Here is a 72,089-nt window from a genome sequence, read left to right on the forward strand (position 1 = left end):
ACAAAAGCATAAGCAGAGCATTGAAGCTCTGTAAGTAAAATTATGTACAGAGACATGGAGAGAAAGAGGAAAGAAACATACTTAAACTTGTAACAACGGCAAGAAAGGAGTCTCATAAGGGCAAATGAAAAATCTTTAAGTGATTCTAGCCTTTAAGCAAGAACACATGAATTTTTTACAAGTCTATTAAGGATCTAATGAGAAGTGAGGCTTGTTTTCCTTTAGGCTAGATTAGAAATTGCCAAGCAAGTTACATTTAAGTAAACCAAAATGAAATTTTAATCCTCCTGAGCAAGTCTAAACACATGATAGATTAATGGAGATAAATTGATGATTACATCCAAAATAATGATGTAATAATAGTTTCTTAAGGATAATGTGTGAAGTACAAAGTTGAGAATGAAGTAGAAGAGAGGCAGTTCTAGGTGCTGATAGGCAGGGATGTAATTAAGTGAAGAGTGCCCATGTGACAAGTAGGAGTATTGTATTTAAATCCTCTCTCTCACTCATAGTTCTACAATGAGGGTGATTATTAACATAGAGATAATAAAGGGGAAGGCTTTAGGAAGTAATTTGAAGGTAGATCTCAACTATATATATTTTTATGGCCACACAACATTATTCTTTCTAGTATCAATACACCTGTGAAAAGACAGAAAAGCTAGTTGATAAAACACTTAGTTATATAATAGACACTCTTCTTAGAACAGATGCATAAATACAGATGAGCAAATGCTTTGGTATGTCAGAGGAATGTGATGCATGTTAATAGTTTCTTTTCATTGAGGTAAAACTTGAACAGCTTGTGGTAAAAGAACTCACCATAAGATCATTCAGAAAGCAATTAGCCAAGGTTTCAAAAGTAAATTGTGATTTGGGGCATGTCAAATTTTGAGTGCTCAACTTGTGACACCTCAGAGGGGCTTGACATTCAGAAAGTGCTGAGCGTCCACAATCTGAAAATCAGACCCCTTAAAATAGGACACTCAAAAACTGAGGCACTCAAAACCACTAGTCTCTTCTGAAAATCTTGGCCAGTGTTGTTGTTGTTTTGGTTTCATCAACAATGAGTTTGTCTGCAGTTTTAAGGAAAAAAATAAACTTCTGTGGTAGCTTTGATGTATGAGATAATGCCAGAGTAAAAGCAAAAGAACACGGGAATCTGTTAAAACACAGCCCAGTATCAATTATTTTCGTAGGCATTAATATTCAAAAGAAGGTGCCCAAAGAGGAGCTGGTCTCATGCATTCAGAGAGTCCAAGGCCAGAGGGGACCACTGTGATAATCTAGTCTGACCTGATGTGTAATACAGGCAACAGAATTTCCCCATATATACACACACAAACACATACACATACACATAAAGCAGTGTACAAACAATACAAACTGCATTCTCAAGTTACTAGATGCAGAAGCTGACGCACAAAGAAGGACTGTGATTTGCCCAATATCAGGCAGTAAGCCAGTGGCAGAGCTTAAAATAGAGGACAAGAGTTTCTGTCTTCCCATGTTTTGTTGAGACTACCAGAGCACGATGCCTCCGTATTCATAAATACTGAAATAGCAGCAGAAATTGCCAGGATATTGTTCACACCCCATTCTGTAGACAAGATAAAGGTTATGTTTCAGCTAAAATAAATCATATATCAGAGCAGCCACCATATGGTCCCAGGTCTGGAGTAGCACTGGGTAGCTTTTAAAAAGATGGATTTCTCTGCTGCCTGGCTATACAGTTTAATATATTATCTAAAATGTATCAACAAATGGGTCAGTTATGTGTCCTGGTTGAAGTTTAATAGTTGGTTGTTTTATATATTTCTCAGTGCAAGTCATCAAAACTAATGTGCAGTAAAGGGGAACATTTAGAGTAATTTGGGAACAAATGAACCTGATATATGATTTTTTTAAAAAACGTAAATACCTTGGAAACACTTGTGATAATTGTAAAAATTGTCTTTGAAATGTTTGGATATATTGAAAGAGCATAATTTATCAGAAAACATTCAGCATTCTTCAGTGTCTCTTACACAGTCTCAAACTGCAAACTTTTTACATTTTCCCATCACTACCTGTTATACGAAGTTCCTATTTAAGTGGAAATTAGGCCTTTCTCCTTTGGTCCCGCACAGAATGAAAGAACAAGTGGAATGTAGCAGCAAAGCAATTAGTAACACAGGGCCAGCTCTCCAGCTGATGTTAACTGGCCTAGCGTCATTCATTTATACTACTTGAGGATCTATCCCTTTTTTGTTCTTAGAAACATTCATAACAGCTTTGTAGGAGGTGCTGTTTAACATGCAGTTAAAATTCTAAACCTTGTTATAAAAATACTGACATTTATATATATTTTAAAAAGTCTGTTTATTAAAAAGACACATGGGAAACCCAACCCTGTTCTGACCTTTAGTAATCTGTGTAATTCAAGAAACTCTTCCCACCATAGACAGGAAAACACAACATATTTACTGTGAGATTAGACTGAGGCAGAGCTGATCCTGTTCCACACCTACTGCGGCTAGCCACACCTTACTGTTATAATAAGAAGAAGGGGAAAAAAGAAGAAAAATAATTGAACATGGTATGCTGTTGTTGTTCCAAATAACAACAGTGTGTGCAGACTCATAAATGGTTCAGAATTGACCAAGAGGAAACACATATTTAATGATGACACAATCCTGTTGCTACAGTCATTCACGTAAGGAAACTCCCACAGGGAAAGGCATAAAAAAGCTTAGGGAAGGTTGAGAGACTGCTCAGTCGGTGCTAGTAAGTCAAACGTTGGGTTAGATCCCTAATAGATGTGACCATGAACTCCAGCCAAGGCCATTTCCAGTTCTCTTCTGGATCCCACAGGGGTAGTGCAGGGTGTGATTTGGCTCTGCTAGGAAGCTCCTACAGACCTACAAGTGCACGTGGAGGGGCCATTGGCACATCTGTCTCCATTTCCTCCACCAGGCCCCTCTGGCATTCCTCTGGAGCAGGGGTATCTTGGGGAGCCTTTGGCAAGAGCCATGGGGATAGCATCTTTCTGAATGGGAATGAGAAACAGACCATGCAAAACCTGAATGACCGTTTGGCTGCTTATCTGGAGAAGGTACGTTCTCTGGAAGCAGCTAATGCTCAGCTGGAAAGCTGTATCTCGGAGTGGCACAAGAAGAGGTCTCATGAAAAGAAGCGTGACTTCAACCAATATGAGCAAAACATCACTGACATGCAAAGACAGGTAAGTCAGAGCTGCATTTGGCTACACCATTCTGCATCCCCCCCGTAGAACCTGGAAACTCCTTCAGGCTGACAGCCCTACTTTACAGAAGCATAAAGAAAATATTAGAAACATTAATGAAAGTGGTTACCAGAGCTGTGCATAAAAGTCCATCGTGCACTCAAGGAGGTGGGAGGGGGATAGGAAAGGGTGGAAGGAAAGAGAGGTGTCAGAGTCTATAGATGTTTGTGATATATAGAAATTAAAATACTGTCAAATGTTCTTTTTTTTTTACCTGACTTTGTGGACTACTCTGCAATTTCTTGCGTAACATTCCCATTGAATGCCCAATGTGGTAAATCACACAAAGAAAAATTGTAAAGCAGGAAAAGTGAAGAGACTGCCTTATTTCAAAGGAGGAGAACGGCAGATTGGACTGTCTAGGACTATGGGAGCGAGGGGAAGCACTGGCCTATTGTGGAAACTAGAATGGGGGGTTAAAAGTTCAGAAAATCTGCAAAAGTCATTCATGAATGTTCCTTAGGAGCACTGACAAAGATACTACAAATCTTCCAAATAATTCAAATCTTGTAGGTTTTATACCAAAAAACCATAAAAGTCTTGTGTGCAGTCTAGAAATATGAGTCAGACAGCAGATGCCACATAGAAACCATTACCTACAAGTGTTCTTCCTCCTGTCTAGAAGCTCCTTGCTGCAGGCTTTGGCTATACCAAAGATATCTATAGACAAGTACTGAAATCATTCCTGAAATCACTCCAACATTCCCAATATAGCACTTTTGAAGGGGATAGGTTTTGCAATGCCTTAGGAAATAACGGAAACATAGAAGAGCTCACAACACGTTTGTAATGGAATGAACAGAAATACACATTCACACAGGCTATTCTTAGAGATACCTTTGTATTTCGTTCATTGATTTCTGCGGTGGTGGAGGAGGGACATATAATGATCATATTCTAATAGAAAAGAAAAATGAAATGTCCATTCTAATTATGAAAACAGCACTGACAAATACTCTTTGGCATGTTTTCACTGTAACTAAAAAGTGAATTTATGGATCCTACCACTATATCATATTAGTGTTCAACAATATGTCTTTCAAACTCATGTATCTAAAAATGTAAGAATAATATTAATCTGCATACATAATAAAACCTAATTAACTCAGTAATCATCCTGTGACTAATCAGAACAATTAACTTTACATGACCATATAAGGCAAGAAGCAAAGCTACTCAACAATGCTATCTAGTTTTTAAATGGCACTTTTTGTTGGAATGGGGATGTTTAGGATTTCCTATGACCTTCAGAACTTTCTTCCAGAGATACCTGGACATTGGCATTAACTGGCACCTTTGCTGATTTACGATAGGGAGGCCTGGGATTGAATAAACATTCCTTCTTACTGCTAAAGGTGTTCCCTTCAGGCAGAAGATGAGGGACACTGGCCCCAGGCAATGCATAAGGAAAGCTAGTTCTACTACTGCCTTGGCCTGTTCTGAGGATAAAAACAGGTCATCAGTTTCCAGGCCTGTCAGTTCAGCAGTGAATTCATTTTAAAAGAAAAAAAAAAACCTCTAAACCAGAGATAAATACTTAGTCTCCAGCTAAACAGATTTTCTCACATCTTGTATGAGAGCCCAGGGAAGTTCTGATTCAGGGGGAAAATCCAGACCTACAGAATTCACCCATGCCAGAACCTTTCTTAAAAAAGAAAGAGAGATTCAGAAAGATTAAAAGACCCAAATCATAGGATTGATCAGGATAAAGCTCTAAGTGAGGGATGCACTGTACCACCAATGTAACTCTTGTATCTACCATTCACAGTTAAGGTGAGTTATTCAGTAGTTACTAGCATCAAGCCTCTTAGACCAAATATGTATTATTTTATATACCATTCATAGAGGAGGTGGGATAGCAGATGGCTATTTACAGTGGGCACCTCAGACAGCTTTAATCCAGAATTTTTATTTATTTTGGAAGGAACTCCAGCTAACCTCGTAACTGCCATCATTGTGAGTGACAATGAAATAAATATTTATTAATCATAATGAATTAATCATGTATTAGTCAAAGTGCCCATATTTTCTGTTTGAATGTGGAATATGTCCAAAAAGAGCTTGTATCAATATCCATCATACATCCATAGAGCAGTAAAATTGTTATGGTATTACACTACTGCTTGCAAATATTTACTGCCTGACCATGCCTCACTGTTGAGGACTTCACTGCTATTTTAGCTGTGGATGCCTGCTCTTCAAAATCAAGATTCCTCCTTACAATAAAACCTGGAATTTGCAGTTTCCTAAGCTAACAGATCCCATCTCCATGCATATGGTACAAATGATACAGGCCTTTCAGCATATTATCTAGTACTTTGTTAAATCTACCTTTACAGCCTCAAACAATACGGTTTAGTGTTGGCATTAGGAATGGAAAGTTGTTAAATTATAGCTGTTTCATGGTCAAAGTAAAACAAACGGAAAGGCTCGGTCTAGTTCTAAGCAGATAGATATCCGCATTCCAAAATCAGCAGCAGCTAGCATTCTAACTGGCATTCTTCAGCAATCCACAGTGCAATGACAGTAAATCCTACTTAGTATATTTCAGATTAAGTCCTTCACTTCTTTGCTTTTTAGATGCCATGGACAGAGTCTCTTTTACACTAAGGCCCTTACAATGTCATTATTTGATTGTTGATTTGCTATATTATAAAATGGCTACAGAACTCAAGACACTAATGGAGCTTTCGGATTGGCTCTCAATTATGCTCTTCCACAGTATAATTTATAAAGCTCAGGAAATGGGGTCAATTATTATCTTTATTTCTTTTCCCTGCCAGCAATAACTAACCCCAGGCTGTCAAACATTTAGGATATTATTGTACTTCTCAGCTGGCCTTCATTATGCCTTAGGGCAAAACCTGAAATGTGCTGTAATTGGCCAGGAATGTACAGTACTGTATATTTTGTGCTATTGATTGATTAATGCATTCCAAGGACACCTTGATTTTTTCATTAAAAAGTCAACTTGGAGCACTTCAAAATATTTTTGTCATGTTTTATTTTTCCTGGTTTCTTGCTGACTAGGTACAGAAAGTTTTATTTGAAAAACCACTGGATAAAGATATTTCTGTTTTAGGAATATTTTCACTTTTTATTGCCATCTAAGTGTTTAGCGAAGGCTGAAGTGAGAAATTTCCCTGTGATTACCTCTTTTCTCCTCCTTCCTGTTAATTAGTAAAAGATTTGATATGTCACAGTTCTTAGTTCATGTTAATTACATATTAAATGAATGGTTTGAAGGGAACTGGATTGTTTTTAAGGATTTGGAACAGAATACTGAGCCTTTCATATTCATATCAGAGTTCAAACCTACCCCAGGTTGGTGGAGACTGAAAGCCATTACCTTTTGATGGCTTGCCCAGTATCTTCTGTAAAATGAGCTAGTGCTCTTACTTCCTTCCTTTACAGCAGGCTTCTACATCACAAAAGCCACCAGTGGAATTGTCACTAACTAATTTCACATTGCTGGTAGTCTTAACATGGGCAAGAGATGACATTTAGTGAGTCTTAGGTTCCTAAACACCTGTCACTTTTGAGAGTGAGGCTTAGGCTCCTAAGGAGTTACACACATCTAAATACCTTTGAGATCTGGGCCCAAGTCACTAAGGTGCATTTGAAAATTTTACTCTAAATCCATTCACACTTCAAACAATAGGAATGGCAGAATAGCGAAAGACATCCACTATATGGCATATCTGTGGGAACTTAACGCTCTGTCTGTGGTTTACAGATTGAGGATGGCAAGATCACCAATGCCAGTATTCTTCTGCATATTGATAATGCTAAAATAGCATCTGAAGATTTGAGTCTCAAGTAAGTTCTTTCTTGGCTTCTTCATATTTGTAAGAAGGGTGAAAGGAAATAAATCCAGGCTTTGTCCATGATAATATAATAAAACTTGTTTCTGGTGAAGTTCTTTGGTGACATCTGATCAATAAAATGAATGTATAGCAAAAGGAATAGAGAGAAGAATGAGAGCTTAATGTTAAGATTACAAAGGACTGCTGAACAATCACGAGTCACTCTGTTTATGAATCATACATCAGGGCCTGAAGAGCAAGTTTTACTGCAAGTGTTTAATTCTTATCATAAAAAGTATGTAGAGATGGTAAGGCTGAATATAAATTAAGTCTGGTCTGCACCTCATCCTCTCCCCCAGTTCAACCAAATTATTCTCTCTCCTGTGGTCTTCAGTTCATTCTTCCTGACTCCTACATGCCCCTCTCCCTCACTACCTTTTGCTGGTCTCCATGGTGGGGTTGCCACAGTAACTGAATCACTCATTACTGGTTACCAAGATATTTCATTGAGCAGAACTACTAAAAATTGGAACTGTGAAGCTTCTTAAATGGAAGGGAATGTTGTTCTGTATAGGATTTCTGTGTGATTATTGCATTCTGAAGAGAGTCTGGTGAAACATTAGTTGACCCCACAAAAATTATAGCGAGGAAGAGATTTTGGTTTCTCTTATATTTGAGATTGGGGAGCAATCAGAGAATCAAAGGCTGTTCCAGAACTGCAGTTTCAAATGTTGTTTTTGTCTGGGCTCTTTTTACCCAGGAGGTGTCAACTTCCTAAATGTGGCTAACTTGAAGAGTTTTAAAGGATATTACTAGCTAGTTTGTAAGCAATTTTTACACACAGTGATTTCACTTGGCTTGTATGGCAATCACTTTGTGGCAAACTGCAGGAGACATTACATTATAGATGCTGTTTTAAAATCCCTAATAGCAATTTTTTTTTTGAGTTTTGAAACCCCCTATTTCTAGAGCTGTGCTAGTCACAAACAAGAAAATTAAGAAAATGCTATCTTGTTCATTTCTTGTTATCATATAGGGGAGTGGTTCGGGGACATTTCATTTTAAAGGATTTCTAAGAAATAGCAAAGAATATGTTTTTAAAAGAGCCTACTTTCTTGTGATTTGCCTGAGCATTTGCTTTTCTTTGATGCTATTCATAGAGAACTCATGAATTCATCTGTTCTCAGCATGCATGTTTTGCCTCCTTTTTCCTGGTAAAGATATGAGGCGGAGCAGTCTCTCAGGCAGGGAATGCAAATCAGTGTTGAGAACCTGCGTAAGGAACTTGACAACCTGACCATTGCCACGACAGATCTGGAAATGGAGATTGAAGGCATCCAGGAAGAGCAGATCCTCAGGAAGAAAGACCATGAGAAGGTAGGAGAAATCTAGACCCTAAAATCCTAACTAATACAGTTTTGCTAATGAATGGACCAGTTTGTGTAATATCTACATCCTATAAATGAGGCAGATAATTCATGGCCCACTTGTGCTCCCACTGAAGTCAATGGGACTCTTTCCATTGACTTCAACGAGAGTTGGGTCCAACCCACAGTTTGCATTACACATGATCTAGTGGATTAGGATTGGATCTCTTTAATTCTAATCCCAGATATGACAATGACTCACGGTATGTCCTTGGAAAGTTCATTTTGCCTATTTGCTTTTCATTTACTCCACCTGTAACACAAAGATAATAAAACTTGCCTATCCTACAGGAATAGTGTGAGAAATAATTAGATAATATTTGTGCAGTGACTGCAGATGAAAACCACTGAGATAATTATTATCATTAGTTGATACAGCACCATTCATGCTTATGGTCAGCAAAACAGATAGTAGAAATGTTGTATTGAGTTTCCTAAGGTATGAAATGATTGTTACTGGTGTGTTCACCCCCAGATTTACCCTCATACTCTGGATATGTCAGTTCTGCAAATGAGGTTTGCTTTGAGATTTTGGTTTCATCTGAACCCAAAGTTCAGAATGAAAGTTTGAAAGAGACTTGGGCAAGAATGAATACATACAGATCAAAACTGAAGAAAATGTTTGCACAAATTCCTCCAAAGTAAAAACTAATTACTTTTCCAAAGCTCTAAACATAGCTAAATAGACAGTACTTACTGTTCGTAAGCCTTGACAATTAAACCTTACTACTCTGAATACTCGCTTTGTTGTTGTGTTGTATATGTTGCTACTGCCACACAGCACTGTGCCACTGCTTGACAACATGACATTTTCATGCTGACTGCTATATTGTTGTTCTTAGTTGTTATCCATTGTAGTACCTAGGTACCAAGTATCCTGCTCGGTGATCATCATCTTTTAAAAAGTGGAACAGAAATCCAGAGGGAAGATGGTAAAAAATCACACTTCCATTGGCTGACTTACTTGTGTACCCAGACATATTAATAAGCTATATTATAGCAATTTTTGGAAGCAGGACAATCAAGAATGACGTTACTATGTCCAGTCAATCTGCATTTCAAATGCTGTAGTATCATATCTTTGAGTGTTGCTTTTTCTGGGGGTGTTTTTGGAAATGGTATTTAAAACATGAGATTACGCTACATTGAAGAGAATTTTACCAAACCTGTTTGACTTGTGCTATAATTATGTTGTTTACACAGTAATTATATGTTTTCATTTGACTGCTCCTCTAGTAATTACACAGAATTTTTAGTCTTCTCCTATAAACTTGACTATAGTTTCATAAATACTATGTATGCTCTGAAAGGTGAAATTACAATCAGAGTTGAATGAATCTGGATGGTTTCAAGTTCCATTCAGATAAACATCCAAATGTGGCAATACTTCTTTCAAGTGTCTTGCATCTAGAAATAGTATGAAAACAAGTTTTTTTGCGTTTTTTGTTGAGTTCTCTGACCCAGTCCTACATGCACTGAAGTCATCAGGAGCAGAAGCAGGCTGCTGGTTCTGGCCACATCAAATACACCATGACATTACCTACCCACAATATTTAATCAAACTTTACTGAACCTCCCAAAAAAGTTTTGAGCTCTGGTTTGAGTCACATTTTAGATAAAGATATATACTGGCTCTTATTGTGGCCAGACTAATTTGCAGACCCATAAAAACAATTGAATTTATCTGGAAAATCATCCATCTCAAGTGGAGAACAAACTATTTTCTCACCCAAGAGGTGGTCTCTCCAGTTTAAAGTCATGTCATGGAGTCATGTTACTGGGTGACCTGGGGCAAATTTGGCCTGCTCTTGTCCATGCTGTACCTGTTTTGCAGGTATAGAGGACTTCAGTCTCCAGGATCGTCAGTAGAACATCTTTCACCAACAGAATATTAATTTTAAAAAGAGCAGTCAATAGGACTTGCAGATTGTCTGCACCAGTCTCTGGTGAACAGAAGCCCAGCAACCGAGTGGGGATAGCCACAGCTCAAAAGTTTCGGTATAAAGATATCAGAATATACAGCTTGTCTAAGGAGGCACACTTCCAGCTCTAGGCTCTTTGTTAAGTATGCCTACAAAGCAAGAAACTGGGGGAGGGGTTTGCAGGTTGGAATGAGGCAGCCCTTATAAGAGTTTAATCTTTTGACTGGTATGAGTGTGAGACTGGTGAGGTAAAACTGATTGGATCTGCCATCTACATTGTAAAGAAACCCCACAGAATTCTTATTACATAGAGGGCTCCACACCTGCCCTGATGGCTTGTAGTACATTTTGCAGATTAAATATATATTGTGCTGTAGACAAACAAAAATCACGTACATTTTTTAGGAAGTGAACTCTTCCATTATGGAATTTTGCAATAGGAATAAAATCAACTTCCTTTCCAGCCAGTCAGAATTCCCTAATGGTTTGGGAGCTTCCATGATTGTCTTCGTTGCAGCTGATTCTGCACAATAATTTACTCACAGTGTCATATGATAAAATAGTGTTCCAAAACATTGGGTCTGGAATCTGAAATAAACAGTCAGATGAGTAAATGCTAAAACCCAGATAGATGTGTGTTCCCTTATTATAAATGGAGAGTCAGTGCAGGCAGTGCACTTTCCTGGCTGAACAGAGAAGTGGCATGAAAATACAAGCTTTTACTAAGAAGTTAAGAGGCCACAAAGCATAGGCAGGTGAGAGTCTTTCTGCAGGAAGTGTAAAGTAATAATCTTTAAAAAAAAATAATTTAAATAGATTGTTCTTTTTAAATTAAATCACAGTGTGTTTTAAGATTATCCAGATCAAACTAGTGTGAGATAAGCAGTCGTTAACTGTGTGTATAACAATTAATTCACTATAATTGAGCTAATCTTTTAGTGCTACTTACTGAAAATAGGAACGAAGGGGACAAGGTGTACCTACTTATTTTCTCTTCTCTGCTAATATGAATAGGATATGGGGGCGCATCATTCATCAAAGGATTTCAAGGTCAATGTGCAAGTGAATGCAGTGCCGAAAGAAGATTTGGCCAAGATTTTAGCAGGGATAAGAAAGGATTATGAAGCCATTATTGAAAAGAACCACCAAGGCCTATTGGTCTGGTACAAAGAGCAGGTAACAAAGAAATACATAAAACTTCCTTCTGCTGATTTCACAGAGCCCTATTTGCAAAAAAGATTGACCACTATCAGTCAACTTTTCAACTACTTTTGCTCCACAGACTGCAACTGTGTCCCCAGCGGCAAATATCAGCCCAGAAGAAATACAGAGCAATGAAAGTGAAATCAAGAACCTGAAGCGGACCCTTCAGGCCTTGGAGATTGAGTTGCAGGCACAATTTAGCAAGGTATCTTCTGGGGAAATCAATGGCAGGTCACTTTTTATCCAGTAAGTTCTCTAGGAATGCATACTTTCATCCAAATTCTGCCCTCATTCACACCCATGCAACTACATTGACTTCTGTGAAGTTATATATAAATGAAAGCAGAATTTGACCCCTTTTGTCTATATTTAAACTGATGGACACTTGCAAAGAAGGCTGTTATACCGCCACCATGTAGAAAATTCATTAGATACTTCCCTTCTTGTGACTGCACATGGAGGAACAGGAAGAAATGAGTGACATGACCTGGAAACCAGCCAGCAAGGTGCTCCAGTAGGGGGAGGGGGAAGGCTGAGGAGTTTTCCTAGTGGTCCAAATATCAGGTTTGGAAGATCATGAGATGATATGTGAAATCCTACTACCAACAGTCACACACACTAGGAAGAATATTGGCTGAAAATCTTAAGAATTCCTCCGATAGGGTGACCAGATGACAACTCCAAAATATCGGGATCGCCACAGGGGGAACGCCTTTTCAATTGTCACACTCACCACATCCAGGTCTTTGGCGGCATTTTGGCGGTGGGTAATAAATCTTGCCGCCGAAGACCATTAGTGAGTGAAGGATCCGCCGCTGAAATGCCGCCGAAGACGTGGATGTGCCGGGTGAGTGTAACAATTGAAAAGGAGCTCCCCCTGCCTGTTACCGCTGCCTAATCAAAAACAAACAACCAAACAAAAACTCGCCGCAGCGCACGAAACAAAATATCGGGACAAAAGGCGTCCTGACCGTACTGTGGTCAGGATGCGGGACAAACTGCTCAATATCGGGACAGTCTCAATTTTATCGGGACGTCTGGTCACTCTATCCTCAGATTTCCCAGAGATTAAAGCTCCTGTGTCCATGACATGGAGAGCTTGGAGTAATACTGTATAATAAGAGGAAAACTGACAAAATGATCGAAGAAATGTCTCATTTCCAAAATATAAAAGTGTATTTTGCAACTCCAGAGAGTGGAAATCTGTAACTTCCAAAGTCAATAATCTAAGGTTAGAAAAATTCTGATATGCCATTGTATAACATGTATATTTGCCTCCCTTTTTAAAACTAATAAAAATTATCCTTTGTGATTTGCTAACACCCCAGATATAATCTTTCAATTTAGAAAAAGTTAATTACATAATAAAATGTACATTTGGTGTCAACCTATTGTTCCCTTTTCATTTTAGACCACTGTAAAAACAAAGAGAGTCACATAGGAATCATCATAATTGAGCTGCAAATATAACCTTAACATTTCACCTTTCTAAAAAAAATTTCTGGATATGTCAATGTTATGTTAATAACTTTTGCAAAGGTTATTAAGAAAAAAGAAATGTGACCTCTGAAGATCATATTAAAAAGTTATATCCAGAAAGAGGAAATATTTCTAAAATTTAACTTGAGATTTATTTATGTTTACTTAGTCCTTGTGGACACCAATTTCAGATTGATTATGATAGCTAATGTCTGAGAAGGGCACGACTTATCACAGTATGAATGCAGCTTTATGCCACTGTAATTCTGTTTAAAACAGGAGCTATATTGTTGTAAAAGTGAAGCACCACAGTGGTGAATCAGGCCAGAAAAGAGCTAAGTATTATTATTACATTACTGCTGTTGATAAATAGAATAATCAATTGTTTGACCACACTTTGATTTATTATGAAATATACTTTAGAGACCAAATAACCAGTGTCAGTTGGGTTTATTAATATGTACAGGAAAAAGATTCTATGATACCAGGCTCCAAAGAGCTATCCTATGTAGCGATGTTACATTCATGTTACATAGATGGTGTGCTCTCCACGTTATACTTTTCAGCTAGTATCATTTATATGATGATTTTACAGGTTACACATCTCTTTACACATCACTAAAATCCAATTCATCCGTTTGTCTCAGTTCTCTAACTTCTTCTTCTGTCCCTTCTTTATCTTTTTTTTTTTTTATACTAGCATTCCAGGTGCTGGTCCATGAAGGTACTTCCCTAGCATGTACTAAGAAATAAAACAAATGGACTTTGATTTTGCAAGTTTCATTTCTGTTTGTGCCAACTGCCTACCTAATCAAATGCCAAGAGTTATGGTATACTTAGATTATGGTAACAGGATTATTGTATAGGCCAGTTTAGGGTATATCACTGTAACAATATTTGTGCTTAATGTTATTGTTGTTTAATGCATAGATAGACAGAAAGATAGATATGCTAGCCAGCATATATTAGTCAACAATGCAAAAATGCATTTTTGAACCTTTTTGTGAGGATTGTGCATAATTATGGAGATTGTCAGAGTCCAAGTCAGGTGGGATCAAAAGGCCATTCCAAGATTTCCTTAAAGACTGACTCGGTTACCCTTTGAGCATAGAGAACAGGGATGGGATGATTTACGCTCCATTCCTGCAATTATGCACATACAACACTTTATTCATGTGAGTAATCCTACTGATTTCAATGGGATTACTTACATGAGTAATCATGCATATAACTTAAATGTTTGAAAGACTAGAGCCTCACATTTGGAAGCTCTTCTGGTTAGGGACTGCACCTTCTGGTATTTTTGTACAGTATACACTGTAGCCACCTCATAAATAATGATACTAGTCTTGGTATTTTCTGCTCTTTCAGAAATATGCCCTGGAAGGTACCTTGGCCGAGACCCAGGCTCACTACACATTTCAGCTCCAGAATATACAACAATTCATCTCTAACTGCGAGGAAGAGCTGAGTCAACTCCGCCAAGACATGAAGTGCCAGAACAATCAGTATAAGATCCTCCTTGGGATCAAAACCCGCCTGGAAAAGGAGATTTCTACTTATCGTCAGCTCCTGGAGGGAAATGCTGACGGGTAAGACAAAGCTAGCCTAATTTGGGTAGAGGACAGGGGAGTCCTTATGTTTATGTAACATATTTATTTAGGTTTAATCAGTATTTGTGGGCACCATGAAGATGGTAGTAAACATTGGCATTTTTATGTGTGTGGACCATAATAAAACCCCTAGATACTTACTGCACAGTGAAACTTGCATCAATATTATTTTGATTAACTACATTTATTTAACAAATATCTGCATGTATTGCTCTTGTGTCTAGTAATTGGGATACTTGAATTATTATGATATTTTGTATTTGTATAGTAACTTCCATCCCAGGCTCTCAGAGAACTTTAGAAATATATAAAAAATAAATTCACAATACCCATGGAAGGAAAGTACATTTAATTAATGCTATTTTATAGGTAAGCAAACCGAGACATAGACAAGAGAAATGCATTACACAAAGCTAGAATTCACCCTGTACTAGCTGAAGCATCTCGAAGTCTTGTAATGAAATGTGCTGAGTACTGTGTAATACCTAGGCTAGATTCTTCGGGGCTGTGTTAATTTAGAGTTAATTTGTTTACATCTCTCTCTCTCTCTCTCTCTCTAAACTAAATATAAATATAAATTTATAAATTTAACTAAAATTTAACTAAAACAAAATTGTTACTATGTTCTTACACTGTATGTGATTCATTTGGACTCAGGAAAAGATGGAAATTTCCCTAAAATTATTTTTTTATTTCCAGCCCAATTTGCAGTCTAAAAAGAAGAATGGAGATATGTTTGAATAGGCTTTGAATAATCATCCAAATTCACAATTGCCTCCATACTGCATCTCTGAAGTTTTGCCCCTCACTAATGAATTATCTAGTCTAGCCACTCTTTGACTCTATGAATCTCTGCATTTGGAAACCTCTTAGCTCACAGTTCTTTGTTCTGTCAATTAAAATTCACAACTTGCTTCTAACACATGAGATCTGGGAATTAACTAACCAGATGGAGGAAGTTTATTAGTACACCTCTCCCTCAATATAACGCTGTCTTCAGGAGCCAAAAAATCTTACCGTGTGACAGGTGAAACTGTGTTATATCGAAATTGCTTTGATCCACCGGAGTGTGCAGCGCCCCCCCCCCCCCCCGAGCACTGCTTTACCGTGTTATATCCGAATTCATGTTATATTGGGTCGCATTATATCGGGGTAGAGGTGTAGTTAGTAGTAATTTACAGCTCTGCTGCTGAAACTCCCAGAGAGCACTCTCCTCCCAAATACTAAACTCCTTATCAGAAACCCCAATGGGCCCAGCACTAACCATTTATAGGACATGATGAAAGATACACTTTTCCTCAAAAGCAACAACACTAAAAAACAAAGGAGGGCATCTGAAGTAGAAATGGCTGGACCCAAGAGTAATGAAGAGCAAAATCCCTCATGGTAAAAAATACATGTGGTCAGTTTTTGTTTTTGCCCTTTAGATATTGGCATGATGGTCACATTAGAAATACCACTGATGGATATATGAATGGATACTTGAACTGAGAATATTCATTTATTTTACCTTCATTTTATTATCTTTCCAGAATAACAAAAACCTTTGAATCAAGCACTAAAGGTAAAAACTCCTTATTTTGTTCTCTAGAGTAAATACTAATCACATTCACATTGGATGAAATTTATTCCTGTGTGGAGGGTCTCTGCAAAGCTTAGGCGCAACTTATGTCCCCTTAAGCCACATTTTGATATGGTTTAACTGGTGCCTATGTCTCATGCAGGGGTGAATTTCACTCAGTTTGTCAACACTGCAGTAGAAGGTGTGATTACAGCTCAGGTAGGCACTTGTACTATCTTTAATCTAACTAGCCCAGCTAAAACTAATAGTGAAGCTAAATGTGGGCTAGGAATATGAATACATACCCAAGTGGATTGGGTGCACTTGTAAGAGCTTGCAATTAAACCAGTCCTGCTGCAGCGTCACTGATACTTTTAGCTGTCCTAGCTAGATTAAAGATAGCATGGGTATGTCTGCCTGAGCTGCAATCACACCTTTTTGTTGCAGCGTAGACATATCCTCAGTGTGTGCTGCTGTGTCCACCAGCTTGTAGCCATTTCTTGGTACAGACTTCACCAGCTACTGAAATACACCATCCACAGCTAAGACTCTAGCTCAGGCCCTCATGGTCCACAACAGGAACAGCAGCTCCACAAGGCAAGCTAAAAAGCAGCATCCCCTTTGGTTGAGCCAGTAAGTTTGGGCTGTTTGGCCAGCTGCAAGTCAGTGCTGTCTCACATATCTCTAGACAAAATTTTGTCTTTTTCACTTATTTCTTTTAGACACATTAACACACTTTTACTAGAGACGTGGGCAAATATCTTTATTTATGTGATAACCTAAAGGTGAACTGTCTGGATGTGTCTATTTTCACTCAATTCTGCGTATAGAAAAAATCTGCCTTTGTGAATTGGTGTCCGAAATTCACTATGCAAGCACTGAATGGTTGTGTTTGTTTTGCATAAAAGGTGCATACTAAGTTTTGCAAGAGCAAATAGCTGTGTCCACAAAGTGACAGTGAAAAACTGGAAGCTACAGCTGACAGTTTAGCCCTAGCAGGGTCAGAAACCAGCATCAGAGACTAGAAATCAGTTTGTACCCTGATTCAATACCAATTTAAATATACAGCATAAGAATGTTCCCATGTCAAGCCAAAGGTGAAACATACAGAGCTTTTTTGACTAGCAACTCAAACAGAAACATTTCACCATCCACATGACATGCCATAAACCTATTTATGAACTATAGCACCTCAGAAAATCTCTTCATGGCTATGTCAGGTCAGGGCCAACGAACATATAGCATTAAATTTTTAGCTGATATAAATCAGAATAGCTCCAATAGCTTAAAGAGAACTATGACAATTTACCATATCTGTGGATCTGGCCCATAAACTATGTACAAAAGCAAACTTTCCCCTGCTTGGTTTCTTTTCAATACTCCTCTTGCCTAATAAATCTCTTATTTACTTCCCTTCAGAACACGCTGGAATGACCAGTGGAAAGATCAAAACAATTACACAGGACAGCGTGAATGGGCAGGTGGTGTCCTCCACCATAAATGAAATCAACCAGCAGATGTGAAGCAAGGCACATCCTAGGCCCTGGCTCTACCAATGGCCTAATATGTGGCCTTGGGGAAATCTCTTTCATGCTCTGTGCTTCAGTTTCTCTCTGCGGAAAATTAGCATAGTAATACTTTCCTTCTTTGTAAAGCACTTTGAGAGCCACAGATGAAAAGTGTTATATAAGAGCTAGATGGCATTATCTTTTTTTAAAGAAAAATTCTTTTCCCACCAAGACATGGAAGAAAAGCTTGGTAATGAAAATGACTCGGGAATGTTGGTACTGAATGTGCTATACATTTCTCACCAGGGCCATGAGTCTGCTGACCTCCTTCTATAACTGACATATTGTTGTTCAAACTGACTGTAACTTAATGTGAATTTAATTATTTTCCACCTTTTCTGTCAGTCTCAATTACCTTTTATCTTTTACAATAAATCCCATTGTCTGTAATAAACTCTATTCAAATACTTTCACTGGTAGCTGGGTTTTTTTGCATTAAAAAACTAGAGGGTGGCAGATCCAAGAGGCCTGAAAACCTTGTGTGTCTTGGGCAAATGTGAAGCTGGATGGTAACATCATCATCAATCATCATAATAATCAAAGAAAAGGGTTGACACTGTGCACAAAATCCTACACCTGCCAAGTATATAAACAAGGTACATTAGGCGTTTCCTGTGTACAACTTTTTAAATGTCAGGTTTTAAATATAGAATCATAGACTATTAGGGTTGGAAGGGACCTCAGGAGGTCATCTAGTCCAACCCCCTGCTCCAAGCAGGACCAATCCCCAGATTTTTACCCCAGTTCCCTTAATGGCCCCCTCAGGGATTGAACTCACAACCATGGGTTTAATAGGCCAATGCTCAAACCCCTGAGCTATCCCTCCCCCCATATATTGTTTTTAGCATTATTTCAAAGTATATTTTAATGAAATGCCCATTCTGGAAATGTGTGTTTTCTCTTGAAGACCAACTGTAGAGAAATCTGCCTGTAAAATCCTCCTTCCATCAGTCAATATAATTAAATTCCTCTTTTTCATCTATATTTTAGAGTGTTTGTCCAGATACATCCTTCAGCCTCCATCTTTGAATTCCCAAATTTTCTCTGGGATCTGATTAATCCAACCCATCACTTGACTGTTTGCCTTCCTAACAGAAGCTCATATCCCATGTTGATGAGTGCTGTATAAGAACACAGACAGATAAATAGGTGTCTATTGACATATCAAAGAATTGAACCAAGGTCAATCATATTATTTTAGGAGTTCATGAACAAGTGAGCTGAACTGGTTAAAAAATTTTAATTTGACATTTTTTAAAATGAAAAATGGCTTTTTTTTATCAAAACAGAAATTTACATGGGACATGTTTGATTTCAGTGAAAGTTTGTGGAGGTCATCAAAAAAATTTCAACTGAGAACTGAACATTTTGGGTGTTTGATTGCCAAAAACTGAAATATTTTCAGTTTTGAGGTTTTCATTTTTTCCCTCAACAAAAATCATAAAAATGTTGAAGAAAAATTTCAATGAAAACAAAAACAATTCATTCTCAAAAAAAATATTGCAGGAAAAAATTTATTCTCAACAAACTCTACTCTAGTAATGAGGAGAAAGAGAGCCTGACAATCTCTGTGGCCAAGGCTTGCAGTGCCTACATTTCACATCAGCACATTCACCAAATCAGGAGAAAATCCTGACAGTGATGGGGCAGATGACAGTGAAGTATAATAAACAGAGATCTGGCAAATAGAATCAACACAAGTGAATATTCAGCCAGGAGGACTGGAAAATGAAGCAACAGAAGAGAGACAGCATGGAGAAGCATCAGCAACTGCATGTGATTTGCACTCCCCAGCACACATGCACACCAGACAAAACAGTTCTGGTCTGACCAGTCTTATGTCAATGGGAGAAAATTACATTGTGTTCCTTCATACCTGCGCATCCTTAGCCTTAATGGCTTTGCACATATATTCTGTTGCTTAGACTGCACTGAAACAAGGATCACAAAAGAGGGTGAAAGTCTCAAAAACCTAGGAAAAATGTACTTCTAAAATGCACTAAATCCAACCCCATGACCCAGCCCTTTCTTACTGGCATGTTAGGACAAGTTAGTGATCACCCCTACGCCTGGTTGCAGAAAGAATCCCAAGGGCCTTGAACAAATTACTTAATGTTTTGTCTAAATTGGGTAAAACTGGTAATACTGGATTGGTGATTCTAGGCTAATTGAAGCTGTAATCCTTAGTGTTCCGCAGCTCCAACCAGCCAGGCCTGTTACATAAAGCACCTGGGCTGGAATGTACCTGGCTGACTCTAAACAAAAATTCTGGATTCTTTTAAACTACCTTTCAATTCCCCCAATCCTAAAGTCTGCTCTAAATGATACTGGCTGGATTGGTCCCATAGTTACCCTCCCAACCCTTATGTCAAGGATGGGGGGGAGTAGGTGGCTATGCCAGCTCTGTGCTATCAAAGGATTCCTTTGCACGGGGGGAATGCTTAGATGCCTGCCTGTGTTGGCTTTAAGCACCCTTTGCACCACCGGAATCTCCAGCAGGAACCAAGGAATCACAAGCTTTAGACTAAAAAACTTGTAGACATTTTTTTAAAAATAATCTAAATAGTGATTTTCATCCATATATCTCAAGGTGAGACAAATGGAGGAACAACAACATAGTATTATCTTCATTTTACTGGTGGGTAAAGTGAGGCACAGAGAGGTGAAATGACTTGTCCATTGTCATATAATATGCCAGTGGCAGAGCAAGGAATGGAACCCAGATCTCTTGCTCCTACATAAGGGGCCAATCCAGTGACTCACAGAAAAGATTAATTATGTCACACAAATACATTACTATTGACTACGTATTATTTCCGACTATATGAGAAATAGAACAGGAGTGTAACCATTTAATACAAAGCAAGCAACAGTTTTATTGGCTAAACCTGGTGGTATCACAGAGCACAATAGCAGAGCTCAAATCATCAATATCCCAATGCATTTGTTTTGTTTTTGACCTAAGATTAGAATAATTTTATGTGAATGTATGTATGCTTACATTTCTAAAACTTCTAACTAATATTTCTTATCAACATTTTAATATTCAGGACTACATGATTTCAGAGTAATACTAATACAGATGATTGTTTACAATATTTATGGTTTCTATTATGCAATATTTGAGTATCATTTTTTCACAGGATGTATTTCACTAACAAAATGTTTGATTTTAAAAAGGATTATTATAATTCAAGTGAAACATAGGTACTATATTATTAACTGGAACATAATTACGGATATGTTCATGTATGCTATATAAGGCTATATGTGTTATCTTTGTGTTTTCTTTTAACTGTGAAATGACAGCATTCATGATTCTAAGGAATGACTGGAGGGAAAACAGCACAATAAAAGCAGCAAAGAATCCTGTGGCACCTTATAGACTGACAGACGTTTTGGAGCATGAGCTTTCGTGGGTGAATACCCACTTCTTCAGATGCCCACTTCTTGCATCTGAAGAAGTGGGTATTCACCCACGAAAGCTCATGCTCCAAAACGTCTGTTAGTCTATAAGGTGCCACAGGATTCTTTGCTGCTTTTACAGATCCAGACTAACACGGCTACCCCTCTGATACTCAGCACAATAAAGACAATGGATTTCAAGAAGGCAGACTTTAGCAAACTCAGGGAGTCGGTAGATAAAATCCCATGGGAAGCAAGTCTAAGGGGAAAAATAGTTTGAGAGAGTTGGCAGTTTTTCAGAGACACATTATTTAAGGGCACATGAGCAAACTATCCCACTGCACAGGAAAGAGAGGAAGTATGGCAAGTGACCACCCTAGTTTACCCAGGAGATCTTCAGTGATCTGAAACTTAAAAAAGAGTCCTACAAAAAGCAGAAACTAGGTCAAATTACAAAGGATGAACTGAACATAAACAAACAACACAAGCAGATATGGACAAAATTAAAAAGGCCGAGACACAAAATGAGATTAAACTAGCTAGAGACATAAAAGGTAACAAGAAAACATTCTACAAATGCATTAGATACAAGAGAAAGATCAAGGACAGGGTAGGCCTGTAACTCAATGAGAGAAAGGCAATAACAGAAAATGTCGAAGTGGCAAATGTCTAACTGACTCCTTTGTTTCAGTTCCCACCAAAAAATTCAATAGCAATTAGATGTCTAACATAGTGAATGTCAGTGAATAGGAGGTAGGATCTGAGACCACAACAGAGAAAGAACAAGTCAAAAATTACTTAGACAAATTAGATGTCTTCAAGTCACTAGGTCAGATGAAATACATCCTAGAAGCTGACTAAGGAGTTATCTGAGCTATTATCAATTACACCTCTACCCTGATATAACGTGACCTGATATAACACAAATTCGGATATAACGCAGTAAAGCAGCACCTGGCGGGGGGGTAGGGGGTTGGATGGGCTGCGCACTCTGGCCGATCAAAGCAAGTTCGATATAATGCGGTTTCACCTATAACACGGTGAGAATTTTTGGCTCCCAAGGACAGTGTTATATCAGGGTAGAGGTGTATCTACAAAAACTCATGGAAGAAAGGAAAGATTCCAGAGGACTGGAAGAGGGCAAATATAGTGCCAATCTATAAAAAGGGGAATAAGGACCACCCGGTGAATTACAGACCAGTCAGTTTAACTTCAATCAGTTTTATCATGGAAAGTATGGGAAATATGAAAGTGGAACTACTTGTGTGAGTAAAGTTACAAGGAAAGTAACAGCTATGCAAAAAAGGCTTGATTTTCATAGGTACTGACTAAAGAAAAGTGTCATATCAGGTCTTGAGGTGGGTTTATTTAATGTTCTCTTTCTAGAAAGTAATTCTGATAGTCTATCTGAGATGGAGAATGGCCATTTCAACCACCTGCAGAACATAACGGGGGTGATCTTCAAAAGCTAGCGTCCATCAAACTTAATTCCTCTTAAATCCTGAGAGGCTTTTGAAAACCTTCCCATCAAGTCCTTCTGTAATACGGAAGACAAGCTGTCAAAGGTAAGGATCAGAATGTACAAGGAACTTCAATGCACCGGATGACGCTGTACCTCAAGAGCCACCTGGAAGATGGAAATCACCACTGACTTTAGCTGCTGGAGGCAGAGAAGAGCAAACAGGAAAATAGAATCACTTAAACTTTGAAACTGAAGAGTCAAGATAGACCAGAACTTCCTGTAAATAAAATTCTTCATGATTAGCTCAGACTTCCTCTTACCCCGGATAGCTCAAATTCAGTTAATAGAGACATGAGACCTTTATCACATTAGGAAATAGGAACCATTATTATAATAGAATTGGAACACTGAAACTCAGTGATGTCCACACCCTCGATTTACAAAAGTCCCTGCAGGTTTGCTGGGAGATGCCCATTCCTGTGGATGAATCATTTGGAAAAAGGAAGACTCTATCAACAGGAAAACAAGGAGAGGAAAAAAATGGGAGGCCTGTACACCCCTAGTACAGCTAAGAACTTGTACTTTCTGAATTATAAAGCAGAATCATTTTAATTACTGGCTTCATTTGTCAACTTGGCTTAGTGGTATCCGAAATAATTTACGATCTGACTGGGTTTTCACTGTTTCATCACATTTCATTCCTCAATGTAAAATTTAGCAATTTTAAAAAAGTTTATTGTTAAATTGACATGATCTGCATACACAAGCTATGCTTCTCTCTTATGGCTGCTGATCTCAACTAGTTGTTTGTAAAATGCCACATCAGATGCCTGTGTTAACTGATTTATAATTGAGGTTCAATGTCCTGTTAATGGAAAACCAGTGCATGGTTGACAAAGTAACAAGGCATGCCATGCTAAGACAGGTGTATCTCTTTCTTTTATACGTAATGAAAAAGGCCTCCTAAAATGCTTTGAATGTGCCTCATAAACTCAAAGGCGTACAAGCAGTAAAAACAATTAAAGTAAAAGCAGTTCCAACAATTGTCTGGACTTTATGGGTAATTTATCTGAGTTTTCCACTAAAGATATAGTATATTAGGTAAATTCCACATCACATAGGATACATTTAATTTATGTCATGGATGACTTTTATGATCAATGCACCATTTTGCAAATAGTTATGTTTTCATTTAGCTTTTTACCATTCTCTTGACATTAGACTTGTCAGATTAGATTAGACAAGAATCAGAAGAGGTCCCTGACCTGGACTGGAATGCTCTGAGCTATGACTAGGGATCAAGAGATACAAATAAAATTCCGTTTACAGAACTATCTAGTTTTCCTATGAAATTTTTCTGCATTTGGATAGGAGAACATTAGGAAGCAAGCTTAAGCTTTTGAGAAAAGAGACACGGTCAAGTAGAATTGATAGGTTCTATAGGAGATAAATATTATTATTCAGTGCTATTGGAGGTTGGCCTCAAATCTGTTTCCTGCTTGATGGGAGCAACAGAATAAAAGCCCTTCTGACCACATTTCTGGAGGAAAGGGAGCAATTCTTAACAGTGAAATTTCATCTTGAGTCCCCACTGCTTGTAGCAAAGAAGCCATCTTCTCGGGGCCAATTTTGTACCAGCCCTGGTGACATTTTGAGAAGTATGCAGGTTGCTCTCAACTACACTTGCTCAAAGGACTGTCCACCAGCTGATTATACCCAGAGCACATCACACTCTGGCTAAGCCACTAATATATCTCTATTTGCCCCTGACATGCCCCCACAAGTAGGAAGGGAAGGAGGTGCAGATGTCAGCTATAGTGGAGCTACATCTACTGAACAATCCCTTTTACACTGCTTGAGTGACACAAAGGGTGTGGTGCAGTGGGGCTGGGGGTTCAGAAAGCATCTGGACCATAAACTGACCAGTGTCTAGGAAACAAAATATTTCTCACTCCATCTCTGAAAATGTTACTGGAGTGAGTACCTGGTTTCTGGAAGCCTGCATGGCCTAAGAGAAGGACATCACAGACTTCCAAAAGGTTTTAAAATAAAAATGTTTGAGGGTTGCATGAGAAAGCAAATGACACAGCAACATTTTATTTGAGGGAGCGGAATGTCACTCACATCTGCCCAGTGGTTGTATCTATAGTCAGTGTCCAGACCTTACTTCTTCATTTCACAGTAAGCAGACATATTTAGAACAATCTCAGAGATGCATGATCTTTAGGCAGACAAGCTGCATAGTGCAATACTGGGGTGAGTTTTCTGCTCTGTTGGAGGTACCCTTAAATAAGGTATTAACAAAGGTCACTTCTTTTGATCTCTAGAGATTTTGCTAAATGGAAGTTAAAGGCTACCATGGCACTTACCAAAAAGAGTAAGGAATGACTAATCCACTGGTAAACATTAATTCAGCTTCTAATGTGCACAGTGATACGTAAACAATTGCAGACTACATAATAGCTGTTCCTGCTGCTTACAAAATCATTGCAATATATTTGTACTTTAAACTCAACACTTTTTATGTAGTGTTTGAGATTATGAAGGTAATTCTCACAGCACTTTAAACATTTAGATGTAAGAGTCCTTAATCCCTTTGTCTACTGGATAGTGTGAACAGATGTTTAAGATGTAAAAAACATGAGTAATATATATAAGATTACCATGACAAAGTACATTTGCTTCAACTGGAAGCAGCTGCTTTCTTAGCCATGTTCAAGTCCCAGCATGGATTTCTTCCTGTAAAATAATGTCCTAATTACACCACAAGTGGCTGATTTAAGAAGACATGCGGAGGACTCTAGTGATGAATATATATGTAAAACAAGTGGGTTAGAGTGATTTGGACAAGTCCCAAAAGGAAAATACTTGGTTTTGATACCCATACCTCACAAATAGCATGCAGAAACTCATAGATGTTAAAACCAACAACAACAAAATACTAATTAAAATGTTTGTGAACCTGACTCAGTCCAAGGGTCCTTTCCCTTTAGCTTCATAGTCTTTTATAGAAAAAAAACACTGCTTGACATTCTTGTAGATGGTATTAAAACAGGTACTTACTGTCCTTTTTTGGAAGAAAAAGAGAAAAGATTAATTAAGATGCCCTAAGCTGTTATTGTTGTCACTGAAGTCCGACCCTGTCTCAAAAGAACAGCAAAGGTAAAAAAGGCAGCCTCTTCTGTCTGTGGTGCAGACGTTCACTTGCAGCACTGCATTTGGTGATTTCAACCACAAATATTTCCTCCTGTTTCTAGAATCTTTCAGCTCATTATTATGCCATCCCATGACTTTATCAGGGGCTCTGAAGACCTCTTATCACAGTTCTTTTAACTTAAACATTCAATTTATGCTAATCTTTGTCTCTAACTTCTGCTTACTTTTACAAAAAAGCAATTTTATACAAGTGATTTGGACTTCTGTTATCTTGGATAATTTAGAGCACAGAACTCTGAACCAGGGCCACTGAGAGCAGGTTCAGGCCCCGGTGAAATTTTCTTTTTGGGCCCCCCGGCAAGGGTGGACTGGCTAAACAGGGCCGATGAAGCCAGGGAAGCCGGGCCCCGGGCTCCCTTCTGGACCGCCAGGCCCCGGTAATTTGTACCAGCTTTTCCATCCCTCATCAGTCCTGCTCTGAACAATACATCCTAGTCTATATGTTCAGAGGAAGAGCTGCCCCTATAAACTACATGGATTATTGCTTCCTGAAGTTGCCATTGAGCAGGGCACTTGCTTTGTTCTTAATTTACTTCAATACACAGTACTTCTTGATCACAGCTGGCACGAGTAATAATTATTCTGAGCATTAGATAGAGACGTGGCATTTTGAGGATGCACTATTTGGACTAACATAGATGTGGGACATAATTTGCTTACAGGGTAGAGAAGTGTCCCAAGTTCTCTTCTCCCCTCACCTCACAGTACAAATATTTAATTTAAAGCAGTTGAAAATCATATAACTTGGTGAAGATTAGAACTGAACACTATCTTGGTATTACATGTTAACTTGCTATAAAATATATAGGAAATTGCTACAGAGCTGGCACTGTTACATATCTAAGCTGCCCCGCTCCATGCCACATCAGTGTATGAAGTGTCATTATTAGAATCACAAAATCATAGAATATCAGGGTTGGAAGGGACTTCAGGAGGTCATCTAGTCCAACCCCCTGCTTATTGTAGGAATAATTTTAACAGGATTTCAGGTGATTGGGAACCATGGTACACCAGAGATAGTTTACAGCAAAGAACAGATAAAGAAGGATAAAACATAGCATAATAAAATAGCCATTTTCTTGTTGCATGTCAGCTACACTCCATATGTGGCATACTAATCGATATGAAACACATGATGATCGATTCCTAACTCAGAGGAAAAACAAATAGCCACCATATTTGCTGTTCCTACTCAAAGGGTTCCCTACCCATATTTGTGATTAGGTCTTAACTACACTATAAATAGCCTCTTATTTCCTAAGAAGCTTTTTCCTGCACCATTTCTCATTGTGCAAGAACCACCTCAGCATATATTGAGAGAGAGAGAGAGAAACCTTCTCCCATGCTGAGATTTAGAAAGGTGGAAGGAGAACTGCAAGGAGATATGTTGCAATATTGAACAAGGAACCCCTTCTCCCCGAATGCATATTTACATAGGGAGTCTATTCAAGACTGCATCAGTGACGTTCTTCAGTATACAAAAGTCCAACCTAAGAAGTGGACTGAGATCAGCAACTCATTTCACACAGGCCACTAACAGGCAGCAGAGAGCCATGACTTTTGTACACGATCAACCTGGGCAATTATCACAGGCTGAGATGAAAGGTTCTATACTCCATTATCAGTTCCCAAAGTCAGCCAGGTTTTGTTTTCTCTCTTTACAATAAAAGAAAAGCATACTTTACACACAAAGATTTGCATGAATACAGGACTGAGGAGAGGCGTGTCCCCTTTCTTGCACTTCAGCAGGTTGGTTAGTAACTAGATGAGTAATACTAAATGGCACACACGTTAGCAGACTCCTGCATGAGTCATCCTCATTGCCTTCTAAAATATACTTAACTTCAGTCACCCAGGTAAAATTTCTTCAGGAAATTAAATAATCTCTGAATGTTTCTGTGAACACCTTATTTCACTAGACACAAACCACTCAGCCTGTGCAGCTCCTTTCCCTGAAAGTAGTTGCTGTATATGAAACTTTGGCCTGTTTTTACGGAATATTCAGGAGTGAAACTTACTGGGAGGGAGAGAAAAAGACAGAAGCATGTAGTATATTAACACCCACAAAAAGGTTTAATTGTAAACTTTCAGAAGTTGCTAGGAAACAATGTTCCACCTTCAGGATCACCAATCACCCAATGAGAGTTATTCTGATGAAGTAATACATCTAACTTGAATTCGCATTGATTGGTTGACTTACTCTCAATTCCTTTTGGTGGTTTGAACTGTAGCCTGCTTCTGCAGTTAAATTTCTCTTAATAAACAGTATTGTTAATGTTCCCATTTGCCTTTCGAGTCAGAAATAACTATTACTACAAATGCACCAGGATGAGAGAGAAATGGTCAGGGGAGAAAGAGAAGAGATTGGTGGGAGAGGAAAAAGGAGTAGTAAAAAGAAAGAAATGAAGTGGACAGAGACAGGAGGAAGAGAAAGACCGCTAATAAAGGCGAGCACATGTTTTAATTCCAGGAGGCAGGACTGCTGTTTTTATGGCCCGAAGCCTAAGCTGCAGTGCCACTACTTTGAGCCACTCTGCTGGTAGCTACTAATCTAAAGCCCATGGAAGGATCCCTCAGGTAAGGGGGGTCCTTTGGTGGTGCAAAGCCTGGTCTGACTGAAATCTGTGACAAAACTCCAATTGATTTCAGTGGAGCCAGGATTTCACCACTGGTATCGCACCCCATCATGGCTGCTGGTATCGGACTATAGCAGAAGGGGCATGACCAGAACTGTCCTACACTCCACTGATCTCCAGATGACACGGGGCAGCCTTCAGATAGTTCATCAGTGGAGTAACTGCTAATTTCTACAGTTGTGAGGATCAGGCTCCTCTATTTTAATAATTTCAATGAAGATAAACAACTGGACCAAAATAAGGATAAAAAGGATCAATATTACTTAAATATAATTCTCTACTTTTTTCATATCATCTTATGGTACTATTAGGCTGGAAGGTGTTAATGGCTGCCATCAGTCACACCTGGTGTACTAAGCCCTCTTCACTCAGGCTAAATGGAAAGAGCAATGAAATGCCCCTTTGTATAGTGTAGTGGGTTCCACTTGGGGGCCAGCATGCCTAGTGCACAGACCATGGCTAGATAGCCCTTCCACCAATTTGTAGCAGGGTCCACTCAGAAGCCTGCAGGCAGGCCATGGCTTGACAGTCTTTCCACTCCCAAAGTCCTGGGATAGGCTTCCCTGATGATCAGTGGGCTAGCAGTCAAGCTGTGGTCCATCACTCCTCAGACAGGAAGGGCAAGAGAGAAGAGAGCAGGGGGACCCAGGCTCTTCCTCTCTACTGTGTCCCAGCCCAGGGCCCAAGGGAGAGAGGCACAGAAACCTCTTCCTTGTGCACCTGATCAGCCTTCACTGGGCTGCTTCAACCCCCTCGCTCTCTTTTCAGTTTGGGACGTGGTGACAGCCCCCACCCCCACCCTAGCAGAGAATTCCAAATCAATTTCAGCAGCTCAGTTGGTCAAATAAGTATTCCCCAGTTCTCTTCCCAAAGTTCAGCTATCGTCTCTCAGCAGGAAGCGATGGGGAAAAGGGCCAAGGCCTACTCTCTCAGCTGGGGTGTTACCAACAGTGACAGACCCCTCTCCTGTGAATCACTCTGTCTCCAGAAGCTGCAAACTGGCTCTCTCCCTTCAGGCAGCCTTTCCTCCTCTCTTCTCATTGCTAGACTGTCAGAATTCCCTTTTGACTTTAAGCAGATCCTCCAACTGGAGCATGCTCTGCAGCTGCTGATGGGCAGAGCCTTCTTGGCCTAGTGCTGCTCTTTCACTTCCTTAGTCTCTATGTAGGGTCTGTAAATCCCATCACATGCAGTAAGAGATGAAATAATAGAAGCCACTGCCCAAGGCCTTGGAAGCACAGCAAGGCCTGAGAAGAAGCTGAGCCATGTGGGCCGAGGGTCTCCCTGGGGTCAGACTGGAAATGCAGGAGCTGGAAGACTGATTGGTTGCAGCTGTGTGTGTGAGTGTGAGGCCTTGTCTACATGAACGTTTAGTGTGAAGCAAGCTGAGGTGTAAATCTACCCTGTAGTAGCCTGCTGTGAACTAAGTGTCTGCGTGGACCCTCCTGCTGGGCACTAACAGTTTCCTAATGTGCTTTGAACTACTCTCGTTTCAGAGCAAGAAAAACAGTGAAGAACATGGCCTTGAGAGTTCTTTGGGGCACAGGACTCACTGGAAAGGCAGGCTGGGAAATTGTGAGCAAGGAAACTATCTCCTGTTGATTATAACTGTGTTCACAGAAACAGAACTTTGTGAACATTCTTTGGAAATAAAAAATTGCACCCAAAAAATATCAGACTCATATAATCCATTACTTCTTATCCTGTTCTCAGTGGATAAGGAGAACAATGTATCACCATTGTTGAAAAATTGCTTAATCAATTGTTTGACCACACTTTGGTTATTAAATATACACAAGAGACCAATACACCAACGTCAGGTTTATTGCAATAAGCCAACAACAATGTAGTACAGGAAAAAGGTTTGATACAATATCAGCTTCCAGGAAACTGTCTTGTGCAGCTATGTTACATTCATTTGTTACATTCACCTTATGCAGAAGCTGTGCTCCCGTCCATATCCATTTCAGTTGGTAATATTTACAGAATGATTTTACAAGTTACACATCTCTTTACAGGTCACTAAAATTCACACCATCAGTTTGTCACAGTTCCTTAACTTGTTGCTCTGTTAACTTTCCTTATCTTTGTTTTGGATACGACTGTAGCACCTATAGGACAATTGACTGTAGATGGCTCCGTTTTACTTGTAAGTCTTCTATATACATGTGTGCTGGCAAGTGGGTAATGAAGTCTTACAGTGACATGTGATCATGTCACCTGAACTGGAATCCATCTTTAACCTGGTGCTTTTCCATTTAGAAGGAGGGGTGGGAACCCAGAGAGGGACAAAGGATTCCCGCTTTATGCAAAAGATATATAAGAACAAAGGGGGCTGCAATAATGAGAAATCTCCGAGCTACCACTTGAGCTGGAACAAGAGCTGTACCAGGGGAAAGGATTGTGCCCACTAAGGCCACCCGGGGAGGGGGGGCAAGTGGGGCAATTTGCCCCAGGCCCTGGGCCCCGCAGGGGCCCCCGTGAGAGTTTTTCAGGGCCCCTGGAGCGGGATCCTTCATTTGCTCCGGAGGCCCCGAAAAACTCTCGTGGGGCCCGGGCCCCCGGAGCTTCTTCTGCTCCAGGTTGTTGTTGGCAATTGAGCGGCGAGGGGCCCTTCCGCTCCAGGGCAGAAGGATCCCCCGCCGCCGAATTACCACTGAAGTAGCACCTGTGGCCGAAGTGCCGGGTCTTCAGCGGTAATTCAGCAGTGGGTGGCCCCCGCCACGGGTCTTCAGGGCACTTCGGCAGCAGGTCCCAGAGTGGAAGGACTCCCCTGCTGCCGAATTATCGCCGAAGACCCCAGGCCTCCTGAATCCTCTGGGTGGCTCTGGTGCCCACACTGGAAGGCGTCCAGATAGAAGCTTATTGAAACATCTGAGGGTGAGATTTCATCTGTAATAATTTTCTTACTGTATTAGGCATAGACTTGCGTGTTTTATTTTATTTTGTTTGGTAATTCACTTTGTTCTGTCTATTATTACTTGGAACCACTTAAATCCTACTTTTTGTATTTAATAAAATCACTTTTTACTTATTAATTAACCCAGAGTATGTATTAATACCTGGGGAGGGGAGGCAACAGCTGTGCATAGCTCTATCAGTGTTATAGAGGGCAAACAATTTATGAGTGTACCTTGTATAAACTTTAAATAGGGTAAAACAGATTTATTTGGGGTTTGGACCCCATTGGGAACTGGGCATCTGGGTGTTGGAGACAGGTACACTTCTTAAGCTGTTTTCAGCTAAGCCTGCAGCTTTGGGGGGATGTGCTTCAGACTTGGACCTGTGTCTGCAGCAGGCTAGCGTGTCTGGCTCGAACAAGGCACGGCTCTAAAGTCCCAAGCTGGAAGGGAAAGCTGGGGCAGGAGTAGTCTCAGCACATCAGTTGGTAGTTCCCAAGGGGGGTTTCTGTGATCCAATCCATCACAACTACCATTCCAGGTATTGGTCTGTGAAGGCAACTTCCAGGTTTGTACAAGGGTAGAACAATCATATATCTTGTCATCTTCTTTTGGGATATTCCAGTATTGGCTTGTGATAATAACCTGTTGCTATGGTAAAATACTCATATGTCCTGATCCTGACAGGTTTCCTATCTAGGCTTATTTCTGCTAATGCAAGGTGCTCTGGAATATTTAGTATAAATCAACAGGATTATAGTAAAGGTATAGGCCAATTTAGGCTATATAACTGCCATGATATGCTTAATGCTATTGTGCTTCATGCCTACTAATATGCATATGGTACGGATAATACATATTATTAATGACATATATAAATATATGCTAGCCAGCATATACTGGACAACTCTTCTTTATAACAACCTTCTATGTAATGAAGAATGTCATCATATCCCATTCAGTCTTCTGTTCTCTAAACTGAACAAACCCAATTTTTTCAGTCTTTCCTCAGGAATCATGTTTTCTAGACTTTTAATCATTTAGTTGCTCTCCTCTGGACTTTCCTGAAGCGTGGTGCCCAGAACTAGACACCATACTCCAGCTGAGGCCTTATCAGTGTTGAATTGAGTGGAAGAATTACTTTTAGTGTCTTGCTTTCAGCACTCCCACCAATAAAACCTCCTGCAGGAGTTCAGCCTGGGTTGTAACGTAAGAAGCAAAATATGGTTACTATGTTGTACTCTATTACCTGGCAGGACTGGAATAAGGATTGATGCCCTAAGAAAGATTTTATGTTGGGATCTGTAGAAAAGTTTTCTTTCTTGAACACACTGAGAACATTATACTACAGAGACTTGACTTTTTTGGTTGGACACTCACACCCAAATAAAAGTCTCCTGAAGGAACTCAATTTTATGTTTCACTTGTTTAACATGGTACTTAAACTCTGGACTTTGCACCAGCTTGTAGGCTTGTTGGCTGGGGCTTGTCCCCCTCCAGCCGGTGGGGAGACAGACCACCTCGCTGCACTGGTCAGGTGTGTTGGGGAATTAGCATGGTCCTGCAGCAAACAGTTAGTATTAGCCGGCCCCAGGCCTTGAGTCAGGGAGGGGCAACAAACAGTCACTAGCTCAGGCCCTCAGGCAGAAACTGAGCAAACAGTCAGTATTATCAGGCCCAGGCCCTGGATCAGGGTGGGGCAACAACAGTAGTAGGCCCCAAAGGCCTGGGAGAGGGGGAGACTGCCACCCACGAGTTGGGTGGCAGTGGGGACGCAGGCCCACCCACTCCACTGCATCCCAGCCCGGGGCCCTAGCAGCGGCAGAAGACCCGCTGCTGTGTCAGTGGGGATCCTGGCTGCAACACACTGACACGGGCTCTGGCAGTGCTGCAGCCTGACTAGAGTCAGGTTCTCCCGGGCTACTTCTTTCCTCCCCCTCTAGAGGTACCTGAGTCACAGTGGTGTCCTCCACGGGGGGTCTAGTACCATACGCTCCTCAGAATAGCTGGCGAATAGTAGGCTTGGCAGCTCCTCGGGGTAACTGGCACACGGTAGGCCTGGCAGCGTCTCTGGGCTCGGGCTAGCTTCAGGTGGTATCGGTTGGCTGTCGATCGCCGTGGTCTCCCCACCGGGAGCTACACCACAAGCATCTGGTTGCTCCGGTGGCTGAGAGCCAAGTGAGCTCTGGGGGTGGGTTTTTATACTTCCTGTCCTGCACCCTGACCGCTGAGGGGTGGGCAGAGGGTTTGCTGGCTCCACCCACTTTAGCATCCAGAGAGGCTCGTGCCCCTCTGGGGCGGCGGAGAGCCAGACCGCCTCGCTACACAGCTATTAGAACAAGTGCTATTTGCTGACTTATTTTTTGGGGAGGAGGGGTGGGAAGTGTCTATTAAAGCAATAATCATTTCATCCAGCTATTCATTTTAAACCAGTCTGGTCTGAGATGGAGGATTGGTCTTGCCGTAGCAGACTTCTAGACACCCAAAGATCCTACACTAGGTTAATCCTCAGAGCCATAGCATCTTCAGCCAGCAAAGCATGAAAACTATCTCTGCCACTCTTTCCTTGCCATCTTTTGCACTGTCCTGGGGAGAAGTGGAAAAGATGGGAAGACATATACTAGAGCCTGTGCCCAGCTTGGCAAAAGGTCATTCACAATCTCACATCCCAGGTCCCAACACACAGAGGGGCTGCAGCCCACTCGTGGGTTGTTTTTTTTTAAACTTTTTCCAGATGCAAAGAGGTCAATCATTAGACCACCAAATAAATTTTCAATGAGTAAAGGTATTTCTGAATGCAGGAGCTACTCTGCTAATCTAGCTTCTGTGATATAAGAACATAAGAACGTCGCTATTGGATCAGACCAAAGGTCCATCTAGCCCAATATCTTGTCTTTCGACAGTGGCCAGTGCCAGATGCCCCAGAAAGAATGAACAGAACAGGTAATCATCAAGTGATCCATCCTCCGTTGCTCATTCCCAGCTTCTGGCAAACAGAGACTTGGGACACTATTCCTGCCCATCCTGGCTAATAACCATTGACGAACCTACAAAGTACATTCGGATCCAACGAAGTGGGTATTCACCCACAAAAGCTCATGCTCCAAAACGTCTGTTAATCTATAAGGTGCCACAGGACTCTTTGCTGCTTTTACAGATCCAGACTAACACGGCCACCCCTCTGATACTTGAAACAGTAAAGGAATTATTATACCACCAACAGGAAAAAAATCATTCAGGAACACAGCTACCCCCTCTTTGTGGCCTTTGCTGAAAGAGTTGAGGGTCAGGCCATATCTTCACAGACAATTTCAGAATGGGCCTCCTCATTTTTAAGAACATGTTATAAGTTAGCCAGGTTAGATCCACCTAGCCAAATTAGGGCTCATTCCTCTAGAGCTCAGGTACCCTTTGCTGCTGCCTGTTTGAAGAATATCGCTATTTATGAAACTGTAAATTAGCTATGTTGATTTCAGTTCACACCATTACATGACACTTCTGTTTTGCAGAGATTCTCAGATCAGATGCCTGCTTTGGTAGGACTACTTTGCAATCATTGTTTAAGTAGGACTCCTACTGTCCATCTCCAAGTAAACAGATAACTGGTTGTTAGTTACAATGACTGGAATCCATGTGGACAATCAATAGAAGAGGAAAGAACAGTTACTTACAATACAGTAACTGTGGTTCTTTGAGATGTGTTGTCCACATGGATTCCACAACCTGCCCTCCTTCCCTTCTACTACAGAGACCTTCTCCTCCGGGATTCTGTATTGGTGAAGGAACTGAGGGATGGTTGCACCTGCTCCACTCTTTATGCCTCTATGTGGGGAGAGGGTGATATGAGGACATTTAAGGCCCAAGTAATAAGACGTCAATTTCATAGTAGAGGGCAGATATTAGATGGTGAAGAAGGAGAGGGAGGAGGTGTGGTCAGAGTGGACTGTGCTCTATCTATGTTTAGCTGGCAGGCTGTCCTTAATGGACTGTTGTGCTCTGGCAGCTCCTAGGTTACTCTAACCTGCATCTGGGGCCAGGCAGAGAATCAGGAAACAATAGCTAGCTCTCTGGTGGCTTCCTTCACAGATTGGCCCTAAATTTAAACATTTTAAGTACATTTTGAGAATCTGCACTTCCCTTATACTTTTTGATCATCACATAAAGTGCAATTTTCAAAGTCTGAAAGTTTTCCAACCCAATCTGAACAACATTTAAAATATTATCACATGTTAACTTTTTATACAGGGATGTCCTGCCCTCATCAATGTGAATTGTCTTTGGACTTCAACCCTCTATGTGTGTGACTGGTATGTGTAAATGACGGAAGACTATTTATGAGAGTTGAAGTCAAGGTAAACTAATCAAATCTCTTAGGCAGTAACTATGGAAACCAGCAATAGATCTTTATCTGTTTATTAAAAACATTAAATCTGAGAAGAATGGAGAAGCTACTATAACAGAGTTCATACTTATGAGACCTTATTTTGAGTGCAGCAGGTGTTTGAGTCATAATAACTTCACTTGGCTAATTATTCCACTGATTGTCTGGCAGTGGCTTGTATGAAAGTAGAATGAAATATATTGTAAAAATAAGAATGGATTACAGAAATGTTGTATGTACCTTTATGAAATGTTGAAATACAGGTGTCAGGAAAAGAAACATTAGGCATAAACAATGAGTCCATTTAAGCTAATGGTGAAACATTAACAGAAGAACATTATCTTGTTAAGCTCTGCCCTTTTATCTGTATAAATAAGATAGTTTGTGTCTTGCATGGTGCTCACATTATCTGGGTGTTATTAGCAGAGTGCTGTGCTAATAAAACAGAGTGGTCTGACAAACTGTGAGCCCTCAGTCTGACTTTGACACTTGTAATATCCAAATTAAAGAGCACAATGCATCAAGTATTCTGCATATTTCAAGCAATAACTAACTTTGCAAGTTACACAGGCCCAGATCCACAAAGGGACTTAGGCACCTAGAAATTCACTGGAACGATACTGTGATCCATGGTGTCAAGGATCCCTATACAATGAATAGGGGGTGATAGGTATCTCAGAATATAATCCACAAAAGCCTGCACACTAAGTAGGGAGCCATCAAAGCTGCTCAACAGGAGATGCCCAGGGAAGAGATGTGTCCTAAGCATTTACCCGTGGTATGGGAGACCCAGGTTTAAGAGACCACAGGACTCTTTGCTGCTCTTACTGTTTCAAGTGTCTGAAATTGAGCTTCTGCCCAGGCTGATTGAGGTTTGGGGAAGAAAACTGGGAGGTGAATGAATTGGTTCATATGGAACTCTGAAACAACTTTGGCCAGAAATCTGAGATAAGGCCTAACAGAAACCTTGTCCTTATGAAGCACTGTAGAAGAGGGACCTCCCTTGAAGACCTGAATCTCCCCTACCCTTCCAGCTTACGTAATAGCTACTAAAAAGGCAGTCGTCACTGATAGAAACCTGCTCCCTATGCCACCTAAGGGGTCAAAGTAGGGACCCATCAACACAGTTATTACAGTGTGGAGGTCCCAAGAGGGAAGGGGCTCTGAAAGTGAGGGGAAACATGAATAAAGAGGATGAGAAAATACAGTATTGGCCTGGATTGCAGAGTAATGTGCAGATATTGCTGCTAAATGGCCCCTTATAGAACTGATAAGAAAGTACCAATTGTTTCTGGGCTAGCACATATTCCAATATTAGTGAAATGGATCATGTCAAAGGAGACTGCCAGATGTAATAATATTGGGCCTGGGTGTATGATGTGATCATGGTTCTGTGAGACTGTCAGACAGAGCAGGCAAAGTAATCGGGGATTGCACTGAAAGATTCACCATATCCAAACACCAGAACTGCTTTGCCTATGAAGGGACTATCATGATCATCAATCCTAGATCTTGCCTCAGTTTCCTCAGGACCATCAGTATCACAGGGACCAAGTGGAAAGCGTACAGCAGCCCCAGTGCCCAAAGGATAAGACAGACATCTGACAGGTAACCCTGAATGGATCCCCCTCTAAGGCAGAACACTTCACACTTCTTGTTGTGGTCTGCAGCAAATAGGTCTTTGGTTGTAGTTATTGTTTTACTTCCCAACTAGTTTATCAAAGTTAATTAAAAAAGACAGAAAATGGGGTATCCTTTTCTTTTCTTTTTTTTATGCTAAATTTGCCATTTAACAGATGGAAAGTTTCTCTTCCTTCCTCAAACAAATTTATGATGATTTCATCCATCTTAGGCTTCACTCTTGTGGTTTATGTTGTCACCAGAAACAATTGATAGAATAATATCCTCGTAACTCATTAAAACCTATATAGCATTCTCTAGGGTATTACCTAGTTTTTCACATGCCACTTTCTTGATATATGCACAACTGCACAAAGGAGTGGTGTTAACCCTTGTCATCCTGAACTACTAGTCACAATTAATGCATGACCATGTAATTAATTCCATCACAGTTTATTGCAATTTCCTAAACCTTTCTACAAACTCCAAGAAGCTGCCTTATTACCCATTTTCCTCCACACCAGGAAAACAAGGAGACTGTTTTGAATAACAAGCTCCATCACTTTCTCTTCCAAGCTCTGAGCACCAGCATCTGGTACAGCTGCTTTAAACTATGAAAGCCCAGTGTACTTTTTTGACTGTTCTGCTTAATAAGGTAAAGTAACTGCAATTCTCTGAGGTTCTAGAGCTACTGTCTGTTCTGTGCATACCTACGCCGTACATACATGTTCTGAAGACACCAAAATTTGTTCAATAACCCATTTCTTCCCTAACTTTATCTCCCTGTATTTGGCGCATAAGCACCTGTGCCCAATGTACAGTTTACAGAATTGTTTACCTAGTAAGATCATTGCTATTAGCAAGGCCCCACTGATTCTGGTAATTGGTTAATCATGGGATCTAAAAGACAGTCAGTCTCCTTCTATAGAAACCTGATAGTTCTGTGTGCACATTGCAGTGAAAGTAGAAAACGGACCCTATACCCTCATTGTGGAATCACTCACCACCTGAGTGGAAGTGGGACATTTAAGCAGAAATCCTGGTGTGAAAACCGGGCCTCACTGAAGTCCATGAGAGTTTTGCCATTAATTTCAATGGGCCAGAATTTCGCCCCTGTTCCTAGCACAGCACCAGAGAAAACAGGCCTTACAAAAGGGAACTCCATCAATACTGGGGCAAAAGAATCTTTCTTCCTCCCTAAGCCAAAACCACAGCAGCAACTTCCACACACCTTCTATTAGAGCACAGCTACTGTCTCCATATTTGCCCTAAATGAGGTTGTCAGTGGATCTGCATAATCCTGAACCCACTAGCCACATTCCTTTCTTCCCCGCCTCTCTTTATCAGCAGCAACAGTGTTAGTAGTTCTTCTAGTTCAAATAAATGGAAATGGAACTGTACAAGTAAAAATACGTTTTTCAAATTAGAAAATATTTGTCACTGGCACACAAACCTTTTGTTTTTATCATATATCTATAACAAAGGAAGTAAAAGTGTGCATAGGATGCCAGATACCTAAGTAATTTGCAAACTCTAACCTACCTTTTTATTGGTCCTGAATGATACAAACATATCTTTCTGTAAGGGCTAATTGTTTGTTTGAGATACAACAATTCTGTGCAGAGGAGAAATGTAATATCACCAACATTTGGATACAAAACCATTCTGTCAAATGACAGGGACGAGTCTAAAATTTTCAAATTTCTGTAGAAAATAGCCAAGTGGACACAGTGTGTGCATACGTGTGCGTGGGTGGGTTGGAGGAAAGAAATGTGGTTTTTAAGCAAATTATTTTTTCAATGTTTTGAATAAAGGAAACAAGTGTACTGGAAAAGCAGAATGGTTTTTACTAACATACCAACATAATCAGTTAATGTTAATCATTAATACACAGAGTACAACCTACTGTAGTTGCCAAAATACAGCTCAAATTAATACATATACTTTTATCTGTTGAACACATAAAACATGAAAAGAATAGTTAATGAAAGCTTATTTGTTTCACTTTAACTTCAGCCACACAAGAGTGCGAAAAGTGCTAGAGACCAGCTTAACTGGGCAGGTAAGCATGTCTACAGATAAAATAACTTGGCTAAACTTAATCCTCAGTATAGCTCAATTGCTGCTACGGAAATGAAAGTGAGAAACAAGATTACAAATGCTCTTGCCTAGTTATTTAAGTTGCATTTACTTACATTGTATGACAAGGTAATATTCTTTTTATTTTCAAGTGTAATGAAAGTCTGTTCCTTTTAAATTATAGTAAGGATTTCTTGTTTAAAACCAGTATTATATTTATGTGTAACATACCCGACCTTTGCTAATGTCACAAATGCTTAATGTCTGTTTTAAATGTTAATACTGTTTTGCATTTACTATAAAATAAATGAACACGGTAAATACAAAAGTAACCTTTCTAATCATTTGTCTAATTAGATTTTTTTTACACAAACATACTACTATTATTCTAAATAGTCTCTTGGGCAGTGACTATTGCCTTGTCAGTAGAAATATATTATTGACTCTAACCAAGTTTTATGCCCCTGGTTATATAAACACACTTCTGCTTTTTTTATACCATAATCTACAAATCAGGAGTAAAGGTATTTCCTTTGTTTTTTTTCAAAAGGGATATGAGACTGTGGCATCAGGTAAAATGCAATAAATTTTTCAATAGCTTAAATGTGTTTTACCTTTTCTCTAAAAAAATCACAAAGATGCTCCCACTACCTGGGGACTTTTCCTGGCGCACACATGAACAAATTAAAGTTCTGTTACATTACTCAGATGATGGGGGTAAGACGCTGAGAGTTGGTAGTGTTGAACCCAATAAAACTGTGTGTCAGCAGAGGTGGAGTTTACAACTGTCATGCCTCTTTTTCAGATAAAGTATAAAGGTTCAAGAAGCATACAGTGCTCTCCACTCCAGCTGCTCTGAATCTTGTGGTGCTTTAGTTAATTAAAACAAAAACCACCAATGACATTCCAGAGCCAAAACCACTTTATTGGTACAAGCTCCATTTTCCAGCCTACTGCACCCAGTCTAAGTGGTTCAACCTACAGGAAAACAGCTACCCGAAAGTATCAGGCGCCAAGTGTCTATGGGGGAGCTGGTGGCTATGGCACCCGCATTTCCACCAGCACTAACTATGGAGGAGGCTTTGGTGGTGGCTTTGGCAATGGATTTCAGCTCAACACCAGCAGCAGTGACATCCTGTTTGCTGGAAATGAGAAACTGACCATGCAAAATCTGAATGACCGTTTGGCTTCCTATCTGGAGAAAGTTCATTTTCTAGAAAAAGCCAACTCCCAGCTCGAAAAGCAGATCAGGGAGTGGTATGCAAATAGCTCCTCAACTACAAGGCATGACTACAGTCCATATTTTAAAACCATTGAAGACCTCCAAAACAAGGTAAGAAATCATAAAAGTATCCATTATTTTGCAACTTTATATGCTTCTGTACTCCAATGATTAGAGAATGAAGAGAGTCAGCTAACTGTAGAATTTTTTTTTTCAATTCACTGTGGCTTCACTGTAAGTTCATTAACCATTTAACTTTGGCCAGAATCAGGTTAAATTGTGATGTAGTAAACTGCACATTTTAGATGCTATAAAAATGTCTATGGAAACAGTTCAAAATCTATCATAAAGGCTGAATTAATTCTTCTATAATTACACAATATAGGGTATTTCAGCTGTAGATTTCAAAGTGGGGCTTTCCAGAGAAGATATAATTATCCCTATTTTACAGCTGAGGCACAAAGAAGTGAAGTCACTTGCTCTAAGTCATAGACCAGACGAGGAGCAGGGGTGAGGATAGAACTACATGTCTCCTGCCTCTCATTATATTGCCCTAGCCAATTAGCCACACTCACAACCAGAGTGTGAGAATATAGAACTTTTTAATTCTTTCCTCAATGTTGTTGAAAGTTGGACACTCTAAGTTAAGACACTTACCTTCATCTTAATGTAAATTATTTCAGAAGTTCTAAGTACAGAGAAGTCTTTAAAGGTTTTGAAAGTGCTGTTACAGTTTGCCATAATCAACATATGACTGGATCACCAAACATTCAATGACAAGTAACATCTTTCTTAATATCACTGAATTAAAAAAAACCACAAGATAAAGTGACATTAAGGATCAGATTTATACCTACAAAAGGCAGGAAATTTAGCGTAAATGGTAAAATTCCTTTCTTAGCTCATCATAAATTGTCTGTTAAAAAGGTCTCTGAGCATCCATTAATTTTATTTATCTATGCACAACAGGAAGTATTAAAGATAGCATTTTGGTTATCTCTATGGATTGCCATGTATTTGTGGCCTGCACACAAATACTTTCAGACTTTTTTTTTCGTGTGTGTGTGTGTGTGTGTGTGTGTGTGTGTGTGTGTGTGTGTGTGTGTGTGTGTGTGTGTGTGTGTGTGTGTGTGTGTGTGTGTGTGTGTGTTTAATCTAATCTCTTATTCTCTTATACCTGGACAACAGTAAATAAACAGATGGCTGTTACCTGGGAGGTGCTGTTTATTGAGGAAATCTAAAAATCTAAAGTTCTCTTTGCTGTTTCATAATTCACTAACTTCCTCAATTTCCCCTACTTTCACGTTCTCTGTATGTATAAATATCTCCTGTCTGTGTGTTCCATTCTATGTATCCAAAGAACTGAGCTGTAGCTCACGAAAGCTCATGCTGAAATAAATTTGTTAGTCTCTAAGGTGCCACAAGTACTCCTGTTCTAATTTCCCCAAGTAATTTCAGTTGTCATTTTTTATTTAAACATTTTGTTTACTATTTACACAAAAACATTAATACTTAACCTTTTTTCAACTGTTAAAGTAGCAGTAAAGGAAAATGTCTCATAATTTTACATATTGGACCCTGTTTTGCCAGTGTCACAAACATTACATTCCAAAGAGATGGTCTTTGACAGCAAGATGTTCAGCAATGTGGATTAAGGTTTTAAACTTTATTTAAAAATCCAGTTCATTGTAGATATAGAGGGAAGTCACTTTCTGATTACTATACTGAGCAAACTAGATGCAGCTTTCATTTACAAACCTTGTCTCTCCAATATCTGACCTATAGGCATTCTTCATGAGCTTCCATCTTTATACCTGCAAAAAAATCTCCCTTGTCAAAATATCACCACTAACCGAATGTGTGGCTCCTAAGATTATGACATGATGAGAGAGGAAACTATGGAAATAAACAATTCACATTTATGACACCATACATAATGTAACATTTACATCATGGTTTTTGATGTTCCTGAAGCTGTTTCAAAAGTTTTTCAAAAAGTGGCCTGCCTTTTAAACACTCTTCTTAGAAATTTTAATAAAAATGGGTTCCTGTAGTGGGGTGGTCACCCCGCTCCTGTCTGGAGGGGATAAAACAGCCCGGAGGAGGGCTGCAGCGGAGACAGCTAGGCTGATTAGTAAAGCAGCCACAGCTGTGGCCCGCCTAATCAGGCCCAGCTGGCCCTTATAAGAGGGCTGGGGCCAGCAGCTGAACACACAGGCAGTCTCTCTCTAGATGTTGAGATGGATGGGTCTGGTTGCTGGGAGTTAAGCAGGACTGGGGAAAAGGCAGAGGAGCTGGGGAGCCCTCAGGCTGCAGGCCTTGCCAGGGCCGGCTCTAGCAATTTCACTGCCCTAAGCACGGCGGCACACCGCGAGGAGCGCTCTGCTGCTCGCTGGTCCTGCAGCTCCGGTGGCCCTCCTGCAGGCTTCCCTGTGGGGGATCCGGTGGTCCCGTGGCTCCGGTGGCCCTCCTGCAGGCTTCCCTGTGGGGGATCCGGTGGTCCCATGGCTCCGGTGGCCCTCCTGCAGGCTTCCCTGTGGGGGATCCGGTGGTCCCGTGGCTCCGGTGGCCCTCCTGCAGGCTTCCCTGTGGGGGATCCGGTGGTCCCGTGGCTCCGGCGGACCTCCTGCAGGCTTCCCTGTTGGGGGTCCGGTGTGCCTGCAGATGCTCCACTGGAGCCGCGGGACCAGCGGACCCTCTGCAGGCACACCTGCGGGAGGTCCACCGGAGCTGCCTGCCGCCCTCTTGGCAACTGGCAGAGCGCCCCCCGTGGCATGCCGCCCCAAGCATGCACTTGGCGCGCTGTGGCCTGGAGCCGGCCCTGGGCCTTGCTAAAGGCTGGAAAAGGTACTGGGGTTGCAGAGGGCAGCCCAAGGGTAGGCAGAGGCAACAAGTCCAAACCCTCCTTGCCAATGATGAGTGGCAATTATACTGCAGTCTGCCCCAGTGAGCGAGGGCTAGATGGTGACTGGCAGTAGCCAAGGACTGAGGTGAGGTGGGGATAGGGGGTTCCGCGGGGAGAGCAGACCCAGTGAGACTGCGGGGTACTGCAGGGGGCACAATCCCAAGAGAAGGGGCACCAGGGTCTGGGAGGGACACGGGGCCAGCAGCAAGCGAGACGGGTGCTCCTGAGTGGACAGAGCTAATTCCCAGGATGACCAGCAGGAGGTGCCATTCCAGTGAGTCATTGCCCTGCCACGGTTTCCCCAGTCCATTTCATTTTTTTTTCTGTTGCAAATGTGAGCCTTGAGATTTTGATAGGCCTCTCTTCAACATTGCCCACAGTTTGTGTTTTAATTTTTCTATGGACTTTAAGTTTTTTTTCTTGTTTACAGCATCAAGCAGTCTGGATCATACCTTTTGGCCAGCCTACAAGATATATTTTATAAATGACCCTAATTTCTTTGTGACAGTCCAAGCATATTCCACTCCAGGAATCTTTACAAAAAACACCTGCTCTGTGGTACAATCTGGTGCATTCCAAAGGCAAAAAAAAGTAATTGGTCTTCAGACGTAGATAAGATCTAGAATAAAAATAAGCCACGGCAGGAACACGTTAGTTGTATCTAGAGATGGGAATGAAATCCACCAGAAGCAGGGAAATATGCATGCGTGCGCGTGTACACACACACAAACTAAAACATAATGTATGTGTGGGTACATGCACTAATGCTATTTACATTTTTCCTTCTATTTTATGTCTTATATCTATTCCCTGGTCTTTCACAGTTTGTAGTTTTCTTTCCTTTCTTCTTCCTCCAGTTCTGAAAATGATAAGCTTGAAACAATGGCAAAATGTCAACAATATCACATACCATTCTTTGTAGAGACAGGGTTATAGTTTGTAATAACATAAATCAATATTTAAGACTGGGACACAAATCACAAACAACTAGAAGTTCAATGTTTAGGATGCCTTTTTCCATAACGTAATCTAGGCTTCAATGGTTTGTTTTTGTTTTTGTTTTTTATCTTCATTTGCTTTCTCTTCTTGACAAAAATGTCAACAATAAAAAAGATATACTTCATGGAAAATACATAGACAGGGTTGGATGAAACAGAGCTTTGTGAGTGGACAATGGAATCCTCCTGCTTTATGAATATTAAGGCACACCTGAATGTTTGGTTTTGGAGCAGACACAAAGATCCAATAACCATATTACGAAGATTTTATACTATACATATTAGGGGGAGGGATAGCTCAGTGATTTGAGCATTGACCTGCTAAATCCAGGGTTGTGAGTTCAATCCTTAAGTGGCCATTTAGGGATCTGGGGCACAAATCTGTTTGGGGATTGGTCCTGCTTTGAGCAGGGGGTTGGACTAGATGACCTCCTGAGGTCCCTTCCAACTCTGATATTCTATGATTCTAAAAGTCTGATACTAAATTAGAGCCAGATTTTCAAAAATGCACTTGAAGAAATGTGTATGCACATTCTTGATCTGAGTGAACACAGCTGCAATGAACACACAAACCCTAATTTGCATGCACACACAGCTATTGCAGGTGTGCAGGGATATCAAGCTTGCAAAGGTGCATTGGAGATTGAGTGGGTGCAGGTCAGGGTTGCACAAATGTTGACTGGGTTTTTTTAAACAGTCAGGGTCTTATTCATTCCATCTGGCATTTGTTCATCCCATACAGTAACAAGTTCTCACTGCCGCTACTGACCTGCCTGCATTCTTATCAGCTTTGAGAACCATCCGAGCTATGGTCTATATACTCTCCTTCATGTTTAAACCCACCAGCAGAGAAAACAGAGAAACCCACATCTTTGCCCCTACACCTATGGCAATGAGTTTGTGGAGCATGGCGATGCACATAGCCATGTTACACACAAAAACTGAGGCTCTATGAGGTCCCACCCTTTTCGATCTCAGGTCTTTTGTGAAAAGGGCATCGCCTACCTTTAGTAAATTGGCTCCACCTCCTCCCTCCAAGGGGAAGAGAAGCCACAGAGGAGAATTAATCCTACTTCTATCAGCACTAAATACTCTCAGAAAACCACCAAAGTTTGAGTGGAGCATGCAATGCAAAGTGGATGCTCTCAGACTCCAAAATTCTCAAGAGCCTTGACACATTATGTAGACCCACAGACTTCTAAACATACACAGTTAATGAGAGGCACTTCAGCAGGGAAGGGAAGGAGGAAAATGTCTGAGTCCTTGCTTTCTCCTTCCACTGCTTTTGGAAGATTCTTTTACTTAGGTTTGATCTACACAGAAAAGTTATTGGGATAGCTACATCGGCCAAGGTTGAACTGCATCCCTGACCAATGCAGTTATGCTGACAACCCTCTGACCCTAGTCTAGACACAGCTATGCACATCCATCGACATAACTAACATTATGGTGGTCGTCATCCTGCACTGAAAGAAAAACTCCTTCTGTCAACGTAGGCTTCATCTACTCTAAGGGGCTATGCTGACAGCATATAGTGTAGTCTCCGAAGTGTACAAAGAACCTTAGATTTGCTTCCCTTAACACCATAAATTAGAGAGGAATGTATATTCCTAGATATCAAGATTTTCTGAAAACAGAACAATCTGATTGATGGCACAGATTCCATATTTTAAAATGTCATCCAAAGTTTTTATAACATTTAAATATTGGTTTGGTTTGCTAACTCAGATTACTTGACAATCTATCATCTTCTTTTCCAGATTGGTGCTGCACATCTGGAAAATGCCCGGCTTGTCCTGCAGATTGACAATGCCAAGCTGGCTTCTGATGACTTTAGAATGAAGTAAGTTTCTATGATAAATTAATGTGATCTCCTCCCCACTCATGTCAGTCAAGTGATCTCTTTAAAAGCCAGCAGGGTCTTCTAGCAAAGGGAGGGAACTGAACCCCTTCAGATCACTGAAATTGAATAGTTATACAAAACAGATACATTACATAACTCCCACCTTCCCTATTCCTACAGAGAAACCTTACATATTACACTTGTATATCTTGTCTTAGTAATAATGTTATTGGAGTTAAAATTGAGAATTAAACTGTTTGTCCCTAAAGAGTCAGTAAAAAGGCAATTTGCAGACTGAGACAGTAATAGTTAGTGATTCTCTGAGACAGAACTACAGTCCTAGCTTATCACAGTAAAGCATATAAGTAATTACATATTAATATAGTAATTATGTATTAATTGCACATTAGTAATTATATATTAATAATGCTGGAATGAACATTTCTTTTCCAGGTATGAGAATGAGCTAGCAATCAAACAAAATGTGGAAAATGATCTTGCTGGACTCCGCAGAGTCCTTGATGACTTGACCTTATCAAAGGCAGACTTAGAGCTACAGATTGAAGGTCTGAATGAAGAGCTGACTTTCCTCAAGAAAAACCATGGAGAGGTGAGAGCAGCAGAGAAAGTTGTTTAGAATTTACACATTTCTCAAGGACACACAGAAAACATTTGACACATGCAAATCTTGTTCAGAATAATGAAAATTCCATGGTTAATCTGAAAAAACATAACCTTTATAATTTGAGACATAAAGTGAAAAGGTAAAACTATGACTGTTAACCAATCTTGGTTTCTCCCATTCTTTTCAAGAGGTAGGATCACATAACTGAAATCTGGAATTAACCTGCTACTCTGTTAGTTGCTAACAGAAAGCCTGAATTATGTCACATAGGTTAGGCCTCCTTTGTTACAATCCATAACACAAAATGATTCCTCTTAGCAATCATAAGTCATAGTACTAACTTTTTAATACCTACATTCTTTCTAACTGTGTAGAAAAATGATACTTTAGAAGCTCTGAAAATTAAGGTGTGATAGTCTTCCTTTAAAGAACATCCTTTGGTTCTATGGGCCCCCACTAAATGCAAAACCAGATAACTGGGAGCCAAGACTCCTGCACTCTATTCACATTTCTGACACTGCTCACTATGACCTTGAGGAAATCATTTCACCTCTGTTTATCTCAGTTTTCCTTGCCATAAAATGGGGAAAACAGTACATCAGGGGGTGTTGTGAGGCTTTAATTAATATTTGTAAAGTGACTGAGAGTCTTTTATAGCTCTCCTATTTCTATGCATTTTGAATTTGTTTCTGTCTTTCTGTCTTAACATGACTACACATTTCTCTTCCTATTTAAAAGTTTAACTGATATTCATAAATATGGAATTATCTATAATTGCTATTGCTTGTAGGAAGTTGGTGAACTGCGTAAACAGCTAGGTGGCACAGTTAATGTAGAGGTGGATGCTGCTCCGAGCACTGATCTTGCCAAGATTATGGAAAACATGCGAGAGCAATATGATAGCATGGCAGAAAAGAATCGTCAAGAGGCCAAAAACCGCTTTGATAAACAGGTAAAGTCTCACTGATCACATAACAGCAGCACCTCACAAGGAGTTCAGTCTAGATTTAAAATTGAAGTTCACTGCCTTTACACCTTCTTTTCCATTCTTTGTCTTTCAGACAGAAGAAGTGAACCGGGAAGTCGCTATTAACGTTGAACAACTGCAAACCAAAAAAACGGAGATCACAGATCTGAGACGCACCTTCCAGGGCCTGGAGATAGAACTGCAGTCCCAGCTTAGTACGGTAAAGCATATCTAAAATGTAACATCGGAAATATCTCTAACAGATAGTTGTTTGGATAAACACAGGAACTATAAGGTCTTTTAATGTAAACATAATTTTAAAACACAAATAAGTAAGTCCTCTGTTATTTCACCTTCTGTAGAAAAAGGCTTTAGAAGACACACTGGCTGAGACGGAAGCACTTTATGGTTCACAACTTGCCCAAATACAGGCTGCAATTGGCAATGTAGAGGCACAGCTAATGCAGCTTCGAGCTGACATGGAGAGCCAGAGTACTGAGTACAGTACTCTCCTGGACAGAAAGATACGGCTGGAGATGGAGATTGCCACATACCGACGCCTACTGGAGGGAGAGGATAGTAGGTAAGGAACTGAGTATCTGTGAAGTCTGTTGCTTAGTTCAGTTTTATGTCAAGTCAGCAATTATCCTAAATACTCTTTATAAAGTCTGCCTAGGGGTAAAAAGAGGACAGATGTTGAATTACACTTGCATTCAATAAAATGAATGGCTTCTGCATGCCAAAATTTGTTCCTGCTAACACTGGTTACTTTACTGGTGGTGGTAAGTCTGGCTGAAACTAAAGAAAATGAAAGCCAAAGACAAACAAGCCGAGTGAGAAGGTAATTATGCTCTAAAATAGAAAAATATTTGTGTTTAAAAAAATTAGTACAAATGCTTCCCCCACAAAAAGTAACAGTGAAATGATCAATTACAAGTACTCTTATTGCACATGGTAATATGTCTCTATGTGCTATGGCACTTAACTGTTCAGCTTCTGGGGAAACCTGATTGGTAGCACAAGGGCACTCTTCATTACCCTTTGCACCATGGATATCACTGCAAAGCAGCATGGGGAGAGAGGATGGGGACAATCTGGGACTTAGCCAGTGGGTCTGAAAACAATGTGGCACTCTTTAGTAAAGCAGGCTGCAGCCATTACTGCATTGTCACACCTCCTTGCAATAACTATTGCTGATCAATGATTGAAAGACAGAGAAAGTCTGTGTTCTGGAATGTACGGGGTAAAAATTCCCTCCCCTTTCCCCTGGTGCACATGGCGGGTCAGTGCCCCCAACTGGTCTTGCCACTTCCTGTTGACTCGTTGGCTACTCTCAGGTAAGTCTGTCTCCCTTTTCCATTCCATTCCTCATAACGCAAATGTGGAAGGGACTTTTCAAGGAGTCCTGCCTTCTTTTTCCTGCTGACAGACAGTCAGTCACCACATTCAGCTACAGAGAGGACATTCTAGAGCAGGGGTGGGCAAAGTTTTTGGCTTGAGAACCACATCTAATATTGTATGGCGGGACATGAACGCTCATGAAATTGGGGTTGAGGTGTGGGCTTGGGGGTGGGGCCAGAAATGAGGAGTTCAGAGTGCAGGAGGGGGCTCTGGCTGGGGCTGTGGGCTTTGGGATGGGGCTGGGGTTGAGGGGTTTGGAGGGAAGGAGGGGGATCAGGGCTGGGGCAGGGTGTTGCGGTACGGGGGGGTGGCTCAGGGCAGCGCTTACCTCAAGTGGGCCCCAGAAACAGCGGCATGTCCCCCCCCCAGCTTCTATGCGGAGGTGCAGCCAGGCAGCTCTGCTGCATGCTGCCCTGTCCACAGATGCAGTTCCTGGCCAATGGGAACTATGGAGGCAGCGCTTGGGATGGGAGCGGCATGTGGAGCGGAGCCCCTTGGCTTCCCCAATGCAGTAGGAGGCAGAGGGAGTACATGCCGCTGCTTCCGGGAGCTGCGCGGAACAGCCCCCGACCCTGCTTCCCAGCAGAAGCTCGAGAGCCGGATTAAAACGGCTGGTGGGCCAGATCCGGCCTGGAGGCAGTAGTTTGCCCACCCCTGTTCTACAGGCCGCTAAAGAAGTTAATTGGTTCAGTATCCGATAAGCCTCCTCATAGTACCTGACACAAAGTTCATTTACTTAGGCTTTGTTTCATTCCCTCTAGAGATAACTGTTTGTAGAAGTGAGTGAGATTAATCCAAGGAATTTAACAAGAAAAACAATGTTTAGCACATGCTTAAGTACCTTGCTGTATTAGGGCTTAAGTGAACAAATTAAATGTACAAAGATCAGTGATCTCAACATTTCTTAAATGTAATAAGCACCTGTATTTACAAATTATGTTTCATTCATATATTTAACAGACATTTCCAGTCAGAGATATCTACTATAGAAGAGCCTGAGACTGGTATGTCACTTAAATTTTTGTTTTCATATTTTTATATTTGGTTGCTACTAATTTGCATTAAAATGCATTAAAATGTATTAAGCTGATATAAACAAATTGAGGTGCGATAAGTCTTTCAGATGCAAATATTAAATCGGTGAAATCTTACAGCAAAATTGCCAATTCAATTGTCTGACTATATAACTCTCAATGTAATGTTTCTGTTAAAAGCACCTTAGAACTATTCAGTTTGTACAAAACCCATGCACCAAAATATGCTCAGGAGGAATAAAAGATTCACTCAAAACAATGTTCTGTAAAAAGTTCTGGGTGATGTACAGGATGTTCAGTAATTAGAGAAACCATATTCTGTACACCAAGAAAGAAAGTTTATTTACTGTCAAAAATCAGCTACTAGTGTCACCTCTGCAAATTCACACTTAGGGGACTGGCGCCTCCTTGTGTTCAGCTGTATATTCTTCAAGAAATCACATGCATTGTCCTTCATGCTTCCCTTTTACATAGGTATTCCCCCACTTCCACCCTAGAACTGGGCTCAGCCCACACATGAATTAGACAGTACTATTTTGTTTGTTCTTTTCCATACTGAGGGATTTTTTCCAACACCTGGAAGTGTATCCGTCCATTTGCCCCAGCTATGACCAGCAGGTACTCTACTAATATGACACCTGAAAACCCAGAATTTTGACTTCAGACTGAAATTAGCATATCATTTACTCTTAAGAAGATGCTCCGTATCTATTTGACAATAAATGGCACTTTCATTCTTAAACCCACTGTTAAACTGAAGAGCAAAATTATACATGATCAGTAATTTAACTTTTCTTTTTCATATGTTTCAAATTTCCTGACGTGTCACTTGATTACACCAATGGAGAATTAAGGGAGTCCTTCTAAATATGTTGGCTCAACAGGCTGGAAAACTAAAAGTATAGAGCTAGCTACTGAAGTAAACATTAAAAACATATTATTCTTTTAATATAAATGTTTTAATTAGCACTCTGCAATTTTATTTTCAGAAATAAATAAAATTAGGAAGATCAAGACAGTTGTTGAGGAGGTGATTGATGGCAAAGTTGTCTCCTCTGAGACCCAAGAGATTGAAGAGAAGATATAAGCAGCATCAGCTGGGAGATGCCTCTGAACTTCTTAGAATTGATGGCAAAAATTACTTGATTAAACTTCAGTGGGAGTTGGATTGGACTGTTTGTGGCTACGTCTGCACTGCAGAGTTTTGTTGCCAAAAGTTACTCTGCTTTAATTAAAATGCTTTGATTAAACTGCTTTTGTATGTCCACAGTATGCTCCTTGTATCAGCAGAGTGCATCCACATTAGCAGCTCTTGCATTGACACAGAGAGCAGTGCACTGTGGGTAGCTATCCACTGTGCAGCTGACCATAGGACGCTTTGGGAAGGGTTTGCAATGCCTCATGGGGCAGATACAGTGTCACATGTTAGAGTTTTCTCAATCCCATCATGCCAAGGGCCCATGGACATCCTACTAGATTGCCAGCTGCTTTTCAACAGAAGTGTGTGATGGGAGGGGGGGAGCGTGTGTGTCAGGGAGCATGTGTGTGTTGCGGGAGTGTGTACGGTGGGGGAGAGTGAACAAACCTCCCCAACAAATCTCTAAATTCAGATAGCCACCGGAAGCAACCAGTCCTGAGGCAGGGGGAGGGGGACACCCCTGACATCAGCCCCCGCCCTAGCTCTGCACAGCACAGCAGTCTCTCTCTCACACAAAAACAACAAGGAGTCCAGTGGCACCTTAAAGAATAACAGATTTATTTGGGCATAAGCTTTCGTGGGTAAAAATCCTTACTTCTTCAGATGCATGGCTTCAGATGCTTGGCTTCTTCAGATGCATGCCATGCATCTGAAGAAGTGGGTTTTTTACCCATGAAAGCTTATGCCCAAATAAATCTGTTAGTCTTTAAGGTGCCACTGGACTCCTTGTTGTTTTTGTGGACACAGAGTAACATGGCTACGCTCTCTCTCTCTCTCACACACAGACACAGAGACGCCTCTGCCTCTGAATTTATAGTGCTGTCAGAACTTCCCGGAGCTATGAAAGGGGAGGCGGTACATGCCTGCAGGGCAGCTGAATTCAAAATGGTGAGCAGAGTGGTCACAGCAGGCGTTGTGGATACTGGGAGAGGCCAGTATGGCAATATAACAAATGGCAGCATCTACACTGATGCTTTGTCACTTTAAGTTTTCCACAAAAAGCTTTGTCTCTCGTCAAAACAGTTTCATTTTGTTGCTGAAACTGAAGAGTTTTATTGAAAAAAATGGCATTGCAGTGCGTACACCTCCACTGTTTCATCACCAAAAGCTGCCTTTTGACAACAAAACTCTGCAGTGTAGACACCGCCACGTAACTACAGTGGGGAACTTTCTATTTACTTCAGTGGCACTTGGTCAAGCTGAAAGAAAACTGCCATGTTATCTACTGGGAAACAACATGCTATAGCCTCATTTTTTGTCTATTAATCAAAAATTGCCTTGCATCAGTAAGTTACAAGGCACAAATATCCTTTAATAGCTCTTTACTTACATGGTGACTGGCAGTTTGATTACCAAATGAGGGTAATGAGTGAACACTGTGTATAGACACAGCATGCCGTGCTGTTAAAAATCCATGATTATTTCTGTTTATCTTAATCATGGCACATACAATTACAGCAATTACTATGGATCTTTTAAGAGTAATTAACAAATAATTTTCAGCAATATGCAATTACTATGTAGCTATATATTTATGAAAAAGCTTCATAAAACTGTAGTGATCATATAAGTGCAAAAGACTTAGCATAATGCATGAGCCATGTAGTTTAATGTTATTGAATCTTTCCTAACCTATCAGAATTGTTTCCTTTGTACTTCTAGTAATAAACTTTACATGTGACACATGGTATCTGTGTATATGGTGTTATACTATACAGCACATTGGTGCCTGCTTTTGCTGAGTGTGAAGATTAATGTGGTCCTTGTAGTTCCAACAATTCACCATACTCTAGTCAAAATACACCTCTACCTCGATATAGCACAATCTGATAGAACACGACTTTGGATATAACGCAGTAAAGCAGTGCTCCGGGGGGCGGGAATGTGACCTCTGGTGGATCAAACCAAGTTTGATATAACGCGGTTTCACCTATAACACGGTAAGATTTTTTGGCTCCTTCTGATCGTAGCCTGATTGCCTGAGGCTAAATGAATGTGCACAGAAAGGCTTGCGGAACTTAAGACCTTGCGGTGGAGGGCAGGGGCACTGTCAAGGTCTTGGTGGGTAGGAAGACATCTGTTTTCCTGGATTTGCTTAGCTTCATGGCATGTCGCAGCAGTTTGGTGTATTGGTGGAGGAGCAATGTTAGACAGAACAAGTATCCATGGTGTTGGAGTCGACTTAAGGGTTCCCGTGATGCAACGCATCACTATATTCAGCTGGGTAATCACAAGTCACATGTGGATGCATCTGCTCCATACTGGTGCACAGTATTCAGCTACTGAATATACAAGTGCTATTGCAGATATTCGCAACACTGATGCATCCCAGTTGTACCTGCTAGTTTCTGGATTATGTTGGCTCTCGTTTTTATCTTTACAAATAAAAACGTAACATTACATGCCTGTCACTTGACCCCTTGGCTGCATATATTCTCAACATAAATTTTAGAGTTCCATTGATCCTTTCAACTAAATCTTTTGTCTCCCCACACATTTTACTCCACACATCTGCCATAATTCACCACATAACTGGGACATAAAATATGACACAGTCTGAGCTCTCCTCTGGAAAACCTATTCATCTGAATACAGTGAACAGAGCCCTATCCACTGTTTCAGCCTCTATATTAGAACAGGCAACTGCCTCTGGGTATCTAGTGGTGAAGTACACTTCTGCCAATATACATCTCTTTCCTATTGGCATTGGCCAGGTCATTGGCACAACTACATCCATGAGAGAGCATAAGCATGAAAATGACTCTTTAGCCTGGTGATTAGAGTACTCATTCAGGATGTGAATGACCCACAAACCAGTCCCCTTGCTTGAATGGCTTTTTAATTATTTATATTATTCACAGTGCCACAGCTTCCATAGGAGAGATTGAAGGATTTCCCACATTGGAATATCCCATGTACCAATGATTACAGCACTCTCCAGAGAGATGGCAGATTACGTCGAGAGGGGACTTGAACTGGGGGTCACTAACATCCTAGGTGAGTACTTGAATCACTGGGGTAAATTAAGAAATGTTTTACTAATACCTTTTTCCAGCAATAAATGCATACTGCATACTATCTTTCCTACAGAGTACCAGTTTAGTAAGTAAGTACATAATGTCTTCTTGACAAAACAAACACAAAAATTTTCCTTTTGAAAAGTCACCTACCCATTCTATTATGAACTGTATACACACAACTGTCAAAGAAAATACTTTTTATCTTTCACAGCCACGAATCAGACACCCATCAGGCTGATTCTATTCTAAACCAAAAATGCTTTTAAGGAAACTTGTCTTTTCCTTTGTTCTCTGGGACCAATACAGCTCATACCAAATTTCTGTCAAATGCATACCCAAGCTCCAGGATGTAGATAAATTAAAAAGTGCTAAACTTGAGACGACATATCTATAACTATATAATTAAGTCATTACAAAGAAAAAGAAAATTTCTTTTTACAGAAATAACTTTAAAAGGAAAGTGCGTTGACTTCAAGTGTTCCCGTGTTTAAACCTGTAACAAGAACAGGTACAAGTCAGGAAAAAATATTGTACTATCTATGAGCTTTCAGTCCTAAAAACTATTTTTAAAGATTTGCACACATCTACACCTAAAAATGAGATTTTATGGCCAAGAAATTTGTTTAAAGAGTCTAATTTAATTGTTGGTCCAATAAATATATAATATTGTTTTCCTTCTCCCTTTTTCCTTGAGGATTATTACAGATGCAATCATTTTGTCTGTCCCACATTGTATGTACCTCCAATGATTCAAATCAGTGTTTGTGTAAAATATCCTGCTAGTACATATCACAATATAGAGCTGTCGGTGTAGCATAAGTTGTTTCCAGGCTGTGGTTCTGCCCTCCCACATCTACAAAACACACTGACTGGAGGGCACTTGAATATATTTTATGTTCCACAGTTAATAAGGAATAAATAGCATGATGACGAGTGCAATTATGAGAACCTATATAGAAAACTGGCATTTTCTGAGTCTCATGAACATTGGTACAATTCATACCAAAGGTGATATAGTTTTTGAAAATGGCAGAAAGAGAAGAAATATGTACTGATAGGGGATTGTAAATCATCTTCTAAAATGCTATAGCACTAGTATTTCACACAAAGAACTATGCTAAAAGCACATTCGGATAGCATAGTTAAACCCCCAGACATCAAAAATTGCCAAAATTAAAAATGCATGTGCAATCTACCACTTTGTGCATTTACATTATGATACAATTTTACTTAAGGTTCTCCGTGAACCTTACAAGTTCTGTAGCAGGAAGAGAGGTCTTTTTCAGATAACCCACTAGGCTTTGTGATTTCTGCAGACAATCTCACGTGGAACAGGCATGGCTAAAAAAGACAGTGCTACCTAATAACTGCCCCCCTGACAAATGGGCCGATGATGTCATTATTAATGAAGTTTGAAAGACCTCAAGGCCCCCAAACAGCAGTTCCTAGGATGTCCTCTTCCCTTTTAAGTCCACTGTCATAAGTAGAGCTAGGAAAATAATGGATTTTGGTTCAATGGCAATTAAAATAATATATTTAATAAAACAAACAATAATAAATAATAATTAATAATTATTATTTTTATTACTCTCAGGTCAAACAAAAAGGAATATTTACTAGAATTTTCAGTGAATTGCTTTGATTTTTTTGAATTTTTTTAATGGAATCAACTAGGCAAAATTGACATTAATTCACAAACTGTTTTGGTGTCACTGAATCCACATTTTTTGTCAAAAAGTTTCAGTCTAAAACTTTCACCAAGCTCCAGTCATAACAGAAGATGACCATCAGCCACCCAAGAGATTAGTGCCCCAAGTTTGGGATATTAACAAATTATATAAAAGAAACAAAGGTGATTTCAGTTTGACAACAGAAAGTCTTTGTGTATGTCATGTTTATTACCTCTTATTGAACTTTCTGTATGATTTTTTTTATATATTCTTTTTCCTAACTTTAAATGCTGGTTGGAGAAGGCTGCAATTTTTTTTGTCCAGATTTAAAAAACACATGCATGACAGAAATTTTCAAGAATGATATTCCTTTTAAAACATAAAAGTGATACAGTAATGCGTTATATCTCCACTTATAAATACAGTAATTCCTCACTTAATGTTGTAGTTATGTTCCTGAGAACTGACTTTATGTGAAATGATGTTAAGTGAATACAATTTCCCCATAAGAACTAATGTAAATAGGTGGGGTTAGGTTCCAGAGGAATTTTTCACCAGACAAAAGACATTATGTACATATACAGTATAAGTTTTAAACAATTTTAAACAAATAGTTGAATATTGTACACAGCAATGAATGATAGTGAAGCTTGGTTGAGGTGGTGGAGTAAGAGGGTGGAATATTTCCCAGGAAATGCCTTGCTGAAAAATGATGAACTAGCACTCGGCTGAGCCCTCAAGGGTTAATACGCTGTTGTTAACACTCTACAAGGCTGTATGGACTGAAGCAGGAGGAAGGAAACACAATAGACACAGAGCAGATTCTGCAAACACTTCCCTGCAAAAACTGAACATGATAATGAGCCCATGCTCTCCAGCTGGAGCACAACATGCCCTCCTCCTGACAGCACATGCACGGCTGCAGAGGTGCTGACCTTCCAAAATGCTGGGGAGGTGCACGCATGAGGGCAGGAGCAGGACAGCAGTGGGGGGAGGGACAGCTGCTCCTGGGCAGCTACCGAGCCACATACTTTACAGAGAATTTAGGAGAGCTGATGTTCTAATCCCCACAAGAATTCCAGAGAATCCTGCAAGCAGTGGACAAAGCAGGCAGCTGCCAAATGACATTATAGGGGAGCATTGTGCAACTTTAAATGAGCTTGTTTGCTAACAGATTAGCAATGTATCAACATTAAGTGAGGAGTTACTGTATATTAGAAAGACTCAGGTCTATCAACTCAACAGCTCTCCCTCCCATCACTACAGAGTTTTACTACATAAGTTGTCTGTTTATTGTGAAGGAAACAGGGCTCAAAGTAAAACAAAACAAAAAGGATATACCAGTCTATGCACAGTCTATTTATGAGTTCTTTAGGAAAGATAGTATTAATGTAGGTGAATAACACAATTAGTGCTCCTAAAAAGTGACTCTTGGACCTAGTAAAATATTTCCTTCTTTATTCATAAATACAGAACTTTGGGATGGTAGTACAAGGGAGATTCAAATATAAATCCTGTTAGATACTCAAGAAAACATGTATGCTGTAGACCCACTTCTCATTGGGATAAAGTACAAACACAGTACAGTCTTGAATCATTTTCAAACAACTTAGAGAAAAGAAAAAACCTTTAAAGAGTCCAATATAAAATGACGGTATAATATGTCACAAATATTTATCTGTAAACTCTTCCCCATCCATACTTATTATTGGTGTCTAAGTACCGGTATTGCTTTCTGCTCAATCTTTAGTGATTTTCTATAGAAAATAATGTTTTCGTTCTTTTCTTTCTCTTTTGTGACAACTGATAGAAAGAGAAATATAATGAGATTAAAGGAATCTTTCTACTGGTTCTCTCAGGTATATTACTACAAGAACAGCCACAAATAATAAAGGAAATTAATATTAGAATGAGAAAAAAACTACGTATGAGCGATTAAAATGAAAGATACTTTTCTGTGCTCAGTTGCACATGATGAAACATTATAATGAAAGCTTAGCTCTACTCCACCCATATCTCCTATTAGTAGAACAAATATCTGGAGGGTGATATATTTTCACATGAATGGACAATATGCTTTTGCACATATCATTTAGTCTGGTCAGGAGATGTTAAGCTGGGACAAAAAGAAAAAGATGAAGTGCTTGCTTGAGGAGGTGTGGACTGTACAACTGAAACACCCATTTCTTTCTGTATATAAAGGCTAAAAGTGCTCTCTGAGCTACCCTGTTCTGTTTCATCTACTTGTTACACTTGATCAGGGCAACTTGAACACAATGGCTCTTTCTGTGCGTACAGGGGGGAGATCTCAGCAATTTTCATCCCGGAGTGGTCTTAGTGGGGGATCTGTAAGAATATCTAGTTCCAGTGGTGCAGGAGGCTTTGGTGTTGCTTCTCTGCTTGGTTCTAGTTCTGGCTTTGGTGGAGGTTTCGGTAGTAGTAGCTTGGGGGGAGGCTTGGTTGGTAGCTGTGGTGGCTTTGGAGGTAGCTTTGGTGGAGGTTTAGGAGGTGGCTTTGGTAGCAGCACAGGCGCTGGTTTTGGTGGAGGTTTAGGAGGTGGCTTTGGTAGCAGCGCAGGCGCTGGTTTTGGTGGAGGTTTAGGAGGTGGCTTTGGTAGCAGCGCAGGCGCTGGTTTTGGAGGTGGCTTTGGTGCTGGTAGTGGTGGTGATGGTGGCCTTCTCTCTGGCATGGAAAAGGAAACCATGCAGAACCTGAATGACCGTCTGGCTGCCTACTTAACCAAAGTACATTCTCTGGAGGAGGGTAATACTAACCTGGAGCATAAAATCCGTGAGTGGTATGAGAAAAATGGTCCTGGTGCTGGTGGCCCTGGAGCTGGCCATGATTATAGTAAATATTACCCAATAATTGAAGACCTTAGGAATAAGGTAAAAAAAATCACCTGTTGCATCTTTTTACAATCTAAATTCACCTAATATTGTCCGAGGTGAAAATTACAATAATTCTTTTGAGAAACTAACAGCAAATTTTCGCTATGATACTGTTATTTGTAATGATCATCTATCATATTGTGCTGATACTAAGAACATTTTTGTTGTAGTGCAGATAAAGCAAATTTATTGTAATTGTGTAACAAAATCCCTTTTGACGATGTGAACTCACCAGGCCTCATTTGAATTAAAGAGAAGGTAGAGATAAAATTAACTAATATTAACTCAGATTATTACTTTTCTTCTTGATATTTAAAAAAAGTTTTCATGTTAATACCCTTCATACTTCTTTCACCCCATACATTCTTTCATCCTATTCATTCTGCAATAAAGAGACTGTAAAGCTACTTTAGAGCCCATGAGACAGATATTCACTGGCATAAATTGGTTGCTTATTTACATTAGGCAAGAATCTGGTCCTAAATATTTTAGTTATATATTATACAAGAGTCTAATGAACGTCCCTTGCATTACTATATTACTAAATACATTGAACAGTACATCTACCAGGTTATAGAATCACTTTCTGGGCATCCTGCTTGTCTTTCCAGATAATTAACGCCACCCTTGATAATGCCAGGATCGTTTTGCAGATTGATAATGGCAGACTGGCTGCTGATGACTTCAGACTGAAGTAAGCAGAGAGTACTATTATGAAACCCATTATAAATGTTTTATTTAAAAATTCCAAATTGATTCAGTGATTTTCAGGTATTTCTCTTAGAAAATGTAAAAGAAACATTATTGTACAATTTAATAATAGTCATAATCATAATACATTGGTTTTGAAGTGGTAGTAAAAGATGTAATCATTTAGTAAGAAAAACAGTTATGTTATTTTTATTTGTATGTTACACTGATCCCATTTATGGTACAAAAACCTGGTTTATCATTTCTGTTAAGATATGAGAATGAAGCAGCCCTTCGCCAGAGTGTGGAGGCTGATATCAATGGTCTGCGTAGAGTTCTGGATGAGCTGACTTTGACCAGAGCTGATCTAGAGATGCAGATAGAAAGCCTGAATGAGGAGCTGGCTTACCTGAAGAAGAACCATGAGGAGGTAGACAGATTTTTTGCTTTAGTATTGCAGTTTTCTCATAAATTAATAGTAAAACTCAAAATGTACTAGAAAAAAGGAGATGAGATGTGTAATGTCCGTCTTTTCTCTGACTTTTTTTTAATCCTGAGAAAGAGCTCTTTCTGTTGTTGGCTTTTTTGGTTTGTTTTTTTGTAACCAGTTCAATGAAGGAATTGGGGGAGAGAGACACTGGAAGAGGCAGATAATGAGACAAACTGGGAGCACTTAATAGTGCTAGTATTACTGGTTTTCTCAGATTCACCTCCAGTAATATAATAAGCAATTTTCCCTAGAGTGTCTGCTTTGTATAAGGCCTCTTTGTGTAGGTACAACAGATATTTTTGCCACACCCATCTTGGCCTAACTACTTTATTGAAAAAGGATTAAACAGGCTTGGATCTGCCATGGAAGAATGGAAAAAAGCTTCAGACTGCATCTTTTGATTACTTTTCTGGGCTTTAAAAAAACATCAGGTGCAAAACCCCGTTAAAAAGCACAAGCATGTTATTTTATGTTTAGTTTTGGTTTTGCAAAGTTCAATTATTTACCTTTTGCCTTTGGGTAGGCAGCAACATGTTTTCTTTCCAGCTGCTCCTGAGTTTCTGGGTTTATTTTGGAAATGTACAGGACACTGAGCTGTGAGCATATTTGCTTCCACTAGTATGCAACACATTTTTAACTCTTGCTATGACTTCATCACAACAGCTCTTCTTAGTTTTTTGTCAGTCTATTCTGTGATTAATGAAATGAAACTGGTTTGCAAGATCTTTTCATATTCTTTTACAAAGTATCATGAAAATCAGCCAGATGTATTATTTTGATATAATGGATGTTTACATGCATTTTCAACACATGTGGCAACACTGTATGGAATATAAAATAATGTATGAAAAAATATTTTTCCCACCAAGGGTAAGTTTTCTCTCAAGCTGAAAGCTAATACTGAAATGAACCAGAGGAACCTGTGAAGTCAATTAAACTAGTAGTCTATCTTTCCCTTCAGTGATTTTTTACTAATAGCCTAGGACACTGGGTGGGGAAGAGATGACTTCTCTGTAATTTAGAAATGTCCAAAAAGATGTAAAAATTGAAATGGAAGATTGTAGATATGAATTGCTGAAGTTGCTGTGATACAGTGAAAAGTAATTCATATTTAAAACAGAGTAAATTTAACAGTAGAGATAGTGGTAGATTAGTTTAGACTAGGAAGGTTTAATATTGAATTAAAGTGATCTTGAATCATACACTTTTCTTTATACATAATTTAGAGCTGATCATTTTGTTCATTATTATACTGAAACACCTTTATTTCCTTTTATCCTTCTAGGAACTACAAGGTTTCCAAGGTAATGCCACTGGCCAAGTCAGTGTTGAAATGGATGCTGCTCCAGGAATTGATCTGACCAAGCTTCTGAATGACATGAGAGGACAGTATGAAGTCATTGCTGAACAGAACCGTAAAGAGGCCGAAGCATGGTTCAATGAAAAAGTAAACATTTTAGAGCTAACAAATTCAGCCAAACACAGTTAAATATAGGAAAAACATTTGTAGTAGCTGAATTACATTCTATTTTTCCTTGACATTTCAGAGCATGGAACTGAAAAGGGAAATCTCCACCAACACTGAACAGCTTCAGTCAGGAAAAAGTGAAATCACAGATCTAAAACGCATTCTTCAGGGCTTGGAAATAGAACTACAATCTCAGCTTGCCATGGTACGCTCACAGACAGCTGCTACTCAGAGTAGCGTTTCCAATTTCAGATATACTGCTATTTAAGATTAACATTTAAGTATCCCAGGAAACTCTGTGTTCTTTTTACTCCATAAACTCCAGTAATATCTGGAACACCTGAATTGCAAGTAATGCATTATAAAACAAATACATTGTTATGACTGGGTACAGCAAAAAACAGGATTACATATTAAATAAGAAGCCGAAGCAGGAATTCTACAAATTAATATTTCATTCTAAGAAGAGTTTTTAAATATTTCACTATACACAATGAAAAAGAATACCACTTCTCTCCATCATTTTAGCCCACTTTTCTTCCTAATTATTAAATTGTTTTCTTCTCCCCATTCATAGACTACATTTAATCAGTAACAACTTTTTATGCAGAAAAAATCCCTTGAAGACACACTGGCAGAAACAGAAGCAAGTTACTGTGCTCAACTCTCACAAATACAGCTTCAGATTGGGAATCTGGAGTCCCAGCTTTTCCAGGTCAGGGCTGATATGGAGCGCCAGAATGCACAGTATCAGCAACTCCTGGACATCAAGACCCGGCTGGAAATGGAGATTGAGACCTACCGTCGCCTGCTAGATGGGGAGTTTGGGTAAGTAAAGAACTGAAATTGAAAACTCCCTTTTTACTCACTCCCATGGTGAATTTCACAGTCTTTCAATGTGAATTCCAAGGAAGCAGGAATGGTGCAGACTGGTGGCCCACAAAGCAACAGAAAGTAAGGCCTAGACATATTTCAACAATACATTCGTTGGTTGTAAAAGATCCTGTAACAATTAAGGTTATAGCTATTTTTAAATATAGAAACCATTTAAGGAGAATCAGCAATTCTATTTTATATTTAAGTCACTCCTTGAATGTGACTGGAGTTAGTGTGCGTTAGCCTGAATTAGAGATACATGGAATTTCAGCAGGGCCACCCAGAGGATTCAGGGGGCCTGGGGCAAAGCAGGGGAGCTGGGGCGCTTGTACTACCCAGCGGCGGTCCAGGTCTTTGGTGGCATTTCGGCGGCAGGGAGCCCTTCAGTCATTCCACGTCTTCAGCCGCACTGAAGGGCCCCCACCGCTGAAATGCCGGCCAAAGACCCGGACTGCTGCCAGGCCGGGGCTTGTGGGGCCCTTGTGGGGCCCGGGGCCTGAGGCAAATTGCCCCACTTGCCCCCCACTCTGGGCAGCCCTGAATTTCAGGGGCTTAACTAAGATATGATAGAATTAAACCTGTGTAAAAGTAATGAGACTGTTCATACAAAATTTACTTTGTTTTGGGCCATTTCATTCCAGAAATTTTGTTTTTCATGGAGTTCCTGCAAAATTACCAGACCAATGACTTAAGAAAATGTTGAAGTAGATGTAGTCATATATGGTTTTGAGGTTAAATAAATTGTCCTTTTCAACTAATACATTTGGTAGTCTGGTAAGAATTGCAATCTCAGTGACTAATCGAAGCAGGATAATATTATGATTTTTTTAAAAGTAAAGTTCTCACCCATGATGCTGATGATTTCAGTATTTTAAAAAAGAAGAAACCAGAGAGGACTTATTCCTGACTCATCCAGGATTTAAAAAAAAAGAAAAAAAACACCAACAAAAAAACTTGCTGCTCTGTACTCCCGATCCTGACAACTATTGTGTGACATTGTGTATCTGTGATTTCTTTGCAGAAATGGATTTGCTGGGGGACAAGGAGGTTCATTTGAAAGTTCATCTTTGACAGGTTCCAAATCACAAACACAATCACTGGATTCTTCTAATGGTGAGTTGAGTTTCCTGGGATAATATTTATTTTTGCAAGTGCCCATTGACCCTGAGCATTTAACTTCAACTGATGATTAGATTTGTGTGTATATACTACTAAGTGCTGTGAACTGTAGATGTAAAATTGTTGTTAATGTTTGTATGGGGGAGAAAATACCCAGTTAAAATGATTTTATAGAACAATTGCTGTAACTAAATTAGTAAATGCCATTCTGTTCCACTATACTGTAAAGTTCATCATGACAAGAAACTTTAATCTTTAATTTTAAAAGGATTAAGGACATAACTAGTTATCTGTGTGTATAATTCTGCTTTATAACTTTAATTGATGGAGTCTGATGTCAATGTCAGTGTCAACGTATGAAGATTCAGCAAACACACACATATATGCGAGGTCAGACCAATGTGAGAACCACAAACACAGTTATATGTGGGACAGAAAAGCCTGTTCTTGACTATTGCAAGCTGTTGTATCCTTGCTTTGTGATTCCCGTGTTTCTCATATAAGCTGTTAATGTGTCTTGCTTCAAAGCAGTGAATGGCGACATAACTGTTGCTTCCTAGTTGCTGGGGTCATCCCAACATGCTTTCAAGTTTGACTTCAGTATGTCCTTATATTGTTTGTTCTGGACACCATGAGACAGGGTGCCTTGCTTTAGCTGACTATAAAATATGGCACTGGCTTTTCTCGAGTTGGCCATATGAACTAAATGCCTAGTCCAAAGCAGCTGAACTGAGTGTGCTCTGAATGACATACATCCAACCATGATTAAGGAATTTGATATTGGGAATCCTGTCATACCATTTGACCCTGCAAACAGATCAAAGACAGAGCATATGTAACTGATCAAGTTTCTTAATGTAGTGACAATATGTTGTCCACGTCTCACAAGCATATGGAAGCACTGTAAGCACAGTTGCCCAATAGACATTTAGCTTTGTGCTTATTTTGACATCCCTGTCATTCCTTAGGCAGCATTCCAAATTCCATTCCGCATTTGGAGGGTTTTTTTAATAACATTAATACTTTCATAAACTAACTCTTTTTTATTAATGTTTAGATCCAACCAAAACCAGAAAGATCAAAACAATTGTTGAGGAGGTGGTGGATGGTAAAGTTGTCTCATCCCATGTAAAGGAAGTTGAAGAGAAGATGTAAGCAACAGCACGACACTGCAGAGGATCCAGTCATTAGATTGTGTCTTTGACAAGCATCCCAATGAAGAGACATAACTTAGGTTCTCTATTCTTTTGTCTGAAGAGATGAGTACATGTTGCCTTCTTTTTCTTTTGATTTTATTAGGATTCTTTTATATAAAACTAAAATACATTTCTGAATCTCTGAAGTTTGGTAATGCAATAAACATTCTGTTTCAAATTATACTTGTCTTTATTACTTTTCAAAATTACTTTTATTACTTTCACCATTCAAATCCAGCTATTTTTATGTCATTAGTAAATACCTGAAAAAAACAGATTTCTAGTGTACATGTTAAATTTTCAGTTTATTATTATACAGTAGGCTTTTTATCTGTAATTTTGATAAGTGAATAATATAATTACTCTGCTATTCTAAGCCCCATATACAGTTTTTGACTAATAAAAAAGGAATAAACAAGCTTTTAACATATGAGTACTCTTTGAGAGGTGCTATCAGAACTTTAGTACTTTTTCCTGCTCAGTACCTTGCTTTATCATACAGTTTGTGCAGGGCCGGCTCCAGGCACCAGCCAAGCGAGCTTGTGCTGGGGGTGGCAGATTCTAAGGGCTTCTGTCCAATCCTAGGGCTGCATGGCTGCCCTGTATTTTTTTTTTTTTTTTTTGCTTTGCATCCGGGTCCAGCCACCCTGCACCCAGGGTTTTTGGGGTTTTTTTGCTTTGCCTCCGTGTCTGGCCACCCTACACCCAGGGGTTTTGGGTTGTGTTTTTTTTTTGCCTTGCCTCTGGGTCCAGCCACCCTGCACCCAGCGGGGTTGGGTTTTTTTTGATTTGCCTCTGGGTCCAGTTCCCCTGCACCCAGGGGTTTTGGGTTTTTTCTTTTGCTTTGCTTCCGGGTCTAGCCGCCCTGCGCCGTTTTCATTATTTATTTATTTACTTGCTTTATTTACCTGGGGCAGCAAAAAAGTCAGAGCCGGCCCTGAATTTGTGTATGTTTGTAATTTTAATCTTCATTTAAGAAAGAGTGTTTGTACCTGAAACAAGAACATTACATTCAAGCACTGTTGAAGTTTGTGATCAAAGCAGTATTTGATGGTGCACAATTTAAATACCATACTCTGTAACAAATCGGAGTATCACGATACATTTATTATGAAATGGAAATACATTCTCTTGTTGCCTAATTTTTTTCCAACTGGAACCACTCAACACACTCTAGAGCACAAATGTTGTAGATGAGACTTTATTTTAAAACCTTAACCTAAACATAATAAAGGAAGATTCATACTAGTGATTTTACTACTGGGGCACTAAGAACATTTAGGAAAATAAATTCCATTAATCAGTCACAATTAATTCAACATAATGCTTCCAAATACAGAACACGTATGACTTAGACTGTAAGTTTTCTGGAGTGGAACTGTTTTATTCTGTATTTTGTAAAGCATCACAAACGTGTCGTGGTGATATAAAATAATTATTACTCATAATTTTTATTAATATGACTCAGCTGTTCCAATACCCCAGAAAACAGGGCACATTACACTAGAGGACTCCATAACAGCAGTCAGATTTCATAAACAACTGTAAATTTTACTGAATACCCTGAGTAGCACAACAAAAAACTGAGAAGCAGTATCAAAAGTGCCTTCATTAATGAATACGCAAACAACTATAACAGAGCATTTACCTATAGTGTTCTGCCTAAAAGTATGATCCAGAGTTAGCAAAGAATTACATGATAATGACTGAGATACTATCATGGGGAACATTCTCTAAAAGCAGTGACTTATCATTGTGTGGTGTGTGTTAAAGGAGGGTGAGCATGACATAAATGGCTTGCCCCAATGCTGGGACATGAGAGGGGGACAGCCCGTGTATATGACATGGCTTTCCCCATTTACCAATGGATGTTCATGTTGGCAGAACCCACTGCACCTGAAATCAGAAAATGAGTGACTCATGAAAGGCAAAAATTAGCCAAACTGGTACTGCCACAATGGAGAAAGTCATTTAAAATAAACAATTCTCTTTGCAGAATCATGCTTGTATATTTACTGAAAATGAAAAGAGTGTTTTAGAGTAGATAGATAGTCTATCTAAATTTCAAAGTATAATATCATAACCAATTATAAACCAGATTTTATTCTGCGATGCCATCTATTGGAGGTTCACAAAACAAACTTTTCAAATATGTTTGACTTTTTAATCATAACACTTAAGTAACTATTAAAAAGCATCTCACCTGAAACAAAGATATGAGACAGATTGTGAGCCACTGAACAGAATCTTACTTCTTAAATAGTTCCACTGAATTCAATAAGGCTATGTGAAAAGCATAGCTCTATCCAGATGAGGGTTCTCAATCTGGTCTGAAAATGAACAAAAATCCTAAACTTGCATGCAAGGGGAGAGGAATCGGCCATGACTTCAGTGATTTTACAGGTGTGTTCTATTGGATACCTTCACAGAACTATTATCCTTGCTACCTTTCTTCTTGATAAAGCAATTAAAACTGACAGTATTCATTTACTAGAATACACTTCTCAGTGTCTGACCTCTCAAGTGAGCTGACAGATATTTCATGACCACAACAGGGAAATGTTTTTTCATGATTCTTAGTATATAACAGAGCTGACGTTAATTTATTGTGAAATCCAACCCTGTCCACAAGGGCATCACAAGACTTTAAGCATTCAAAACAGCTTAAGTGAGATTTCAGTCGTTAATATGCCTTGTGCTGGCACTCTTCACAGGAGTGAATTTCACCCTTAAATCTTTTTTACTAGAACAACATAACTTATTACTCATCTTAAAATACATTCAGTACTAATTTTCTTTATTTAATTAAAAAGGTAGTTTTTTTATATTAAGTTTATGATGTATTTCACAAATGTGTTGCTAGGCATATGAGAGAAACTTGCTAAGATAGCAGATGAAGTCTCAAACAAATTGCAGTACTATGCTATGCAATGTTGCAAGAAAAAGCGCGTTTCTGAAAATATGTCTGTGATGGTGCATTCCATAATGTTTTTATGAAAATATGCTTTGAGTGTAAATATGATGTAGCTGGAATATGCTTCATGCAAAAGGTCTTGTGTCAGGTATTATTACAAAGCTTATGATCTACTGAGTGTGTTCATTCTATTTGTTTGCATATATTATTTCTATGTCTGGAATTAGGAAAATAAGATATAAACTTGTATTACTGATATAAATATGTTAAGTGGAAGCCATGAAGGGTGCTTCAGAATCAATGAATTGTGATCGGGTTTGTTTACCTGCAAGACTGTTTATGTACATGTCGGATAGCTCCTGGGTAATGACAAATGAATTTGCTGACCCAAATGAATGGTGAGAACGTGGCTTGACACGACTGAACTGCGATAGAAGATTCTGGGAGCAGAATCCTTCTCTTAGCATCAGGCAGATGGTAGAGGTGAAACTGACTGGCTCCATGCTGTGTGTATGATGAATACTTATCTTTGGGTCAGCAAATATGTCCACTTGGGGCAAACAACATGTATAGGACATCCTGAGTGGAGCATGGGCTGACAGGGGCATCTCAACCCCATTGAAGGACATCACGCAGGGGGCTGAAGTGAATGATTGAAAAAGGAGTGATGTGGGGAAATGTTCAGCTGGCACCACTCTTCAGTCTCCTCCTAACGTATTAATTAGGTAAAAATTAGTAGCTACATGCCTACTGGGCATGCTTTTAAGACATGTGACTCCTTTGAGGAAAAAGAATATAAAAATCAAGCAAATTAAGTTACTGTTAGGGGAATTCCTTGATTGACGCTTGAAAACACTGCTAGAGAGTGTAGCCAAAACTCTGCTCCATAGGCTCAAGTAGGATTGTGACCAGAAGGGTTTCCAGGCAGCCAAGGCCTTGCCTTGAGAGAATCCAAGACAGACCAGAGGGCTGAGGAGACCAGACCTGGAGAGAAGTCGTCGTCCATAGAATTGTTAACCATCTTCTCTGTTTGCCAAGCAGGAACTGTGTGAGGCTAGCACACGGCCTGTTTGTGTATGTTTGTGAAAGAGAGGCTCACTAAGAGGATTGTATAGCTCTTACTGTATAGTTCTTTCATGTCTAACATAGGAGTTATGTGCTTAATGTAATCCTTTACTGCTTGTGTAATTCCTTCTTGAATAAACTGCAGTGCATGCAAGCTAATTACTGTGGACCTTTTTCACTGGTATGAATTGCTATTTCACTTGGGAATTGGTCCTGCTTTGAGCAGGGGGTTGAACTAGAGGAACTCCTCAGGTCCCTTCCAACCCTGATATTCTATGAGTCTATGACAGTAATCTGCTCCACTGGGAGCCATTAAAGATACATTCAGGGGTAGTAGCCCCCTGGTGCCAACAGCAGGTACAGGAAATCTTGTTAATATGTAACATTCAACAGTACATTATTTAATCCATTAAGAAACTGTCGGGGGAGACACAGAATAACCTATGTGATTATTAGCATATGACATGAATAATCTAGATGATTTTCAAAAACTTTTAGTTCTATTTAAATAATATGAAAGAACTCTTCTTGTATCACAAGTATGTAAAACAGATTACTCCTCTTAGTATGAAGCTTTGGGGAAAAAATACCAGCAAATTAATTATCTGATGAATGTGACATTCAGAAATGACTTTTGAAAGATAAGACACCTTATCTTTATGAAAAGACATAAATGACGGAGCAGCCATCATGGCATTTAATTTACTCATCTTTCTGGCTGAAATCATGGCAATAATGAATGCTACCTTAAGAGATAATACAAAAAACAGTCAGACAAATGTTCAAAAGGTGGTTTCATGACTGCTGATAAGACCAAATTAAGATCCCAAGGAAGGACAGAATTTTTCATAAGGAAAGATATATTAGATAACCCCTTCATATACTTCTTAACTGCATTATGCACTAACAGACATCTACCATCATCACAATATAGTAAGCTGTGATAGCTGCCAAATGAATTTTCAAAGATGGGTTGGATAACCACTCAATTAAGTGCATTATGTAAATATCCCATAATGCAACATATGGAAGCTGAGCCAGGAGAATCAGATTTTCCTCGCATCCAAACCACAAATCTGGACCTTTTCAAATAGTAAGAGTACATTTTGCACAGATGAAGATCATGACTGTTCAAAGTCCGATTGCCCAAGCCATCAGGTGAAGGGACTGTGGAGTCGGATGAAAGAATCCTGCCTGTTCCTGAGACAGGAGATCTGGTGACAGAGAAAGATGTATGAAGATCCAGCTGAACTGTTCAAGAAGATATGTAAACCATTGCTGACATGGCCAAGCCAGGACAATCAGAATTATTTTTGCCTTGTCTTAATGAGTCTTCCTACCACCAATGGAATGGGAATGAGGGGGGAAAGCATACAGAAGGTCTCATCTCCAGTCCAGAAGGAAAGCACCTGGCATGGACTGACTGTCCCTTCCTGCTCTCAACCAGAAGAGGCAACACTTTCTGTTTACTCCTGGGGGAAATCTGTGCCATGGCGCATGTGCAGATTTCCTTGCTTCCACACAAAAAATGACTTTCTGATGGAGAAGCAAAGGGAAGGTACATGCAGTTGTCCCCAGCAGTATGTTTCAGGTGTCCAGGGCAGGCAGGAGAGAAGTAAATCACTGTGGGGCAGGAGGTGGGACTGGGGAAGACTTGGCTGTTGCTAAGCTGCTAGTCCCAGATGGACTGGGAAGGACTGGACTTCCCCTTTCTGCATGGCATCCGGGGCCAGGTCAGGTCCACCCACAGATTTCTCCCCCAGCTACAGGAAGCTCTGCAAGCATCACCATCACCCACCACCACCACTTCCTGCACCCATTGCTGCTCAGCTGAAGGGGGAGGGATCCCTGTAGAGGGAGCTGCTCCCCCATTTGCCCAACCCCCATGCATCCATGTCAAACACCAGAAGAAAGAACACACATGGACATTTTGAGGCTGGCTATTTATAATCATAATTAGCTAATGGTGAGCTAGGGAAGGTAAATCAGAAAAAAAATGTATATACTTAAGAAGAGTAGGATGCAACTTCAAATTTGTATATAAAACCTTAAAATTATCTTCACAGCCTCTACTTAAACTGCATATTTGTGCAGGAAAACACTGTACATGTTCTTTATAACAATTATTTTCTTTTATCACAAGTGCGACCAAGTTTCCCCCTCACAAAGCAGCAGCAGATCTGTCTGAATACCAGCAGGGCCGGCTCCAGCTTTTTTGCCGCCTCAAGAGTCGGAAAATAAAAAAAGAGAAAAAAGAAAAACCCAGTTGAGCCGCCGCCAAAGAGGAGGAGAGGGAGTGAAGGACCCGCCGCCGAATTGCCACCGCAGATCCGGACATGCCGCCCCAATAACGGATGGAGTACTGCCCCTTTCTATTGGCCGCCGCAGGCACCTGCTTCCTTCGCTGGTGCCTGGGGCCGGCCCCGAGTACCAAGCAGTGCAACATGTGGCTTTGCTGGAAGCTCTATTGGTGGATCATGGAGGTCAGATGCATTGTACTGGCAGGAGAGCTAGTAGTGAAGTGTGGAATTCTGGTGTCAGGAAGTGGGGCACTGGTGGAGCTTGAGGAGTTAGTTCTGGATGGGATGGTACTGGAAGTAGCTCAGCTGGAAGCTTTAAAACCAGTGGTGCGTTAGGGTTGTTACTGGTGGTGACAGTGGTCTTCTCTCTGGTACAGAGTTGGGATCTAGACGTTCTGGATCTGCAAGCTCTGAATCTAAGTCAGGCGATATCAGCAAAGGTAATTAGTTTCTGTGTTTATTTTCCTATGGTTTTTGTTATTAGGCTATAGAGATCTTGGCAAATTAAGGTGTAGAAGAATAATGTTGGGGTTTTTTTGCTATTACTTATGAGTAAAAAATACTCTCTCAATATCTGTTAGTTGTTTGTTATTAATCTAATGGACTTTATTTAAATATAATGGAGTATTTTAGTCA

The 72,089-nt window shown here is 39.9% G+C and overlaps 3 protein-coding genes across 5 annotated transcripts; all 3 read left to right on the forward strand.

The window, feature by feature from the left end:
- The first annotated feature begins 2,806 nt into the window (after window positions 1-2,806).
- Window positions 2,807-18,275, forward strand: KRT23 (keratin 23). The gene is made up of 8 exons (XM_030540896.1): window positions 2,807-3,223; window positions 7,020-7,102; window positions 8,310-8,466; window positions 11,453-11,614; window positions 11,721-11,846; window positions 14,492-14,712; window positions 16,266-16,297; window positions 17,714-18,275. Exons 1-8 carry the CDS (start codon window positions 2,807-2,809, stop codon window positions 17,815-17,817), a joined length of 1,302 nt encoding a protein of 433 aa, XP_030396756.1. The 3' UTR covers window positions 17,818-18,275.
- A 19,773-nt stretch (window positions 18,276-38,048) lies between these two features.
- On the forward strand, window positions 38,049-52,277 carry LOC115638872 (keratin, type I cytoskeletal 19-like). Of its 2 annotated transcripts, XM_030540894.1 has the most exons (10): window positions 38,049-38,137; window positions 39,499-39,544; window positions 40,367-40,894; window positions 46,447-46,529; window positions 46,983-47,139; window positions 47,945-48,106; window positions 48,216-48,341; window positions 48,484-48,704; window positions 50,483-50,526; window positions 51,546-52,277. In XM_030540894.1, the coding sequence occupies exons 3-10, from the start codon at window positions 40,460-40,462 to the stop codon at window positions 51,641-51,643; spliced, it is 1,326 nt and encodes a 441-aa protein (XP_030396754.1). In that variant the 5' UTR covers window positions 38,049-38,137; window positions 39,499-39,544; window positions 40,367-40,459; the 3' UTR covers window positions 51,644-52,277. The 2 variants fall into 2 exon arrangements, with proteins under 2 accessions (XP_030396754.1, XP_030396755.1); XM_030540895.1 differs by lacking the exons at window positions 38,049-38,137; window positions 39,499-39,544 and having other exon boundaries at window positions 39,675-40,894.
- A 6,443-nt stretch (window positions 52,278-58,720) lies between these two features.
- On the forward strand, window positions 58,721-65,133 carry LOC115638867 (keratin, type I cytoskeletal 12-like). Of its 2 annotated transcripts, XM_030540887.1 has the most exons (9): window positions 58,721-58,877; window positions 59,022-59,332; window positions 59,947-60,029; window positions 60,299-60,455; window positions 61,801-61,962; window positions 62,063-62,188; window positions 62,594-62,811; window positions 63,881-63,972; window positions 65,036-65,133. In XM_030540887.1, exons 1-9 carry the CDS (start codon window positions 58,721-58,723, stop codon window positions 65,131-65,133), a joined length of 1,404 nt encoding a protein of 467 aa, XP_030396747.1. The 2 variants fall into 2 exon arrangements, with proteins under 2 accessions (XP_030396747.1, XP_030396746.1); XM_030540886.1 differs by having other exon boundaries at window positions 58,721-59,332; window positions 62,594-62,805.
- Window positions 65,134-72,089: the final 6,956 nt, after the last annotated feature.

This window comes from Gopherus evgoodei, chromosome 23 (genome assembly GCF_007399415.2).
Source record: "Gopherus evgoodei ecotype Sinaloan lineage chromosome 23, rGopEvg1_v1.p, whole genome shotgun sequence".
In the NCBI taxonomy this organism is placed as follows: domain Eukaryota; kingdom Metazoa; phylum Chordata; order Testudines; family Testudinidae; genus Gopherus; species Gopherus evgoodei.

Bases quoted from the DNA above. Each gene is read 5' to 3' on its own strand.
- KRT23 (XM_030540896.1), top strand. From the start codon at position 2,807: ATGAACTCCAGCCAAGGCCATTTCCAGTTCTCTTCTGGATCCCACAGG. The intron at 7,103-8,309 runs GTAAGTTCTTTC...TTCCTGGTAAAG, and splicing joins TCTGAAGATTTGAGTCTCAA to ATATGAGGCGGAGCAGTCTC. The intron at 14,713-16,265 runs GTAAGACAAAGC...TTATCTTTCCAG, and splicing joins CTGGAGGGAAATGCTGACGG to AATAACAAAAACCTTTGAAT.
- LOC115638872 (XM_030540894.1), top strand. From the start codon at position 40,460: ATGACATTCCAGAGCCAAAACCACTTTATTGGTACAAGCTCCATTTTC. The intron at 48,342-48,483 runs GTAAAGCATATC...CACCTTCTGTAG, and splicing joins TGCAGTCCCAGCTTAGTACG to AAAAAGGCTTTAGAAGACAC. The intron at 50,527-51,545 runs GTATGTCACTTA...TTTTATTTTCAG, and splicing joins TATAGAAGAGCCTGAGACTG to AAATAAATAAAATTAGGAAG.
- LOC115638867 (XM_030540886.1), top strand. From the start codon at position 58,721: ATGGCTCTTTCTGTGCGTACAGGGGGGAGATCTCAGCAATTTTCATCC. The intron at 60,030-60,298 runs GTAAGCAGAGAG...ATTTCTGTTAAG, and splicing joins GCTGATGACTTCAGACTGAA to ATATGAGAATGAAGCAGCCC. The intron at 62,806-63,880 runs GTTTGGGTAAGT...ATTTCTTTGCAG, and splicing joins CGTCGCCTGCTAGATGGGGA to AAATGGATTTGCTGGGGGAC.